Source organism: Hypomesus transpacificus, chromosome 6 (genome assembly GCF_021917145.1).
Source record: "Hypomesus transpacificus isolate Combined female chromosome 6, fHypTra1, whole genome shotgun sequence".
Lineage (NCBI taxonomy): Eukaryota > Metazoa > Chordata > Actinopteri > Osmeriformes > Osmeridae > Hypomesus > Hypomesus transpacificus.
This window is the reverse complement of record NC_061065.1, coordinates 3,543,008-3,594,444: the sequence shown is the minus strand read 5'-3', so window position 1 is coordinate 3,594,444 and position 51,437 is coordinate 3,543,008. Positions and strand designations below refer to the sequence as shown.

The window sequence follows — 51,437 nt, the reverse complement described above, 5'->3', positions numbered from 1 at the left end:
CAGGAAAATACAACTCCTCCTGGGCCACAATACTGAACAAGACAGCCTCCTTCCGGCTTGCATGGGTCTCTGCACAACACCACATATTAAAGTTACAACATTAAGGTTGAAACGGGCCCGTCTCAAGTTACACTGAAGAACGTCTAGGTCTTTTTATGTTTGCAATTTTCACTTTTGTGAAATGAGGATGTCTTGAGACAAGTGTGGAATAAGGACACTTCCAAGTGAGACACACAATGAATGCAACATATTTTATATTCTTCATCGTAACTGTCACAACATGTTCATAGAGCACTTTAGTAGAGATAAAAGGACAGGTGATCGTGCTGCTCGAGCGATGTGAGGCAAGTGGTTTCCCCTTTGACGGCCGACGCCGTCCTCAGTCCCAGCAGGGCACCATGTGGTATCGTTTCAAAGCTTCAATAAACTTAAAAAAAAACAACAACAAAAAACACAAATAAATACTGTACAAGATCATATGTAATACTAGTTTTCAGAAATCACAAAAGATAATGACAGACCATTTACGTACAAGTTAATAGAGCATTTCTGGCGAGTTTTCCCTTCACAAAAACACTCATATAAACAAATGACTTAACATGGGTACATTTTATATTCATACATACGGTATATCATTCGTATGCATTTATATATAGTGTATATTAAATAAAGTGCCTTCTTTTGAAAACTTACATTTCATAATGTAAAGCATGCTTGCAGTACATTTCAAAATAGAATTCCTGAAAGAGGTTTTGAGCATAAACATGAAGCCAACAGTTTCAAAAGCTGTGAACAGAATATTCAACCGTGATTACCGGTACATTTAATATCAACGTTTACATTTCTTGCAAAAACCACAAACAAAAGAGCATTGTTTCATTATCCTAACACGGCTAACGTTCTTCATCCTCTCATCTCTCTGTGACCTCTGTGTTCCGTTGATGAGAACGTACAAGCTGGTTGCTCTAACAGTGGTCCACAGGTAAAGCATAAGGACTAATCTTCATCACTGTCAGTGCCCCTGAGAAAACTGTAGAAACGCCCAAAATGGCTCCACGCGTTCAGAACACTCAGTACCAACAGTCTTTTCTTCTCAGATGTTGGTTTATCTTGACTGAAATGGTACTCGCCTTGGACTGGTTGGTTGGTTCAATCCTAACCGGCCCCTTCAGGTTTTCTCAATCCCCCTTCCTCTTAGCAGCATAGTAAATCGTTATAGTTAGAATTGTACATTTTCCCCTCAACTTCCTACATTTACATCACGTCACATCACATCATGCTTTAGTTCCACATAGTAAAATCATATCGGCCAGCCACAAAGAAATACCAAAACACTGACAGAAAGCTAGCAATGGAGGGCCATGCTTACATGCACACAGAATCACGGTATCAGACAGCAACACTCAGAAGGCGATCATGATGAGGCGTGACAGGTCGGCGAGTGTTATGACACGGCTTCTTCTGGTTGGTTCTCTTTCCGTTCCATGAAGGCTCTGGGAGAGAGACGCTGCACCAAATCCTAACTTGAGGGGAAACCCCTCCTCCACTCTCGTCTCACACAGGGATGAAACCGCACACGTCTGCACGCCGACATCTCCCGTCTCAAGATAGGATTGGGCCCAGGCCCCCTGGCGCCGCCCTGCTGGGTGCTGGTGGTATGTGTTGGCACCTCAGTACTCCCTGGCCTCCTCCAGCTCGTTCATAAACACGTCCTCGTGCGGGTTCTCCGGGCAGCCAGGGCCTTTGTTGGGGGGTCTCACGGCGTGGAACCGGCTCCAGTCCCCTTTGCACAGGATCCACGGGAGAACGTCCACCTTGAAGTGCAGATCGGGGGAGAACTCGGTGCTGATGAGGTTGGGCGTCCCCGCACCCTTCCCCCTTGTGATCAGGCGCCCGCGGTCGTCGTAGCAGCAGTGCTGTGCGGCGAGGGTCGTCACGTCGCCGGAGAGGGCCGAGCGGATGCAGCTCCTCGCCGACGGTTTGTAGACGTCCATGCGCTCCTTGGGGCCGCTGGCGTCGCGCCAACGGAAGGTGCGGTCTTGCTGCTCGTCGTAGATACTGACCACGGTGTAGGCGGAGGCGGAGGGGTAAAAGCAGGGGCAGGCCGGCAGCTCGGACAGCACCTGGCGCAGGTACCTCTGCAGGAAGTCGCTCTTGCAGTTGAGCCACTTCTCACAGCTGTCCACATCTGGGGGGGGGGGGAGGACACAGGAGGCAAAGCGTCACACATGTCAGGGTTCGAAGGTCATTTGGGATTGTTGTTGTTGTTGTTTGTAATGTGCTTGGCTGTGGTTACCTGTGCCGAAGGGTTCCGTTCCGTTCTCCATCTCGAAGGGGAAGGGTTCCACCACTGTGTTCACAGCATCTGTCAGGAGAACACCAGATATACAGTACTGTTAATGCACGGTGCCACGTAGCTGAGATGTGGTCCCATCACAGTGTAAATACAGAATGCCTGCTAAATACAGACTATTCCTTGACTCTGATCACCGAACTACTGTTAGAACTAGGCGCTTTGAATCTGTGATTTTCTGCTGTACTTTGTGTATGCACTCTTTGTATGTCGCTTGGATAAAAGTATTTGCTGAATGACGACCGGGTTCATGGAGCAGTCTCCTGGTCAGGAGCTCACCTGGACAGGGCTCCACATCACACCTGGACGCCTCAGTCAGCGTGCAGGAGAACCCACAGGGCCTCGTTCTCTTCCTCTCTCCGTGCCCACAGGTGGCCGAGCAAGGAGTCCAGCTGGTCCACTCCTCCATCTCCTCCTTCTCTGCAGGGTCAGCAAGCAACACGTCATCTTCACTTCCATGAATGGATTTCTTCTGTTGTTACATTAACGTAACCAGATTTCGTTTTTTACCCATCTGTCCTGTTGTCCTGTCACTATGTGTTTATGGTTCTGAAAGCCTGGATCTGACTGACTGCTTTATGACGGATCATTGTGCCACTTAAGATTTGAGATTCATGGATGGGGGAATGTGCTGCTGTGTTCTCTCTCGTCCTCCTCCCCCTTCTCCCTCCCTTCCCCCGCTGCTATCTTCACCCTCCCCTTCTTCCCTTTATTGTGCCGCTCTCTCCCCCCTCCCTCTCTTTTCTCCTCTCGTCTGTCGTACTCTCTTCTCCTCGCCCCTCCTCTCCCTTCCCCTTCTCTCCTTTTGTGCCTCTCCTCTCCCCTCATCCCCCTGTCCTCTCTTCTCCTCTCCCCTCACCCCTCCTCTCCGCTTCTCATCCCCCTCGCAGTGGATCTGGGCAGTCAGAAATGAAGGCACGCTGCTCTTTTTCCCACCAGAGTGAACGAGAATTAAGAAAAAACAACAATAGAGGCGCAATGTTGTGCGCGGCCCTGAAAGCCCTCCGAATTCTTGAACCAGCTCAAAAGGGCCGGCCGTGGAGGGCTGGCGGGGTCTGGGGCCCGGAGGATGAAAGGCAAAGCCCGAAAGGCCCCTGTCATTCCCTGTTCCCAATCTGCCCTCTAATTGTCCGCAAGCAGTGGGCTGTTTAGTCCTGGGGAACAGCCTCTGGCTCCGGCTTCCATTAGCGAGTTTGTCGGGCCCATCTTCAAAAGGCCGGCCTCTGCAGCAAGCAGGACCAGTGTCGACTTCAAAGGCCCCCCGATCCAACAATACCCTGACGGTCGAGCGCTGACACTCTTTCCCTGCTCACCCTCTAAGTCAATCTCTCTCTCTCTTTCTCCCTCTCTCTCTTTGTCTCTCTCTCTGTCTCTCTCTCACACCATCAGTCTCTTTTCTTCCTCCCTCCTCTCTCTCTCTCTCTCTCTTTCTTTCTTTCTTTCTACTTCTTCCTTTCTTTCTCCTCAAACTCGTTCTCTCTTAATGCACCTCAGACATTCTCAAACACTTAAACTTCTAAATGTCCAAGACTGTTGATTTAGAAGTGCCCCTGACCTCAATGAGTGTGTAGGTCATCATCGGTAAGCTCCGTCAGCGATCCCTACCGTAGTAGCTGTGCGGAGCGTCCCAGCCCTCATTCCAGTCACTGTCCCAGTCCTCCACCCCCTGGCTGGGAAGGGGCTCCTCGCTGCCGTACTCCAGGGGGTAATCCTCCTCCTGCTCCTCCTCAGTCACGTCCTCCAGACCTGAGCGACCCGTGCCGTCTTCGTTGGAGTCGGCGTCCGTGTAGCCCCAGAACAGAGGCCAAAACAATTTCTTCCCCCCCAGAAGCTCCACCATGGAGGAGGAGGAGGAGGAGGAGGAGGAGAGCCAGTCTTTATCCTTGGCTAGATCCATCTCCGCCTCCATTTGAGGGTTGTCCACCACTTCAATGGTCACCTGAGAGGAGACAGGAGAGCAAGAAGGGAGATGAGATGTTTGCATTTGTTCTCCAGTCATACACTCTAACCACTGAGCTATAGCGTACCTATCTGTCTCACCTTCTCGCTCTCTCTTCCTCTCAGAGAGGAAATTTAAAAACATATATAATAGTGCTGTCAGTTTAACGCGTTATTAACGGCGTTAACGCAAACCCAAATTAACGGCGTCAATTTTTTTATCGCGCGATTAACGCTCTTTTTGGCCTAGCAAACTTTGTAGTTTTTTTTCACATGCTGTTGCAACAACTACCGAAGTTAGAAAAACTACAACACCACACCGGATCTAGCTAGACCGGAAACAAAACAACAGGCACGCCACACTTTGTTTGGCTTGCGATCCGGCTAAAGCGTAGTAGCAGAGCCCGTTTACGGATATGAGACATTCTCTGGTAGTAGGTTAACGTTACGTTTTGAGTGGATCGCGAGCGCGAGACGCCGAAATGGATGCCAATAAGATTCTGAATGGAAAGTTTACTTTTAAAAAGTTGCCAAATGGTTCCATTGACAAGACCAAAGTGATCTGTGTGTTTTGTCGTTGTAAACTGAGCTATCATCGCAGCACGTCCAGTCTGAAATACCACTTGATGGCCAGACACACAGATGATGCGAATTCTCCGCCCCCTCGTCAAAGCCAGGCGATTGCAATGTTGTTTTCAATAACAAAAAATATTTGCACGAAGCAATCCGAACCACTTTTCCATGTTGATAAGAGCATTACAATTTGAAAAAAGAATGGGACAAAAAGAAATCAAGGGACATTTAGAATAGATAAAAATCTGCAATTAATTGTGATTAATCGCGAGTTAACTATGACATTAATGCGATTAATCGCGATTAAACATTTTAATCGTTTGACAGCACTAATATATAATATTAAAGTTGTCATTAAGTACGTGAATTTGCAAAAGCAGTACATTTCCAATTGAGTAGAAAAAGATAAACATGATTCAAATGGATTAAGCACGCAGTAATTTAATACATTTGAATTTGATTTCAGTATGCTCTTTTTCCACTTGGGTCACCTGTATGTTGGGGTTCTGGGAGTTGATGTCAGCGTTGGCCAGGTCTGGAAAGTTCTTGAGGTCCAGGATGAAGGGTTTGTTCTCCTCGGGGGGAGGTAGGACTCCCAGGAGGTGGGGAGGGGGCAGGACCTCCAATGGGTGGGAGGGGGGCTGGGGCTGGGCCCCCAGGGGGTGGTGCTGGGAGGGGGGCGGAGGCAGAGCCCCCAGGGGGTGGTGCTGGGAGGGGGGCGGAGGCTGGGCCCCCAGGGGGTGGTGCTGGGGTGGGGACCAGCGCCTCTGCGGCCCGTGGCCCTCTGGGAGCAGAGTCTGCACCTGGTTTTGTTGCTCCAACACCTGATTCTGCTGCTCCACCTGGTTCTGCTGCTCCAACACTTGGGAGTTGTGAAGGACCCTGTTGTGGTGGAGCTGATGTGCCTGCCGCAAAAATGAAAAATGAACCCATTTGATTCCCTGGAACAGATGCTTTTATCCAAAGCAACGCACAGATAGGGCATGTAGACAGTACAGCAGGAGATCACGGATCAGAAGTAGACAGTTCTACGATATTTTGGCGGTCAGAGAGGAGGAACGGTTTGTATTATGATGAAGATCAAAGGGAGTCTAGAGGCTGTGTAATCTGCTGAGACATGTGCAAGGCAGATCGTTATGTCATGTGTGAGCAGTAATGACAGCCCAGTGATGACTCAGGGGAAAATAACTACTGGTATGTAGCTGGGTGGACCAACACACCCTAGCAACCTGTTTGATGGTCAGTGTAATGACTGGCTTAATGAATCCAGAAATAGATATGATACTTGTGCCAGTTAACGCAGGAGTTTTTTTTCAAACTGGGGCTCTTAAAAACATTGAGGATAGTGACCAACTGACCAACCCCCGGATATGTCTCTGTTTTCCCACAGCAACTGTGGCACCCAGGCCTTTGACAAAGACAAGTCTGTGCCAGGATGTCCCATTCTAATGAGAGGGGCTGGGGGGGTGACTGGCGGAGGCTGGAGGAGGGTGAGGGAGCCTAGGGGAGTCTGGGTTAGACTGGGGGAGGCTGAGGGAGGCTGGAGGAGATCGGACGGCTGCTTGGGACCCTTGGGTAGATTGTCCTGACTACCAGAACCTGCTCTGTGACCTTTCGTCCTCTGCCACGTCCTTCTCACAGTCAGGCAGAGGTCAAAGGTCAAGGTTCATACCTCCTGACTGACGGAATAGTTGGGGCTAGAGGCTTGGAAGAGTGTAGGGTGATGACATCATATCCTTGGAGTTATGAGTGAACGCTATCCAGAGATCTGTAAGCCTCTAATTCAGACCGGGGGGGGGGGGGGGGGCAGTCTAGCTCAGTGGTAGAAGATTTCGCTGCAGATCTAGAAGTCAGAAGTTCAAACTGCCCTCTGTATGTCGCTTTGGATAAGAGTGTCTGCCAAACAAATACAATTCAGTCATTTATTCAAACCAGCCCTCTCCTTCCTGTAATGTCTCTCCAGCTCAACAAAACAGCCCAACAACATGGCAGGAGCTAAGACCTGGGGCTGCATCATCATCAGGTCTGCAGTACGGTGGCATTTAACACAATGAAGCTGAGAGACAAAACCCTTTACGTATGACAAAACGGCAAACAGTTTGCGATGTTCGAGAACCTGGAACAAAGCGTTCCGGCTTGCTGTCATGCCAGAACCATGAGAACAAATGATGGCAGATGGTTGGACGAGAGGTCTGTCAAACTTCATTAGGGAAGGTGATTGGCTGAAAGAATTTGGGAGGCTTCCTTCCAGTCTGATTCATTAGCGTTTCCAGGAGCATTGCTATGGACACCAACGTTAGGAACACCAGACTTTCCTCATCCCTTCTTCTGGACACTACATTCAGTGAACTCTGGATCCATTTAGGGCTGACAGTGACAGTCAGCTGAGAGAGGAGGTTGATGTAGTCACAACGGCCACAGCGCAGTTCAGGAGTCGGGGGGGTGGTGGGGGGGTAAAGATGGTGGTGGAGGGATTGGGGATGGTGGTAAAAGGGGGGTCAGGTCATGGTGGGGGTGGTTGGGGGGTTGGTGAAGGGGTCGGGCAGGGGAGTCGGGTCACATGGGGGGGCTAAGTGGCGTAGCAGCCCTGATTTATGTGGCCACAGATATATCAAAGGGGCTCTACACTTGGCTGTTTCCAAACCATTACAGAAGAACAATAAACCATGAGGCCTCTTTGATCGCCTCCGCCCTCCCTCCCAAACGTGGAAAAAAAGTAAAAACAAAGAGCAAACTTGTAGGACGGATAGAGAGCGGGTGAAGGGGGGGGGCACGCACACTCCAACCTCCCCTCACTCCGAGATGAAGGAAACCAACAACAGGAAATTCCACATTAACACAGAAAAGCTCCAACGTAAACAATGGGAGAAACGACCTCTGACCTCGTTCCAGTGTGAGAGCTGCTGAGGGGTTGTCCTGGTTATGTAAGGCCCTCGCTGTTGTGCTGCTGTACTGTACTGTACTAAGGACTTATCACACCCTCCCCCCTCTCCCCCTCCTCCCACCCATTCCCCCTCTCCAACCTCCCCTTCTTCCCAACCCTCCCCTCTCTCACCCTCCTCTCACCCCTCCCTCCTCTCTAACCTCCCCACTCTAACATTATGCTCCTATCACACCCTCTGACCTCCCCCTCCTTTGCCCCCTCCCTACTCCCTCGTACCACATCCACCTGGTCAGTGAGAGAGTTGTACAGTCACCATGGGTCCAATCTTAGCCCAGAAAGCACAATCCTTTACCCCAGTATGTTATCTTCTCTATCTCTCTCTAACCCTTCTCTCTCTTTCTCTGTCTCTCTATCTCCTCTCTCTCTGTTTCTTGTTCTCTTTCTTTGTTGCTCTCTCTCCCTCTCTCTCTCTCTCTCTCTGACATACATCAGTCAAGCCTAAATAGATCAACTTAAACAAGCATCCAGTACAACATGACACAGGAAATTGAGGTTTAAAGTTAGAGTGTAAGAGCATATCTCTCCCTGGCTTGTCTTCTTTCTCTTATTCTGATTTGGACCATAAAAATGCACATGTCACTGTGTGTGTGTGTGTGTTTGTTGGCCTGTGAATCATGATAGGTGTTCCATAAAAACAGAGATGTATGTTTGTAACAGAAGTACAACATGTTTTAACATGAAAACTAACGTAAAAACTAGTGTGAATTATACGAATATTCACACCTGCAAAATGTTAAACAATAACTAGCATATTCTATGATAGATGGAATCTAGATGCATGTTATATATTATACTATAGCGTAATGTATAGTAAATGTTCTTACCTGTAACGACACTCCGTTGTTCAGCTTACTTGCAACATTATTGTGCTTCGTGGGAAACCCACAAACGGAATTAAGTAAAAGTATTGGAAAGATGAGGAAAAGCATCAAGATCTTCCCGCCGAGATTACACATTCTCCACAGACGGGACCACTCAGGGCTAACCGGTAAAATCTGCGAGTCCTCAGAACTAGCCAACGATATCTTTAGTTCTCGATTTTTTGGTGGTAGAAAAGTTGTTCTCTAGCTCTCATCTCTTCTCAAGTGGTTAGTTGTTTCTGGATGAGTGAAATATTGACCTCGGGCAGACCTGAAGTCTCAAATTTAAATTGATGCGCTCTTATGTCCTAGGGTGCCCGACGCACTACCGCACCAACTCTCGCCACAAATCTCAAGGTAGTTTCTCGGATCTGCCAGTGCCGCGCGCTTAGCTCGCTGTCTGTCGCTCTTCAAGTTTCCCCAAACAAGCTAATGAGAGCTTTAAGTACCAAATCCTTCAAAGTGCCCACACAGTTCTCCCGTCTGCACCGCTGCACGTTTATTCAACTACTTAAGGATGCGCCGACTCATTTCACCATGGGTGGGTGGTTTCTTCCAATACATCAACATCTGGAGTAGACGCCGTACGCGTTTCAACTCTGACGCTATAATACACGACTTGAAGCGCGTTATCCATGCAGGTTACGCATCTCAGAGACAGTCGCTTCTGGTGGCGCCCCGCTCACTCAAGAAACTGAGAGCGAGAGGTCACTGCAGATAGCTGCAAATCCACACATTTTCACTCATTCGGGAATATTGTCAACACTGTCTCTGTGTGTATAAAAGACACTTTAAAGAGCCCGATACAAAGAAATACCGATTTTATTCTTTGTTTGAACTGCATGGACAGCAAATTTGCAACAACATGGCTTAATGTGTGTTATTTTCAACCCAAAGAAATTAAACTTGCCAAGAGAAGAAACTGATAACACGTGTCAAGAATTACATAGAGTAGCCAATTGTATATCACTTTGGAAAAGACGGAACAGTAGCCTGCCATGTAACTTTTTTACGCACTTTTGTTTTAGAATAGCCTAATTAATTAGCCAAAAACCTTACTCATAAGCGAATGGTCATTTTGCTAACTGCAATCACATAGTTCTGAGTTGGATTTAAGGATGATACTGAAAGACCACTTTGGAATGAGTGTCTTTGGCGACGGTTGATGACAAGGCTATTTCATTTCAGGTGATTCTGAGAAAATGTCACTGCTGCAATGGTAAAACCATTAGGCCTACCTATCAACAATTAATAACGTTAATATGCAGTTTGAATTATTTGAAAGGAGTGATCACATCTGGAACTTAACCCAAGCTTTAAGTCTGAGAAGCACAACCAACGTATTTTTTCCTATTTCCATTGCAAAAGTCAAAGCAAAAAGCACATAATCAACCGTTGACAATGACATGTTCTCAAATTTGAAATGAACTTGGATGTGTTAACATTTAAAATCAAACAGTTACCACAAAACAATACGAAGCAGAAACAGACTAACACAAACTGGAATGCCATTCAATAAGATCATAGTTAATCAAACAGTTGCAAAAAAATTTAAAGACTGTTCATCAGCACGGACTTCTGATTGGTCAACGAATACGTCATAACAGCATTAGTCTACTATGCTTGTCAGTATGCGCACTGCACATTCAGAGTTCCCCAACCACGTTGGTACACTAGATCAACATTTGGCAGCTGCTTTTGAAATAAGGAACTTTCATCAGGCAAGCTACTTATAATAACAAGGGCATAAACAATAACTAAAACTAACTGAACATCAGAGTGTTGTCACAATATGCAGCCTCTTCATGCGTTCAGCATGGACGCTGGGTATTAGCTTGTCATTTTGTTAGCTTGGTACTGTAACATCGACGCTGGTTACCGTTAAGCGCTCGAGAAAGGAACATAGATGCTGCAGTTAAACTTTAAAGAAATTATAAGGACGCTGGGCTCATGTTTTTCGAGTGCAGTCATGAACACTTAAGGCTAGAAAGTCACATTCGTAGATAAAAAAACATAAAAATATATTCTGAGCGCGTTCGCTTTCTGCTGCTCTTATCTTTCTGGATGTCTCTAATCTCGATTCTCCCAAATATCACAGAATATATATACATACTTTGGTAAGAGACGGAACACACGGACATAGTAGTATTCAAGTAACATATTGATTAGAATATAACCTTTTAAAGCCAATTCAAAACCGTATCTGGATGAAGCTTATCTGAATTCCACGTTTAGTAGTTTTGGGAGTTCAACCAACCTAAAGGTTTTTCGCGTATATCTTCGCGTCTAGTTTACTCGAATTGGTTGAACCAATAAATGTAATAATACATATTTATACTATAGTACAACAAGGTCCATGTACAGTGTATTTAACCCAGTAACTACTTAGTTACTATAGTGCAGTAAGACACAGGGTGCACACAGTTATTACTTAACATTGGGACCAAAACAAACAGTATAAGTTAAGATAGAAACAGACTTTACACACACCAACACACACACACACACACACACACTTTAAAACAACAGAAATTAAGACATGGGTGACCTTTAACTTGGGCGAGGTACGAGGCCGGGTGGTGGTGTGAGTGGTAAGGCTGGGCATGGAGGTAGTAGGGGGCATCAGGGTGCGAGCCTAGGTGGTGCTTAGTGTGTGTGTGTAGGGGGGGGGGGGGGTGGTGTCAGGGTTAAGGCTGGGAGAGAGGGTAGTACAGGTGGTTAGAGTGGCGAGGTGGTTCATTTGAAGTACAGGCTCTGGGAAGAGGAGCAGCTCTGAGAGGCTGGAGGTCGCTCCTCTCTGGAGTACTTCAGCTGCAGCAGGTCCCCCACCTCCGAGATGGCCGCCAGAGCCTGGTGGAGACAGGCAACACTGGTTAATCATAGCGATCACAATAATGTGCTCTCATCCAAAGTCACAGCACACGGGATTTGAACCTGTGATAAAAAAAGAAAAAAGTATCCCTATCGTCTGTTATTCTACATGAAGCACAGTCCGCAAAACAAGATGAAAACAGACTGCTGAATGATTGTTGACTGCTGAACATGATTATTTACATTGTGTTCACTTAGCAGACGCTTGTATCTCAAGCGACACACAAACAGTGCATGTAGAGAGTTTGAATATCATCATCTATCATCAGTGACGTGAGTTAGAAGCAAGGTTGAGATTCATCCTGATTGTTCTGTGTGTCTCTAAACCACCAGGATATATTTTCAGACTAAAGGTGTACAAGAAAATCACATCAAAACCACACAACTCCTTTTCTTACCATAGGAGACCTTATCTATGCTGCATGACACATGGAAACTATTCCCTCCCTCCCTCCCTCCCTCCCTCCCTCCCTCCCTCCCTCCCTCCCTCCCTCCTCCTCCTCCTCCTCCTCCTCCTGATTCCAAAACTGGAACAAGAGAGAACGGTTTTCCAGATAAGGAAAAAGAGGCTTCTTGCGTTCAACAAAGTCGAAGACGATGTGCTTTAAATGACCTATTAAAACATGGTGCTGACAGGCTCTTCAGAGAGATGAATGAAGTGTTGCTGGGGAGAGGCAGCACATCCCAAATCCAAATCAAGACCCATTTGAATCTGGCCAGAGATCCAGCGCTGCTCTTTCAAGTCTCAACTCGGCCCCTGCTGAACCTGACATTGAGAAGCCATTCTGACGACACACACCTGCTACATATCAACAGTCTGAAGCCAGGCCTCACTGGCTGCTGGGAAACTTTTCTGAAGAGAAGTGATTAGCTGTCAGTAAATGCCTTTAGTTTTTTTTGTATTTAATGCCTTTCACAATGCAATCGTGCTTTAAGGCAGGATGGTTATTATTAACGGCTAACACAGGTTTGAAACTTTGGGTATATGAATCGGGACTAAAATAGATTGGGTTGATAGTTAAGTGATGGATGGTGGAGATGCTGTTGGTAGCAGGGATGAAGTCAGTGTGCCATGTTCTGACTGTTCAGTCAGACAGGCAGATCTCACCGTGTCCAGCATCTCTCTGGTGTGTGCGGCCGACACGCAGAAGCGCGCCCTCGACTCGATGATTGGCGTCGCCGGGAATCCCACCACCACGGTTCCAATGTTCCTCTTCACCATCTCCCTGCCAAACGCCCTGCAACACACACAAACCCTACTGTCACACGCACACAATGGCTTGTGTGTAGGTGTGTGTGGATAGCTTGTGCGTGTGTGTGCCAGCAATGTGTGTGTGGTGAGCTCCCCACCCTATCTTGGCAGGCATGTACAGCATCAGGGGGACCACGGGGGAGTCGTCGTTGCCGTAGATGATGAAGCCGTCTTCGCGCAGCTTCCTGCGGAAGTAATTGGTGTTCTCCGACAGCTGCTTCAGCCGCTCCGCGCCTGGCAACGACAAGAGGACGTTCGTTACACCTCTGACCATGCCCCTGGACCCGCCTGGCATGCTCGTCACATGCACACACTCTGGGCAGTTACACTGTAGACAGTAGGGAGTTGGGCGATACAAGTTCCTTTTCCTATCCACAATCATCACTGCTTAAATCGGTGATTGCCAATATAGGCCATTTGGCAATTTACAGGTAGCTGTGTGACGGACCTTAGTTGATCAACACAGTAGTTTAGCAGCGACAGCAGCAGCCACCTCAACTGCAAGAGGCCAAGTCACCCTGCCATCAATCTTAAATGATTTTGTAAAACAACTAGTGCTGTCAGTTTAACGCGTTATTAACGGCGTTAACGCAAACCCAAATTAACGGCGTCAATTTTTTTATCGCGCGATTAACGCTCTTTTTGGCCTAGCAAACTTTGTAGTTTTTTTTCACATGCTGTTGCAACAACTACCGAAGTTAGAAAAACTACAACACCACACCGGATCTAGCTAGACCGGAAACAAAACAACAGGCACGCCACACACTTGTTTGGCTTGCGATCCGGCTAAAGCGTAGTAGCAGAGCCCGTTTACGGATATGAGACATTCTCTGGTAGTAGGTTAACTCTAGTTGAGTGGATGGCGAGCGCGAGACGCCGAAATGGATGCCAATAAGATTCTGAATGGAAAGTTTACTTTTAAAAAGTTGCCAAATGGTTCCATTGACAAGACCAAAGTGATCTGTGTGTTTTGTCGTTGTAAAATTAGCTATCATTGCAGCACGTCCAGTCTGAAATACCACTTGATGGCCAAGCACACAGATGATGCAAGTTCTCCGCCCCCTCGTCAAAGCCAGGCGATTGCAATGTTGTTTTCAATAACAAAAAATATTTGCACGAAGCAATCCGAACCACTTTTCCATGTTGATAAGAGCATTACAATTTGAAAAAAGAATGGGACAAAAAGAAATCAAGGGACATTTAGAATAGATAGAAATAGAAATGTGCGATTAATTGTGATTAATCGCGAGTTAACTATGACATTAATGCGATTAATCGCGATTAAATATTTTAATCGTTTGACAGCACTAAAAACAACACATGCACATAATATATATTTACATGAAATAACCCAAACAGGCGATGGATTCAGTCCACTGGATGTGCACTGTGGATAGGTCCACTGTGGGGAAGCTTTGCACTGCGCTGCATTGCCCCGCTCTGACTCAACGTGCAGGTCGCCAATGCCAACAACCAGCGGTCCTGCGGTGTTAAAAAACACCTCCGAAAAAAACGTCTACTTAAAGGGCCTTCAGCTGCACTGCAGACACAACAAGTCTGAAATAAAATTCACATAGCGGTCTTTTTCTGAGTGCAGGAATGAAAGGCCATTCTGAGCACTGCAGAGTGATAAGTTGGAAGGGGGGGGGGGGGGGGGGGGCGGGGAAAAAAGCGAGAAAAAGAGATTGAAGGAAATTTCTCTCCACTGGTTGGACATTCCTGTCATACTGAGATGTGCTGACAAGAAGCTCTCCTCCCAGCTCAGGTCAGATCCACGTGCTCGGTGCCAGCTTGTAACGAGCGCGGGACATTCTGAACGTTCTTTACGGGGGAGGTCATCCCAGCGACGTGACTGAGACGTGGCTTTATCGCAGGGCTGGAGGAAACGGAGCGCCACGGTAAACATTTCCTCAGTCTAAGTACAGGTAGAGCAAAGGTACCTCTACCTTTGTGTGTGTGATTGAGGGGAAGGGATAGCCTTCTCTAACTGAGTCAAACCCAGGCCTGACTAGCCTAGAACAGCAGTACAGATCCATGCTGCCATCTAGTGGATGAAGGTAGCATGACAGTGCAACACACAGACATGCCGTGCCCTGTTGGAGACAGACTGCGTCCTGAATCACATACTTTTACATTTATCTTTTAGGACGTACAGCAGCTGCCCTTACAAAGTATGTACTATTGCGTGCAGTCTGTAAACAATCCGCACATACTTGTCCCATGACCGTGCAATGACCTATAGTGGTTCCTATCAGTCCTATTGTTGTCTCCGTGGCTGAGGTGGTTAGGGTTAGGGTTAGCTGCTGCTGCTGATGGATTGTGCTTCAGAAGAACTCACCCAGCGACGTGCCGTCCTCCCCCATGATGATCCTCATGGAGGTGATGATCTGCTGGGCCACAGGGGGCGACGTGGAGCTGGCGTACACCGCACTGTGGGAGTGACTACGCAGGAAGCTGATCAGCTCCTGACGGGAGGGAGGGAGGGAGGCGTCATCAGTTAACATGCTAGTTTATCTTTACAACCTGATAATCCACCTGTAATAAAATACATTCATGACGGAATCACATCCTGGATAATGACTCATGATGACCTTGATAATCCTGTCCTTCTCTGGGTGTGTGTGTGTGTGTGTGGGGGGGGGGGGGGGTGATTAGAGGAGGATAAGGTAAAGGCGTCTCACCCTTTTCCCTCCGATGTATCCCCCTGCCGCCCCGAAGCTCTTGGTGAAGGTTCCCATCATGACGTCCACGTCCCTGGGGTCCAGGCCAAAGTATTCGACCACGCCGCCCCCGCGGGGCCCCAGCGCCCCCACGCTGTGCGCCTCGTCCAGGTACAGGTAAGCCTTGTAGCGCTTTTTCAGGGCGATCACCTCAGGTAGACGCACAATGGAGCCCTCCATGCTGGGACACAGAGAGGAGGGTGAGGGGGGTTGAACACACACACACACGCCCTCCATGCTGGGACAGATGGAAGGATACACACACACAAACACAGAGAGAGGATCCACTCACACACATCAATATAAAGTGCCTTCCTTGCACAAATCCTGTAATAATGCACTTAACATGATGTGGTTGAGACACACGGCTCATAAACTCAAACCTGAACATGATATCTGGAAGCGTGTTCTCTAGCAGGAAGTGTTTCCTTCCCAAATCCCTAAGGATGCTTTCATCCATAACAACACATTATTGATCTATACTGAGTAGCAGGTAGCAGCCAGGGGTATTGAACACTTCGAATTGACACAGAAAGTACATTAGTAGGATCCCACGCAAAACATGAAAGGACACCTTGTATGTGTATGCATGCGTATGTATGTGAACGGTAAGTATGTACATGAATGTGTGTGTGTGTCTACCTGTAGATGCCCTCCACCAGGATGAGGATCTTCTTCCAGGGTCGGTGGGTTCTGGGCTGTCCGTGAACGATGGCATCTCTCAGCATCTTCTCCAGACTCTGCATGTCTGGTCGCAGAGAAAGGGATGAGAATAAGAGGGGGAGGACAGGGAGAGAGGGATGGAGAGGAGAGAGATGGCGTGTCGTGTGTACTGAACAGTGTGTGCCATCTAACCCCCCACATCCTGTATTGTGCACTCCCGTCCCATGACAAGTGTGTGACTGGGCTTGGTGGGGAAAAGTAAGTGTGTGTTTTGATAACTCTGTCGAGAGTGTGTGTGCTGTTGTGTGCGTGCGTGTTGTTAAGTGTGTGTAGAGAACGAGCGTGTACTCACTGTTGTGTGTCTGTGTGTGCGCGTGCGTGTGTGTATATGGAGTAGAGATGGTGTACTTACTGTTGTGCTTGAAGACACGGATGGTGGACCCTGACAGTCTGGCTCCCAGAACCAGGGAAGCATGGTTCAGCTCATCACTCAGGATCAGACAGCCCTACAGACACGGCATGTGGCCATGGACATGTCAGACATCTCACCGTTTATCTTCCACGTACCTCCTGCATATCTAGCTCTACATCTCCATTTCATACTGCATATCTAGCTCTACATCTCCATTTCGTACTGCATATCTAACTCTACATCTCCATTTCATACTGGATATCTAGCTCTACATCTAAGGCATCTCACTGCTCCTGACACATGACCAGCATGCCCTCTCGTCTGATGAATGAATGATTAATCCTGTTACGTAATCCTTGTGACGAGAAGGCATGAGAATGTCTAAAGAATTCATGACCTCCAGTATGTGACGTGACTATCCTCTTTCCCCCCGCTCTGTCTGTCAGTGATTTGCTGGAAGGTACGGTGGAATTTCACTTCCTGTCAAAACAGAACCTAAGACCTAAGAACAGGAAGTGAAGTAGAGAGCTTGGTGTGACTCAGCGATCCGGGCCCTTGCATACAGAATGTTCTAAAAGATATCCCGAAGTTGTGGAACAGGATGAACTTATAAATCCAAAACAACTGAAAACCTGTTTCCTCGGACAGGATGTAGGCCCACAGCTAATATGTTGAACCATGTCTGGAAAGAGAGAAAGAGAGAGACAGAAGGAGGAAACAAGGGATGTTTTACCTTTCCAGTAAGAGCAGGAATGTTCATGGAATTGGTGGCGAAACCCATGCCAAACACCATAGACGACTCCACACCCAGAAACCTGGCAACCAACTGCTCCAACTCCTCATGAAGATCCAGGTTACCTGAACAAACAACAGCATGATGTCAGTATAGTAAAACCTTGACGTATTTGGAAACACTTCACATAAACAAACTTGAATTACTGTGACTATGTTGCAACACCTATACTATTTACATTGTAATTACATATTAACTTCTATGTAGCTATGCTTCATTATGGTTTAGCGCTACATGTTATTGCAAAAGTGAACCTGGGTATGAGGAAGGTTGGGCTTTCCAGGGGTAAGTGGATGTCTACATTCATCTTGTTTAAATAACCTGCTAAATACCATGTCAGAATCTGCTGTACGTGTACAAATACAAGGAATTTGTCTCCCCTTAGGGTTAGGCTAACTTACCCATCTCGTGGCGCGTGCTGGCCACGCCTACCCCGTACTTGAGCGTGGCGTTGGTGGCGGCGTCAGCGCAGGGGCCGGTGTTTTCGGCAAAGCCCAGGTAGTTATAAGAGCCCATGTTGATGACCTCCTTCACCACCTTGCCCGTGTGCCTGGAGAAGCAGAGACGAGTCAGAAACACACAGAGCAATAAGCTCCACAGGGTGTGTTTAGCTTGCAGGTTCAAATCCCCCCTGCTTGTATGTCGATTGGGACAAAGGCATATGATAAATGAATATTACATAGACTAGCTCCAGGAACATTCCTATATTTCTTAATAAGACATTGAATCACCAACTGTGATTCAAAGAAAATGTCAAAACATGCCAGAAATGTCTCTTCAGTAGACCTGATGTTTCACCAGGACACTGGGCACAAATTGCTGTGTTGTTTGTTGCGTTCTTCAAACACATTCACAGTCTTGGGGTTGTTGGCATGTGGACAAGACTGAACTATCAGCCTCATTAACAGTTGGGTGTGAGAGGTGACTGGTTGCTGTGCTTTAGGGACGTTTCCACACAGCAGCATGTGACAGAGTCTGGTGGTGTGTTCTCGTTGTGGCTGGTCTGATCATTACAGGGAGGGACAATGACCTCGGGAGCAAGGGAGACATGCAGGCTGACATTTGGTCATGACTCATTCAGACCTCAGGCAAAGTCTCATGAAAATATACCCACACACACAGGCTAAGACAAACACCGAGACAGACAGACAGACAAACAGAGACGGACGGATGGTTAGACTCACTCAAAGGTCCAGTTGTAGTCATGAGACACCCTCTCCATCAGGTCCATCTTGGCCCCAGGAACGCTGCATATGGGCCTGTTCCAGTTGTCCCTGATGCGCATGTACAGGTTCCTTGTGTAGAAGTTCTCAAAGTCCTGGTACAGAGGAACAAAGTCCTGGAGAGAGAAGACACATCATGGAGGGGTCAGATCACACAACCACTAGTGGATCTCAGCTTCCAGTAGCCTTTGTTTCTTGGATCTGCCAAACAACCAAAGATGTGACCCGTAGTCTAATGGTAGAGGATATTTGACTCAGTTGGTTAAATTGGAGCAATAATCGTCACAGTAAAGTTAAATTAAGATATTTAATAACAATGCAAATTGTTGTAAATTGTGTGGGTGTGCGAGAGAGATTGTGAGTGAATAAGTGAGCGAGTGAAAGATAGAAATCAGCAGGTGGAGGTGAGGAGGGGTGTACCTTCTGCTCCTCCCTCTCCTGGGCCACGTGGTGGCTCTCGATCCTCCAGCCGCGCAGGAAGTCCCTCAGGTAGCCGAACACGGTGAGGATGCCGTAGCCCACGTAGGTGAGGACCGCCACCAGCAGCGGAGTCTCCTCAAACGACTCCACAAAGGGCTTGTTGTACAGGCTGGCGTTACGCACTGCATGGTTGTTCTGTAATGTTTTGAAAACCAAACTGTTGTATTCAATTTCTGGATGTAATTTGTATTATTTTGAAACGGTTCCTCACAGAATAATATTGTACGAGATACAGATTCAAATCAAAGGTCTGGACAAATGACAAATTCCACAGGACACAGAAGGGTTGTTTCAGAAGATATGGTACGCCTTAACTAAACAAAGTTCTGACATGGGAGTCTGAGTCATATACAGGCTGAGCTCTGCTCTCTCTCTCGCCGTCCTGCTGCCTTCTAACTCTCTCACACTCTGCCCCTCAAGACGCCCAGTACTGTCGATGATTACCTCCCTTCAGAGGTCACATACCACACCTCCCAGATCACTGGTCAATGAGAGGGGGGGACCATAACCACCCAACCCTGGGTTAGGTCTGAAGGTTAATCTGCAGGCAGAGCTCTCTCTCTCTCCCTCTCTCTCTCTTTGTGTCCTGACATTCACATTCCTGTCCAATAGCAACTCAAGTTTATGTTTGCATTTGTAACCGATTAAGAAAAGTTCCGTCCATCTCTTCAGGAACAGTTTCATTCAGGTTTTTTAAGTATAAAGCAATCTGCAGATCGGAGAATCTAAACACTCTATACATGAATAATTACCATGTAAATCACACAGTGTTGTTAACAAAATCTCTGAGGCATGAATGTCAGAATTTAGAGTAGAAAAGGAAAAACAAAGGATAGCAGGTGCTCGCAATTCAGTCAGACCCTACATCAAAAGACCCGTGACTGTCATCAGTACATAACATAAGCATATCCCATGTCGGCCATATACGCATATGATTGAATAATAACACAGAATACATGAAAATATAGTACATTTACTGATTATGATTAAAATAAGCATGCAAAAAAATAGATTTCTTCCACAGTAACAAGTACTGGTTGAGTTTCATAGGATTTAACTGGTCTCGCACCTCTTCACAAGAACTAAACTTATAATAAATCATCTGAAGCTGCTTTTCAACTTCTCTATGGCCTGATTGTCCTCCGACAAAATGAGCCCAAGTCAGTCAGCCAAGTCACTCATTAAGGCCCTGGCTGCCTAGCAACCACATGTGACCGAGTCATGCCCCATGAAATACCGCAGTAGAGTAGAGAGACAGAGAAGAGTGTTTGATGTGTGTATGTGTGTGTGTGCGTGCAGGTGCCTGTGTGTGTTTGACGAAAGTCTGAGTGTGTAGCTGCATGTGGCGCAACCAATTTCAAGCCAGTTAGACAGGTTTCCAGCTCTCTAGAGATTGTGTGGGAAAACGCTACTCTTACCAACAGGCCTTGCAGTCTGGGCACACAACAACTTATTTGATGTTGAAACACCCCCAGATCATTACAGGTCCACCACAAGCTAAAACCGTCAGCTCCTATTTGAACAGGACTTGTTTACATCTTCAGAAAAGCAGACACACACCTTGTAGGCAATGAATAACCATAGCTTCTCCCAGAAAAGGTATTTTCTTTATGAAGTCAATCAATGAGCTCCACCTGTGTTCGTTTATGAGCCAATAGCTGCAGTATCACTGGCTCCAGTTATTAGTCACACCTGGGAGTGGTGAAGGACTGTATTGATTCACTTTGTTTACCTCTGGGCTCTTCCCACAAACGCACAGGCACGCCTCTGACCCTCGTACACACACACACACACACACGTCCAAAAAACGCACACTCCCATCCTCTGGTTGCTTCTGCAGATCTATAAGGAGGAGACAAGCATGACATGATCTCCATCCCCTCCCTCGCCTGGACAGTCTGTCCAAGATCCTGCTACCTACTGGATCTGATGTTACCTGTCCACTCCTAACAAGTAAAAAATAAACACCACCACATACACACATTTCCTCCCCTTTGAGGGCCATTGAATCCCAACCGGCCACTCCTCCAGTCAACAGACATTTCTCCCATGAAGGACTGCTGGAGAGGGGGTGTGTCCAGAGGGAGGAGAGGCCAGGAGGCAGAAGATGAGGCTGTAAAGGAGAGGCTGGAAGGAGAAGCTGGAGGTTAAGAGAGGCTGGGAGTGGCAGGTTGGAGGATAAGAGATGCCAGAGGTGGTAGCTGGAGGGTTTGGATAGGCTGGGAAGGGTAGGTTTGAGGGAGACTATCCTACCAGAAGCCTGACTGTGGGACAAAGTGCTCCTCTCCAGTTACCTTGCACAACAGCGCTGGTATTCTCCATAGTAATGGAGTGGTAGTGTAAACAGAGACCAGCCCACCTACACCACACCCCAACAACAGGCCGTGTTGGGTTACGGCTACCTAACTACATCTTTCAGATCGGTTATCTTTCACCTGGTTGGGAGTCGCTGTAGAATAAGGAGTCAGAATGCTTCGAAAGTTATGCTGGGTTATTAAAGTTGACAACCCTATCAGAATCCGGTTCCTCCAGGATTTCCTCGGAGCTCAGTACTCAAAAAGCAGCAGACGATAATTTGGTAGACAACTTTCATCGACTAGTTGTACTCGGTAGCTTCAAGTACCGGTAGTTTAATTTCTGTTCAATATTAGCTACAGTAGCTAACAAGACCCACTTAGGGTGTAGCTAATAATAAGGAAGTCAACATTCCCTGTAAAACAAATGTATTTCCCGTAGAATGTTCTGTAACAAAAATAACATAACGTAAGAATGTTAGAAAAAACTGTCTACAGGAATTCCATGTAGCCTAGCTAGCTAAGTAGATGCATTATTGCTCTACCCAGTCTCATCGTTTACAACGGGGCCTCACCTTATCTCTGGGTGGACGATACTTTTGCTGTTGAAAGACACCCCGGTTCTTCACGAAGACCTTCCCCGATTTTTTCCCGTTTGTGGTCCGATGGCAAGCATCTCCATTTAACAGTTTATATGCCGAGCTTTCCGTCATATTTGTCCGATAAATGCGCCCGGATATTCAGATTTGTAGTCGCCTACCTTGTGTAATAGTGAAATCATGTATGGTCTTTCAAAGAGGCTGGGACTAACGGGACGCCCACTGCTACATGATATTGCAGGAAATTCACGCCCCCGTTAACTTTTTACGACCAATGGGACATTTTGACGTCAACTGAGGCTGAATATATTAATTTGGGGCGGCGACGTGTCCCTATGCTTTACCAGAGCTGTACCATGGAAATAACCCATAAAAACCTTTGCATATGGGAGTTGGTTTACCACTTATGCGTTTATTGAAAACTGTGAGAACCTTTTTTTTTCCGTGACAAAAGCACTCACCTGTTTATGACTCAATGCTGAACAAATGTCAAGGATTTCTTCAAGGATAATCATAGCCTATATTTTTTTATTTGTGTCACGCCACAATTTCAAATCTATTAAATTGATATTTGCACAGGTAAATAAATGATTAGGCCTACGGTGTTACTTATCAAACGTGTTCTCAAATCCCCTTAGTGGAAATAGACTAATAACAATAGGCCATATGTCGAAGTATTCTTGAGCAGACACTGAATAATATGTTCTTATTTGTCCTTCGAACATTTTAGAATCTTAATTAAGCGGACGCTTTTACCCAAAGTGTCCTAAGGAAGAAAGAAAAAAGAAAGAAAGAAAGAAAGAAAGAAAGAAAGAAAGAAAAAAAAAGGAAAGAGAAAGAAAGAAAGACAGAAAGAAAGAAAGAAACGTTATGTAAAAAAAGTTTTTTGTCGAACGTTGTTGATCAAGCGAGATTCTGTTAAATGTGATCATCTGTTCTATTCTAGTCTTCTAGAGGGCGCTATTGGACCACATTTGGCCAATCTGATCTCATAACGGTTTATTACTGTAAAAGCCATTTGTCTATCAATGGAATTGGTCAACAAAGTGAAATCTGCGATGAAGACATCTAATCCAACAGTATGGATTTCACATAGGTCAATAACCTGAATTTTTGGCTTTGAGGTTGCGTCTTTGCAGTGTTACAATGGACTGCTAGGCCGAAATCAATGCTAACCAGATAAAGCAGATACGCTTTCCATCAAGAACTAGGGTAAACTCTAAGTGATTGTAAATAATGTTGTCTTAGCTTGAGCACTGATTGGAATTGACTGAACTTGATGTTCTAGCCTCTAATGAATAATACATTTCTAACCTATGTTAACGTTTATTAGCATTGATCTACATGTTATAGAGGATTGTTTATAAACTTCCATGACAGAGGGAGGGAGGCAGGTAATAGGTTTGGCATTATGTTGATTAGGGAGGCCAGTTTAACTCATCATCACGTTTAGGCTACATATATAATTGTAATAATAATTCGGACTGTCCTTACACAAACACATGAAACGCTTACACATTCACATACTATTGAAAACTCTCATAACTCACATAAGGGGTCCCTGGCCCCAAAAGGTTTGAGAACCCCTGATCTAATGGAATCATCATCTGTATCAGTCCTTTTCTCATATCCCTAGAAAGCCTATTAAGACCTTGTTTCTGCAGAAGGAGGCTTTAGATGTAAAGCCATTTGTCATACATGGTGGTGACATTTAATATAGATAACACTGTAATTAAATAGGAATTGGATATCCAAATGTGTACCTGTGAACGAGTGTTTGTTAGTTTTTAGTTAAATTCAGTTTCAAATGATGGATCCAACTTTTAAAATATATAAAACAGTTGATTTCCTTTAGGATGTTCATTAATTTCAGGGGCAGATCAAACACAAAATCTTGCACTATTAGGCTATAAAATCTAAATATAATCCTCGTCATCATCATCGTCCTCATGAATATGGCTAAGTGGTAGAGCATTTTTACGGCAGATCAATAGGGTGCAAGTTCAATTGTTAAAGCTTTTGTTCTTTGGATAACAACTCTGGTAATCTGGTAAATTAGTACATTATTATGGTGATTATTATATTATCATCATCATCCAAAGGTACAGCAGACAAAGTCAGAACTCCAGAATCCATACAACCCCAGGATTCCATCAGATCTTTCATTTGATTAAGACTCATTGGCCAAAATGTCAATTAATCACACATCCCTGACAGTCCCGGAGCTGTCAGCATGTAAACATCCAGCAGTCCAGTGGTGGGGGCGGGGGTGGGGGTGCTTGAGTCTGGGTCCACTCTCTGACTGGCACAACCATTAGAGGTTTTTACGCCTGTCTAAACCCAGCCCTGATAATGGATTATGCAGCCGGATTGCTGTTGCAGAAAAGACTGCACTCCTCAGGATTCATCCTTCAGACAGCCTACACCATCCAGCCCTCCACAACCCAAACCTCCACTGACCAGGCCTCCACATCCAAGTTCAGTCCTCTCCTATCCAGCTCTTTACAACCAAGACCTCCAGCTCACAATTCACACCCAAGTGTAGCTAACTTTGTGTGAATGATTATTGAACACACCAGCACTAAATAATTTCACGCCAACAAAGTGAGTTGTATTCAGTATTTAAATGTGCAATAATTGTATGAGAAACATGACATATCTGGGAAAATACTGATATTGTTGTAAATACATGGTAAATGTGGTTGGGCCTCAGAGCCATGCAAGTCTTACATTACAATACTGAAGGGGATTTTTCACTGTCATCATGTCCAGAGTTGGGCCTTCATATTAGTAAGCAGTTTGGAACGTGAATGATATTTCTTTGCCACACCTTTAGACAGGTGAAAGGAGCATAGAGAACATTCATCACCAATCACACTTTACAAACCCCTGTAACTGCCCATGAAATGTACCATGAAGGATTGGCTGAACAACTCAATATTGTTTATGTCTGCTAGCTTTTTCTGGGAGAAAAACAAGAACCCATCCATCAAAGTCTCAGCTGAAAAGGTGAAGATTCCATTATGTCCCAACAATGTATTTATTGTTTGTGTTCAGCAGCACACAAAAGCAGACGAAGAACCAATTTCCTTTTTTACCTTCATGAATAAGAATCTCATTCATCTTCCACTGCACACATTCACAAGCCAGACAACAGCATGGTGGAGCCATTATCAACTTGTCTGTGTAAATTAAATACACCTCAAGTAACAACAATGGCAGGCGCTTGAATGCGTCCTTCACAACAAGGCCTGCAGCCTTCCTTCAAGAAGCCATATTGAATACACTAGTAGACTAGGATATAATCACACTAGCAATTTTTTGATGTAGGAGACTGGCCATTAAGAACCCCAGAAACTATGTGTCTACAAACAAATCACTTGTCATTTATTACATGTAGCAACATTGATGATTGTCCCCCAGTTTCCAAGGAACTGAATGCCTTTATCAAATCAAGCCATTTTTACAAACACATACACCCACAGAACCACACCTAAACTAACCCAATATCCCCAAGCAAGACGAGGAGAAACACTAAGGCAAACTCTAAATGGACCAGTTTAACAGATTTAGCAGGCTGTGGTTTGATAAGTCAAACTCCCCCCCTTCACTACACTCAGCTGGTGTGGGACTGATAGCTTTAGCAAGATTATCTTAAATTAATCACCACATAAACTCCTTTCCACACAATACAGGTCAATGCAGAACAGACTTCCCTACCGAAGAGTCACTAATGAATGTTTCCCTGTGCCCGGGGGTGGAGGGGACAAGCTGACACTGCATTTTACTAGAGACCGTAAAGAAACAAGTTTGTTGTTTCAGTCAGACCTCTCACTGTGGAAGTAAATTAATTTCATTGGAGAGCGAAGAAAGATGAGAGAGGGAAAAAACTTTTTTTTTAAACAGTTGGCCTGCAAAAAATTGCAGTGTGTGTTGTGGAAGAAGCAGAATGGACAATAAACTTAATTTGGCATCAGTCAAGGATATTCTCGTGGTAACAGCCGCCTGTCTAAGGCTCTTAATTTCCTTCTAGATCAATAAAAAGTTAATTGAAGGATGGTCACTGACACACAGGATATGCATGTAAGGATGTAGTTATACAGTAGAACGAAACAGCTGGTAATGGTAATCGATCAATAATGACAGATGTTGTCATTGGAGTCGTGGAACATTTATAATGCAGACTTTAAGAAAATCCATCGGTTAAATAGTCTGTGACAGAGCTCTTTAGGAAAAACCTTCTACAACCTCTCCAGTCTGTCTGGGTGTGTAATGTTGTCCTGATTGGTTCTGTTCAGTCCAGGAAGTTGCCTGGAATAAATCTGTCAAGACTGCATAAATCACTTATGAATTGTAATTAATGGAACCAGTTTTGTTCTAATCAAAGCATAAATCTCGAGAGTATTCCTCAGCTAGTGTCGATGGTTCTGCTTCCTGCCTGGTAATTGATGGGCTCCCAGAATCTACCATGGGTGTTTAATCATCTGTTTATTAGGCACATTATTCAGAATGTGATTGAGAAGTGGGGAAAGTGTGGAGCACACAATGAGACAATTACGACCGACTGCCACAGAGAGGAGCGTCTTGGAGGTCCTGAATGCACCTGATGATTGCATTGAGGAAGTGTGTTGACGAGATACCACACAACAATAACTCTAGACTAAGACACTTTATCCGAAAACAGCAAAGAAAGAGGGAGGGAAAGAAAGGATTTTCTCCATAAAACGAAATTTATTCCATGGTAGCAGTACTGTACAAGAGATATAGAGCTGGTTCATCATGTATCCCAGTAGAAACAGAGCCTGTGTCTCAGATGAGATCCTGACAAGACACCATATAAATCACACCTGGGAAATTCACCTCACTTACAGGAATGCCTTATGTAATACCCAGTGGGCCCAAATATTGCTTAGCCACACATATACAAGGGGACTTATTTAAAACAATGGAAAGGCAGGATAGTTACCTATTACCTGTGTGACTAGAGGGCGGATACAAAGTAAGCTAATGAAGCTAGAGGTGAAGAATACAGCCTGTCTGAGGTCTTGGGAGGGGGTAGAATGCAGTGCAGCATTCCCCAAGAACCTGGATCACATCCACACTCACCTAAAGCCTGGAACTACACTCCACTGACAAAAATAAAACAAATTGTTTTTTTTGCTTTTTTTAAATAACAAAAAAATACAAGCTGTGAAACAGACCGCAAAAAGATCAATATTTCTATTGGACACATTTTGGTGGTGGCTCAAACTCCCAGGTTTAAAATCATCCCCCTGCTGCCCTTCCCTGCGAGGGAGGGCTGGAGGCCCCTCTCCAGTCCTCACTCCTTCCTGCGCTTCTTGTCGTGGTCGTAGTCCTTGGAGCGGCTGCTGGTGGAGGGCCTCTTGGAGCCGCCATGCTGCTTGGCCTCCTCCAAGAACTTGTCCAGACCGAACGGGTCCTCCTCAAACTGCACCGGGCCGTCACGGCGCGGCCCGTGGTCGGCACCGGAGAACTCACGGTCTGGAACAAACCTGGAGGAAGGAGTGAAGTGAGGAGAGATGGATGGAGAGAGACAGGTAAGTTATTGGGGTTAGGTTTGTCATTCTAATGATGTGTTCATTCAGAACAAAGTTCTCTCATCCAAAGTGACATCTAGCGGAATTTGAGTCTGTGACATCTTGTTGTTCTGCATGAGAGGGACGTGAGGGGGAGGCTAGGAACCAGTCCTGTACCTGCTGTTCTGCATGAGGCAGGGAACAGTCCCATACCTGCTGTTCTGCATGAGGCAGGGAACAGTCCCATACCTGCTGTTCTGCATGAGGCAGGGAACAGTCCCATACCTGCTGTTCTGCATGCGGCAGGGAACAGTCCCATACCTGCTGTTCTGCATGCGGCAGGGAACAGTCCCATACCTACTGTTCTGCATGAGGCAGGGAACAGTCCCATACCTGCTGTTCTGCATGAGGCAGGCAGGGAGGGAACAGTCCCATACCTGCTGTTCTGCATGAGGCAGGCAGGGAGGGAACAGTCCCATACCTGCTGTTCTGCATGAGGCAGGGAACAGTCCCATACCTGCTGTTCTGCATGAGGCAGGGAGGGAGGGAACAGTCCCATACCTGCTGTTCTGCATGAGGCAGGGAGGGAGGGAACAGTCCCATACCTGCTGTTCTGCATGAGGCAGGGAGGGAGGGAACAGTCCCATTCCTGCTGTTCTGCATGAGGCAGGGAACAGTCCCATACCTGCTGTTCTGCATGAGGCAGGGAACAGTCCCATACCTGCTGTTCTGCATGAGGCAGGGAACAGTCCCATACCTGCTGTTCTGCATGAGGCAGGCAGGGAGGGAACAGTCCCATACCTGCTGTTCTGCATGAGGCAGGGAGGGAGGGAACAGTCCCATACCTGCTGTTCTGCATGAGGCAGGGAACAGTCCCATACCTGCTGTTCTGCATGAGGCAGGGAACAGTCCCATACCTGCTGTTCTGCATGAGGCAGGGAACAGTCCCATACCTGCTGTTCTGCATGAGGCAGGGAACAGTCCCATACCTGCTGTTCTGCATGAGGCAGGGAACAGTCCCATACCTGCTGTTCTGCATGAGGCAGGCAGGGAGGGAACAGTCCATTTCCTGCTGTTCTGCATGAGGCAGGAAGGGAGGGAACAGTCCATTTCCTGCTGTTCTGCATGAGGCAGGCAGGGAGGGAACAGTCCCATACCTGCTGTTCTGCATGAGGCAGGCAGGGAGGGAACAGTTCCATACCTGCTGTTCTGCATGAGGCAGGCAGGGAGGGAACAGTCCCATACCTGCTGTTCTGCATGAGGCAGGCAGGCAGGGAACAGTCCCATACCTGCTGTTCTGCATGAGGCAGGCAGGGAGGGAACAGTCCCATACCTGCTGTTCTGCATGAGGCAGGCAGGGAGGGAACAGTCCCATACCTGCTGTTCTGCATGAGGCAGGCAGGGAGGGAACAGTCCCATACCTGCTGATCTGCATGAGGCAGGGAACAGTCCCATACCTGCTGTTCTGCATGAGGCAGGGAACAGTCCCATACCTGCTGTTCTGCATGAGGCAGGGAACAGTCCCATACCTGCTGTTCTGCATGCGGCAGGGAGGGAGGGAACAGCCCCATACCTGCTGTTCTGCATGAGGCAGGGAACAGTCCCATACCTGCTGTTCTGCATGAGGCAGGGATGGAGGGAACAGTCCTGTACCTGCTGTTCTGCATGAGGCAGGGAACAGTCCCATACCTGCTGTTCTGCATGAGGCAGGGAGGGAGGGAACAGTCCTGTACCTGCTGTTCTGCATGAGGGTGTCCAGGTCGTCTCCGTACACGTCCTTGTCTGAACTCTTGCCAGGCCGGTAGATGTTCTGAGCCATGTCCCGGCCGCTTCTGAACGGCTGGTCGTACACATTGTACATCTCATCCTCCCCACCTGCAAAACCACTGTCCATGCCCTGGCGGAAGAAGGGAGATTACAGAACGAAATATATATAAACAATGATGGTTTTTCAGTGTATGATATCACTCTGCTACTATAATTTCTATGTTTATATAAAATAAAACAAAACTGCATGCTTTGTGTTGTCATGTGATTTGTAAATGTGTATTAACAATGAGAGGTGTACTAAATAAAAGTGAAATGACTCGCGTGACCAGGACATGGCAAAAGGGCCCTTCCTGGTTAAATAAAGGTCAAATGGATGATGTGGTTCACCTTGCTCTGGTTGAAGAGCCTCTGGTCGTACTGGGCATCGCTGGACGTCCTGGGGTTGGGCTGTCCCAGAGCGATCAGCTCGCTGACGTCTCTGTCCTGGTCTCTCTGCAGCTTGGACCTGCACGAGCAAACACACCGCGTGGGAGAGGGTCATCCTATTGGTCTGAGAGACACCAGCCAACCACAGATCAACTGCGAGATGCCAGCCAGTCACAGATCAGCTCTGCAATCCCACAAATGAAGCACTCTGAAGTTAGGAGAGACCTACAGCATGGTGGTGAAACAGCCTGGGACACAAGCATCGTTTAGAGGGTAAGGCATATGCGTGTCATGAAGATCTGTGGGATGTAAGCCTTGCAGGCTGGGGCCATGCTGAGGGCCAGCCTAGTATGGTAATGAGAACAGTTTAATCATACAGACATCTGAGTAATGAGGCCAGTTGAATGAGATAGACTTCAGAAGTAATGAGTCTGCCCCTGCAGACATCTTACATCTTCCCCTGCTGACCACTTCACTAGACCAGACAGATGCCTTCAGTTACTGTCCAGCCCACCAACTGAATGATTCAGCAAGGGGTGTGTGTTTGAGTGAGTACATGTGTGTCTTAGAGACTGTGTCAGAGAGAGTCAGTCTGTGGACCTGTGTGTGTGTGTCTGTGTGTGGTAAGGAGTGTGTGCGTAAGCTCGTGTAGTTAGAGCGTACCTCTTATCGGGGGCGGCTCTGGAGATGTTCCTGTCGTGCTGTCTCTCCTTCCTCCTGTCATGGCGGATCTCATCGCGCTCTCGGGCCTCCCCATCCTCCCCTCCTGCACACACCCGCCAAGGAGAAGGGAGAACCAGGGGAGGGGAGGAGGGAGAGCCAGGCAGGGGAGGGGAGGAGGGAGAGCCAGACAGGGGAGGGGAGGAGGGAGAGCCAGACAGGGGAGGGGAGGAGGGAGAGCCAGGCAGGGGACGGGAGGAGGGAGAGCCAGGCAGGGGAGGGGAGGAGGGAGAGCCAGGCAGGGGAGGGGAGGAGGGAGAGCCAGGCAGGGGAGGGGAGGAGGGAGAGCCAGGCAGGGGAGGGGAGGAGGGAGAGCCAGACAGGGGAGGGGAGGAGGGAGAGCCAGGCAGGGGACGGGAGGAGGGAGAGCCAGGCAGGGGAGGGGAGGAGGGAGAGCCAGGCAGGGGAGGGGAGGAGGGAGAGCCAGGCAGGGGAGGGGAGGAGGGAGAGCCAGGCAGGGGAGGGGAGGGGAGGAGGGAGAGCCAGGCAGGGGAGGGGAGGGGAGGAGGGAGAGCCAGGCAGGGGAGGGGGGGAGGGAGAGCCAGGCAGGGGAGGGGAGGAGGGAGAGCCAGGCAGGGGAGGGGAGGAGGGAGGGAGAGCCAGGCAGGGGAGGGGAGGAGGGAGGGAGAGCCAGGCAGGGGAGGGGAGGAGGGAGGGAGAGCCAGGCAGGGGAGGGGAGGAGGGAGGGAGAGCCAGGCAGGGGAGGGGAGGAGGGAGGGAGAGCCAGGCAGGGGAGGGGAGGAGGGAGGGAGAGCCAGGCAGGGGAGGGGAGGAGGGAGGGAGAGCCAGGCAGGGGAGGGGAGGAGGGAGGGAGAGCCAGGCAGGGGAGGGGAGGAGGGAGAGCCAGGCAGGGGAGGGGAGGAGGGAGAGCCAGGCAGGGGAGGGGAGGAGGGAGAGCCAGGCAGGGGAGGGGAGGAGGGAGAGCCAGGCAGGGGAGGGGAGGAGGGAGAGCCAGGCAGGGGAGGGGAGGAGGGAGAGCCAGGGGACGGGAGGAGGGAGAGCCAGGGGACGGGAGGAGGGAGAGCCAGGGGAGGGAAGGAGATATGAGGGATGGATTAGTGTTGTGAAAGCGTGACATAGGCTGACATGCTGTTTCGCAGCCATCTGAAATTAAGAGCTACACCCAAGACTGCCATCTAGGCGAAGTGTATGCAAATTAACCTATATTAGGCCCGCTATTTGTAACGGTCGAAAACCTTCTTGCTGGTAGATGTTGACACATCAAGATGATACATTTTGAAGAAGACTGAGGTGTTGTATGCATTTGCACTTGTGACATTTAAGAAAAATGCAAATTCCAATCAATGATGGTTTGGTGTGTGAAAGGACCATACAAATCAAGTTTGGCCAGAGAGACTGACCTTTGTCCCCGTGCCCTTTGATCCCTGCCCTGCGGTCTCGGGCCATCTGAGCCAGCTCCCTCAGCTTCTCCTCCTTCTTCTCCTTCTCTTTCTGGGCCATCTTCTTCTCCACCTGCGCCCTCATCTCCACAGCCTCTCTGGCCTGCACAACACACACACAGTTCACAACACACACACACAGTTCATGAGTACAATCACAATTATCATGCGTTTATTTAGGCAATTATCCACATTTGCAACTTGGATATCAATTTTGCGATGTAGAAGGGGGGTATTAGCACCTGTGACTTCCAGGTCCGCAGTCAAGCGCTATACCACTGGGCTAAATCTATTCCCTTGTGAAAAACTACAGAATGATATATCCTAAAATGTATATATAGTCTTGGGGTTCTTATTTTCCCATGCTATACAGTGACATGGTGGTTGATGTAACCTTCATGTAAAGTGTTGCCATGTAGTTACATGGTAAAGTCAGGTCGTACCTTTCTGTCAGCGATGTACAGCGCCTCGGCCAGTTTAGCAAAGTTCTCGTTGATGTGAACCGTCTGCAGGCCTCTGCCGTCTGCAGCCAGGCGCTTGTCCAGTGGGATGGTGTAACCCTGAGAGAACACGCAAGCCATCAGGACAGGAAGTGTGCCTTTGCATGCCTGCCCGTGTGTTTACATGTCTGTGCACACGTGCGGGTGTGTCAATGTGTGCATGTTTTCGTGTGTGTTCATATGTGAGTGTGTGTGCGTGTTGGGTACAATATGTTGCCTAGCTCAGCCTGCACAGTGAGCCGGGTCAGACAGATCCTCGGTACCTTGGCGTTCTTCCAGTTGGAGATGCAAGGAGGAATCTTCCACTCCTGCTGCTCCTTCACAGTCATCTGAAAGCACAGAAGGTCCAACACCGGTCACATCCAACACCGGTCACATCCAACACCGGTCACATCCAACACCGGTCACATCCAACACCGGTCACATCCAACACCGGTCACATCCAAAACCCAAAATTGTTGCAGGTGCTGGTCTGTGGCCATCTGTGAAGCCCTTAGTGACTTGACTTGAGTGGTGGACCAGGGTCCCGCTCGTACCTTTCTGCTGGGGGAGTGCATGACGGGGGCAGGCGGCGAGGGAGGCCCACGAGGGATCTTCTTGTTGATCCTGGAACAGACATCCACACAAAGCAAATTAGAGAACTCATTCGTTTTTTTTTTTTTTTTTAAGTGAATTTTTTTTACTGTTTTCGAGATTTCATTTAACCAGGATTGGCTCACTGAGATTTATTTATATCTCCACATTTTCCATAGTAATGAACATGGTGTTTCCTTACTTGAAGCGTGGGGGCTCCATGGGGTCTTTCTGCATCTCCACCATGCGGATGACCCTCTGCTTCGCCCCCGAGTTGAAGGCCACGCCCTGCTGGGACGGGGTGTACCTGCAGGAGACAGAAAGTGGGTCACCATGGGGGGTATAGACAGACAGGAAGTAAGTCTCCATGGGGGGACAGACAGGGAGAGGGTCAACCATGTGGAGAACCGAGACAGCAAGTGGGTTGACATAGTGGTGCCAGAAAGGAAGGGGTCAACGTTTCGTGATGGTATAGCATTTAACTGAGGAGCACAAGGTCCCTGGGCGTTTGTGTCTTTCAATATGGACATGCATGTGGGTTTGGATGAAAGAGTCTGCTAAATCAACCAAATGTAGTGTAAATGGGTGGTGTAAGTCCCCTGGCAGTCCTACCTGATGTACTGAGCAGGCGCCTGCTTGTCTGCTGCTCTCACAGGCATGGCTGCTGCAATCTTCTGAGACACCTGCTTATCCAGCGCTGAGCGGGTCTTCTCTGTTAGCTGCACACATGAGGAAATACACTCCACGGGTCAACAGGAGCAACATGGTGTGACATATAAACATTTACATACTTCTGAAACAACAAATTCAGCTAATTCATATCAAATGTATTTGTATAGCCCTTTTAACAAGCAATGTCACAAAGTCTTAATGACTTAAACAACAATGTTTGATGTGCTTGTCAACACTAGCTGGGTGGATGGGGCTGCTGGATGAGGGGGGCGTGCTGGATGAGGGGGGCGTGCTAGGTGGATGGGGCTGCTTGGTGAGCGGGGCGTGCTGGATGAGGGGGGCGTGCTGGATGAGGGGGGCGTGCTGGATGAGGGGGGCGTGCTGGGCTCGTGGTCTCACCTCCTTCACGGCCTCCTCGTCGGGCCTCTGCAGCTCTGGGGCGTCGTCATTCAGCACCTCCTTAGGAAGCAGGTCTGTGTACTTGCTGAAGATCACCTACACAGGGAACAGTATAGGGCTCAGAGGTGCCCCCATCCTACACAGACAGGGAGGGCTGGAGCCCAGTGGCACAGCATTTGGCCGCAGATGTTGCATTGAACATTGAAAAAGTTAACCCCCCCCTACCCCACACCGTTTAATTGCTCTGGATTAAAGTGTCTTGTGAATTAATACAGTTTCATTATTATTATTACGTTATCTAACGTTGTCTAGGACCACCAGCCTTACCTTGTCCTTGCCCTGGCCCTGCCTGGCTATGGCATCGTATTTGATCTTGCCCTCTGCGTCCACCTGGACGGCCAGGGCGTTGGATGTCTTCTTCTTCCTGGCCATCTCCTGGGGGAACTGGGCCACATGGATCTCTGGGAAGGCTCCCCCATCGCCGAAGTCCTGCATACACAAACCACCAGTCAGCCACACTTGAGAATTCAAAGCAGTGACAATCAGCTGAAACAGACTGGCTGAGAGGTTATGGGCCACAATGAGCTGTTCTGATTAACTAGTCAGTAAAATGTTTATATACAAAAGCATTTCCTCTTCATTAGGTTCCATCTTTACGTACCTCCAGAGAGCGGGGCACCCATCCCTTCCTGTGTTCATATGGAGGGGGTTCTCGGCGGGATGATACCAGTGCAGTGGACTGAGACCTCTGCGCCCTCGCCTTTTCCTCGGCCTCAAGCTGGTCCTGAGATAGCTGGGTCGGCGCCGGTAGAAAGCTACAAGCAGAAGTACCGGTGAGCGTCAACTAACTTACTATCGTTTGAACATGAAACTTTGATGTAACCGCGAGTTACCAAGTAGGTTAAAAAATTAAGAACAAATATGTTTTAGTAAATAGTTGGTTAGCAAAATTCATCTTTCTCGCGACTGTAAATAACACATGATAGCTAGGCTAGCAAGCTAAAGCGCAATGCGAAATCAATTAAAGATATGGTTGGTTTAACATGTCAATGATATATTGCTAAAATAATCCACGACAGAGCAGCTAAAACAAGAGCCGTGCACTAGATTTTCGCAAAATAGCCAGCTAGTAGGCCGCCAACGTTTGCTGTGTGTTGCTGTTGCTAGCACATGCCAGCTAGCTAGCTAGCTAGCTTGCTGGTTAACAAAAAGGCGAATCCCGATACAAGTTCATGTAAACTCTGTTGTCTTGGCAAAACGAACTCCAAGAAACCAATAACACGTCCATGTCAGAGGAATAGTAGCCAATAATTGCGGTTATTAAGTAAATAGATATTAAGTCTTTGCCACAGAACTCACCTCGTAAGCGACATTTTCCTTTCTTCTACGCTTGAATCTGACGTGGTACGCCGGTACGTTTTCGTGTTCTCGCGATGATTACTTAACCCTGCTTTGGGTCGCAGGTCTTTTTCTTTGCAAACAATGAGTTTTACAAAAATAAAATAATTGGTAACAAGACGGACTTTAATTTGGACAGCAAATTTGTTATTACATTTCTCATTTTTCAGAAAATGTCTAAATGTAAATCTTGTATTGACCTATTTATGAAAATGTATTGATTACTTTTATCAGTTTTTAAATAGCCTACGTTCCATTCTCTCAACAAAACACCAGAAAATAGGGTGCAAGCATGGGGTTAAAGCCACATTACACTACAAAAGGTCCTATCAACTTTAAGTGGATAAATATTAATCATGAACGTTCTAATGATGAAAACAAGTAGGCTGCCAGTGGAGTAAGAGCATTTCACTAACATTTCTTAAAATAATGTGCTGTTTAAAGAAATGAAGTGACAACATAAGCCATTTACACTAGAAACAATTAGATTTAAAATATAAAAAAGATGATCCCACTGTAGAAAATAAACAGTGGTTAGTGCAATACAGTCTGCATTTGAATCAGACACAGTGGAACAATAACATGATTTATGGAAGAAATTAGCGATATAACATGATTCTGAGAAGAGTCCACAGTAACAACAAAATCATATGTTAAGTGCAACATATTTAAGATATTTATTAATTTAAGAAAACAATGTGTTCCAGGTCTACAACTCCCTTGACAGTTTGGTGTGAATCACAAATCCTTCCTTTAGCCCTGAGCGATGACAGGATCAACAATTTTATTTATTTATTTTCTGAGCTATCCTGAGGGTGTTAAAACATGTTTGTCATCTCTGCTCAGAGCTCAGAAGAGATGTGGATCCAGGTCCCTGGGTGGTTGTTCTGACTGAGTGTGGATTTACTGGCACTCCACACTCCTAAAGCCATATAAACTGATATATTTCTGTATTTTCTCAAGTAGTGACTGAGGAACAATTAGGCAGTTTTATAATGACACAACAGAGACACTAAATTATTCTGACAGTCTGCATTGGTAAACTGACAGTCTGTTGCGTAAGATGTTCAGACTATTGTCTTGGATGTAATTTCAGTATTGAACATGATGTAATTCGTTGGGCACTTGTCATCCTGTTGTACTGACAGCCTTGAGCCCGCCGCAGGCAATGTACCAGGGAAGACCAGAGGCAACCTTTCTCACTGGCACTCTGGTATGTTAGGAGTGTAAGCAAATTATCTTAATGGGTTTTAAAGAGTAAGGAAGATTTCACCTTGAGCATCCAATCTTCCTTACTCTCCCTGTCTCTCTTTTTCTCTCACCTTCTCTCTCCTTATTTTCTCTCTTCCTCACTCTTCCTCACTCTTCCTCTCTCTTCCTCTCTCTTCTTCTCTATTCCTCTCTCTTCCTCTCTCTTCCTCTCTGTCTTCCTCTCTCTCCCATCTCTTTCCTTCAGGCCACGGCAGTCTGTCACTCTCTCAGGAGAGACGCAGTTATTAATGTGACAGAGGGTAAAAGGACGCGTCAGATGAGATCAATCACCACGCCCAGGCAAGGGACGGGAACGCTTTTAATAGACCCAATCATCTGGGTGCTTCTCTGCTGGGGCACACGTACGTGTGGCATTTGGCATTGAGGGGCCTTCTCCCTGTCGATCTCCATCTCTCGCTCTCTCTGTCTCTTTCTCTGTCTCTCGCTATGTCTCTCGCTCACTCTCTCTATTCCTCTTTCTCTCTCCATCTCTCTCTCTAGGTCTTTCTTTCTTGCCATCCATCTCTTGCTGTGTCTCCGTTGTTCTCACTTTCCATCTCTGTCCATCTCCCTCTCTCCATCTCTCTGTCTCTCTATCTATCTCTTGCTCCATCTCTATGTGTCCTTTTCTCTCCGTATCATCTTTCCATCTCTCTCTCTTCTTCCCTTGCCTCTGTTTCTCACAAGGTCAGGTTTGCAAGCAGTGTCTGGCTGGCCCAGATTCCAGACTAAGGATGCTTGGTGGTGGAGGATTCATCAAGTTAGTCTGCTCTTAACAAACAGACATGCAGGTAACCTTGAATATTTCTCAACACTGACGCTAATTCTCTGATACAAACCCATGCAAATCAAAACTATTGTTACAAAGTGATACTTTAAATTTCAGATTTTGCTGAAAATATCATACATTTTTCATTGCGTTCTCTCCCTATTGTGTAAGATCAAGGTTGTTGTTTTGTTTATCAGTGAAGTCCATCTGTGACCCTGTTGTTCCCGGGGTGGGGTCAGAGGTCAGGGAGGGCCCCTGTCACCAAGGGTCCTGACAGGAGCCGACACAGAGGTGGCAGAGTAGCGGCCATGTCAAACCTCCTGAAGAAAAGCATAAAGAGCAGAGGAAAACAACAGTTTAAGAAAACAGTCGAGACGCTACAGACAGAAATCTCTCTCTTATGAGAAGAGAGCCTCTCTCTTTCTCTCTCTCTCTTTCCCTCTCTCTCTTTCTCTGTCTTTTCTCCCCCTCTCTTTCTCACTAAGATGTTTATTACTGTAATTACTTAATTTAATGTACGTTAATGAGTGATAAGCATAAACAACTAAGGGAAGGAGAGATGTGTGCGTGTGAGAGTTAACTGGGATGAGGAAAGGGGAGGAATTACGTCATTACCCGATCATGAGGGCGCGTGTTCATAACGTGTGAAAATATGCAATTTTTATACCACTTACACTGTCTTTCACCCGAAGGGTGTTAGTGATGTGTTTGCTTCTTCTGTTGGTGGCATGCCCCGCAAAACACCCTCCTGCCCCCAACATACCCCACCCTCCTGCCCCCAACATACCCCACCCTCCTGCCCCCAACATACCCCACCCTCCAGTCCACTACATACCCCACCCTCCTGCCCACTACATACCCCACCCTCCTGCCCCCAACATACCCCACCCTCCTGCCCCCAACATACCCCACCCTCCAGTCCACTACATACCCCACCCTCCAGTCCACTACATACCCCACCCTCCTGCCCCCAACATACCCCACCCTCCTGCCAGGACTGCATGAGTAGTGGAGGAGTGAATGAAGGAAGGAAAAACAACAAAAACTGGGTCAGCAGCCTAGGATGGACACACGCACACGTAGGCACACACACACACACGTGCGCGTGAGCACACGCGAGCACACATGCACATGGACACAAACACACTCACAACACTTGTGTGAAGGCACCCACAGTCAGCGGGGTCTTCCAGGTGGACACAGCACTCAGCTCTAAACTGAACCAATAAAAGGCAGACAGCAGATAAGACAAGCCCCCATGGTGAAGTGAGTCCTGTCAGAGTCATCAGTGTTCCTGAACTGGCCCCCGGATTTACCAGCCTGGCGTCACCTGCATTATTCAACAGGGTTGCCGGCGTTTTTCTCACATCGTTTTGTCTCTGGTCTGAAGCAGTTTGAAAACACAGCAGGAAAGCTGCCCAGGGAGCCCCCCCCCTCCCACCCCACACACACACACACAGCACTCCCGCCCTCCTCCTCAATCTAGAGGACAAGACAGGTACACGCTGCTCTGCTCCACTTGCCCCTCTTCACTATTCCTCTGGGTTCTCTCTCCTGACTTGCTAGAGAGCCAGGGAGCAAGGGAGAGGCGAGGGAGGGAGAGAGACAGAGAGATAGACAGAGAAAGGAGACAGGTAGAGAGAGGGAGAAAGAGGGCTAGAGACAGAAAGGGAGGAGAGAGGGACAGAAAGGGTTAGGGAGAGATGAGTTTGTGGTTTTAACGGCTGCCAAGCTCTCAGTGGGGACGTCAGCCTGGTCAGTGTATGTTAGGGCTGAGGGCCATGTTGTTTGGCCTCTGCTGAGTGGGTTTAGGCCTGGTCAATGCTCCACTCACACCATCTGTATTGTGTGTGAGTGTGTGTGCATGTGTGTGTTTCTTTCCGGGAGTTTGTGTGAGTGTGTCTATGAGTGTGTGTGTCTGTGAACGTGTGTGTCAGTGTTTCTATGTGTGAGTGAGTGTGTGTGTGTGCATATCTGTATGTTTTTGTGTCTGGGAGCATGCATGTCTGGGAGTGTGTGTTTCTATCTGTCAGTGAGTGTGTGTATGTGTGTGTGGTTCTGTCAGGGGGTGTGTGTTTCTGTCAGGGTGTGTGTGAGAGTGTGTGTTTACAGGGAGAGGAACACAAAGCCAGCAGAGGTCAATGGAAGGCTTTAAAAGCTTATGAGAGTAAATAACCCATCACACAGAGCCAGCACGGACTGCTGGAGCTCACCAGGACACTGGGAGGAGAGAGGAGCCAGCAGACAGCAGATTCTCTGTGTGTGTACACCTGTGTGTGTGTGTATGAGTGCATGCATGTGAATGTGTGCATGTGTGTGTGTGTATTAATTGGGATGAAGGGGCCACATGTTGAAATGATCTATTACAACATTTACAACACACACGATTGATTAGAATACAAAATAGAGATGAAAGATGCAAATATTGTAACAGTTCAGATTCTGCTGGTCTGCCGTGCTGTAGGCTGTGATGTCTGCACCTGCCAGTAGATGGCAGCACTATCTTGAAAAGGCTTTGTGCCAGTGAGAATAAACTACATAAATTAACACAACGCAACAAACTGAATCACGACCCCACACACCATTTCACAAAGACACATGCACTCACACACACACAGTCACACAGTCACAGACAGCGTCCGTGCCAGAAGCAGCATGAGGGCGTGCTCGTCTGAGAGGCAGGGCTAGAAAGATGTAACCTCTATCTAGGTTGAGGAGATATTTTTTCTTGGTCGGACCCTCTACACACCCATAGCGGTCATGATGCACATCCTGGCCCAGGCGGCTGCAGCCAGGCCGAGCAATTCCACGGACAGCTCTTCTCCCCGGTTGAGAAAAAACTCTAATTTCCTAATCTACTCGAAATTGCTTCGTCACTCCGTAGGTACTCGTTCAGAGAGCTGTGAGAGAAGGCTGATTAAAATACTCTCAGCAAACATACACTGCGTTTCGACAATTACTCTGCTGACTGCTGATCGCATTCAAATAAATAAGCCAAGCGTTTTTTATTCCCTGATATCTCCCGTGACATGCTGCGTCATCCCCCCAGGCCCGTAGAGTCGGTGCTCGCTCTAGCTCTGACCTTGAGAAGACCAATGGCACGATCGAGGCTAATCTAGAGCATGTCGCTCGATCGCAAGAGCTGATAGCGAGCTGCTTTCCCACCACTGGCGATATGGATCGCTACACTCTCTCTACAACCCCGAAAGTGAAGCAGAGGTGTTAAAACAAAATGTACACCTACTCAGAATCCAACTGCTTTTGTTCAGCTCTGTTTTAAACTAGTCATTGTGGATGTTAGCGCAGTGAAAATACAACGCGAGGAGAGGGGAGGAGTTGGTGGTCTATATAGGTTGCAGCGATCGTAAACCGGTTTGGTATTGGTTATTAACTTTTCAAGTAGGTTGTAAATGCAGGCAGGTTTGGTATCTGGATATACACTGGTGGACTGTGTGTCCCTAGGCTCTCCTCCCCCCCTCCCTCCCTCCCTCCCCCCCTCCCTCCCTCCCTCCTCCTCTCCTCCACTCTCATGTCTTCTGCTCTCCTCTCCCTATGGCACCCGCAGGATGATCTGATGCCTGAAGAAACTTGCTCCATGAGGAATTTGCTCGACAAGACAAACACTCATACTACACCCATACTCTGCATGCTTCTACCCTACTCAACACAGAAACACACTTATCTTCTTGTCACCATTCCTCAGGGTGTTCACATATTCCCAGCAGATGACTCACAGTGAAACAAAAACCTACCAGTGAATGACACGGCAGTGCATTATACATTCAGTGTGTATCTACTGGCATCACTCTCTGTTGATTAACAGTCTGAGATGTGTTACGTAACATTCATTACAAATCACAAAACAACATGAGCATTATTGTAAGAAAAGTGGTAAGGGTTGGAGGAATTAAACCCAGTCGCACAGTCAGTCAGTCAATTACTCATTATTTTACAAATGTTTACCTCTCTCTCTCTCTCTCTCTCTCTCTCTCTCTCTCTCTCTCTCTCTCTCTCTCTCTCTCTCTCTCTCTCTCTCTCTCTCTGTTTCTCTCTCTCAAACACACACACACACACACGCACAGGTCCACAGTAAGGCCATAAGGCCCCTCTGAACACTGTCTGATTGATTTGTCAGAGGAACACAGTTAGAGGAACACAGAGGAACATAGCCGTACTGCTTCATCTTTATGCATGGAGGTGCCTTCCGGAGCCATCCACCCATCACACACACACACACACACACACACACACACACACACACACACACACACACACACACACACACACACACACACACACACACACACACACAGACAACCACACACAAAGCACATGCACACACTAACAGACACACACACACACTCACACACACATCCTCGCCCCAAGGGCACCCAGTGTTCTGAGAGGGAGCTCATTTTCATAACGAGTGGCGCCATGGTTCACCTGGGGACACTGCCAGCCTCTGTGGCAACCGGGGGGGGGGGGGGCTGTCGGGCGCCCGGTGGGGGTGAGGTGGGGAAAGGCGTCCACCCTAACCGCTCCTGACAGTTGGTGGTGTGTGTATGTGTGTGTGTGTGGGGGGGGGGGGGGCACACCTGGGCCACACTAGAGCATCAGCTGTGCTCTCAGGTAGGAGACACACGCGCACAGCTGCAGAGCCTGCAGTGACTTCATGACATCTTGACAATCTCAATGACATGTCATTTATAGAGCCCCTTCCTTCCTTCATTGTTGTGGTCTCAAGGTGCCGCAAGGTTTTAAAAGGAGAGAAAGCAATCGAGCAATGAATAGATCAATACAAAACGTGTAGGAGTGCAGAATAGAATTGTAGAATTCCTTATTGATTATTGACACAATTTACAAGTATAGATTTGGCTTCTCACCCTAATTTCTTAGGGTGTTTGCAAACACTCACCCAGAGACACAGAAAGTCAGAAACAAGAGAGAGACAGAAAGAGAGACAGAGAATGAGAGACACAGACAGAGAGCGACAGAAAGACAGAGGGAGATTGAGAGAAAGACCTGACTGTGGTGGGGGGGGCAGAGATCACACATTTTAACATACCGCCTCGACGGCAAAGTAGTGATGCATGACAAGGAAATACAGCGCGTGAAATGAGCTCCGGCTCCCCTCACTCTGCTCTGATCCGCTCCGACTGACGTCAGCTGGTCCCGCGTGTGTCGACGCTGTCGTTTTCCTCATAAAGGAACGAGCTGACGGGAGGAAGCACGTGAGGGAAGCAGACGCAGAGTCAAGGTCTTCTAGATGTTTCTGTGGTGGTTGTGGAATGTGTTGCCTTGAATCTTCTCATTGTTGGACCTACTAAGGTGTGCATGTGACTTCACCATGTGACCGTGATGTATTTGAACCCCACAACATAAAAAACAAAACACATTTCAGCAGAGAAACCACAGAGCAGTTCCCCAGATGTCTGTAAATGTCTCCAAACAAGGTCGACAGTAATTAACTAACGTCTGGCACCTTCAGGAGGGTGCACTCCCCAGCGTGTCTTCGAGGATGGCTGGCTGTCAGCGATCCAGGTAACTGCAACCTCGTCCTTCACCCTCCTTGTAATGTCATGAGCTCGGTTGGTCGACCCCTGAGAGGACAAAGACCACCAGCCTCACTTGACCTCCTGGCTCCCCGCTGGGAAGGAGGACAGAGTCTTCTCCGGCCGACAGTGCAATAATTCAAGGTTGGCAGTCTCACGCAGTCAGACGTAATGCCTGCCCGACAGGATAGCTCTCCTGAGGGACAAACGGGGACTTGGTGGATGACAGACCATTGGAGGAACAGAGACGGAATTTCCCTGTGGCTGTTACACTGACAAGTACATGCTCACCTCAGCTTCTCTCCTCTCCTCGTCCCTAACCCTAACCCTCTCCTGTCCTCGTCCCTAACCCTAACCCTAACCCTAACCCTAACCCTAACCCTAACCCTAACCCTAACCCTAACCCTAACCCTATCCTGTTTCTTATCTCCTCTCTTCTCCGATCATCTCTGATCCTCTTCTCTTCTCCTCTCTCCTTTTCTCTCCTCTCATCCTTTCCTCTCCTTTTGTTTGACCATGTTTTTTTCTCCGTGTGAACGTAGAGTAGGCTCGTTGTCATTTCCCCTTAGGACAGACATGAAGGTTGAGACTCACATTGACAAGTTGGTTCCTGCAGGGCTTCACATGCAGGCTGTGGAAAGCTTCTAACAACTTGCAACTAACAGCATGCACAATGCACACACACATACACACCCACACAACAGAAACCTTCACCCATTACTTATAATGTAACTAAGCACCAAAATATCATTAGTACAATGAACTTCTGATCCTTGACTTTCTGTTGTACTTTTTCTAGGTGGACTATTTGTAGGTAGCTTAGAATAATAGCACAGACAAACAATGAGCTTTATGTGAGCTCACATTAACTCCAATGGTGTTATGAATGGCATTATTAATCACACTATTATGTGTGGATTCAGGAGTCTTCGTGTCACTCTTAAAAGATATATTGACATGATCCTCAGATTCCCCTTTCTTACAGAAGCATCCGTTCTCGTGTGATCATGTGATGTCTCTCAACGTTCTCCGCGCCTCCAGAAGAGACGCACAGCTCGCTTCCTGTGTGCGGCAGAACGCAGCGGATGTCGTCAACGCCACCGGAGTTGTCGGTTTGAGCCGCTTTGCAGGAAGAAGTGATTAATCACAGCGCAGCGTGATGCAGGCAACACATCCATCCCTGTCTGTGATGAATGTGCTGCGGTAATGCAGAGGCAACGAGCACTCTCACGCTGCTGCTAACGAACGCAGAGGCTGAGGAGAGAGAGAAACACCTCTCTCATACGCTGACGTCCACAGACGGATCAGACCAATCAAATCCAATTGTATTTGCAGGGCCTCTTTTTTATATGCAATGTCACAGAGGGTGTCACATGGCCACAGATCAGCATCCATGAGTTCTTCTAGGCTATAACAGATGTCAACCCTCAAACAAGACAAGGAAAAACTCCCAGGGATAAAAAAGGTAGACGCGGAGTAAACAATGTGGTTAGGGATGTGGTGTCTCCTGCGGAGAAAACACACCCGGACCCTGTTTGAGCTCTAGTCTTCTACTGTAACGACAAATCGAAACACAAGAAGATATCCTGACACAGACACCTTTATCCAAAGCATCAGAGGGTCAAGGTAGGGAGGACGGGTCAAGGAAGGGAGGAAGGAATGAAGGGTGTTTGGAATTGGGACAGGGCCCTAATTAGGCTGACAGAGCATGAGGAAAAAGAACCGCCCCGTGCAGAGATCTAATCACAGAGTCTGTGTTCTCCTGATAGCATCTTATCTAACCAGCGCATTCTTAAACTGGAACATGTCTTTGTCAAACTGACGGAGAATTCTCGCCATCTCCCGCTGATCATTAGGCGAGGCTGTGTTCAGCTAGAACTCTGCATGTGTGCGGATCAATAGTATACACTGCGCTGGAACATGAGTCAAATCCAAATGACTCACATGAATATGTCAGTGGTGAAAGGTCTTAAAAAAAATGCACACATGAATGTTGTACTCAGACAGCCAGTGCTTTATTGAGTTTGCTAAACTCAGAGGCACTTAAAAAACGAACGTCAATCTGAGACATCATGTTTATTCTTGTCCTAGCCTGTGACCACTGTGTTTATTCAACACACCTGTGACACCCGCTGGGGATTGGTTTCAGTACCACTGAGGACCACCAATCACTGAGGAGAAGGACCATGACCCAGTCTGCTGGGCGTTGATAAAGCTTCTGGTCCACATCTCACAGCCGTACTGTAGTACCAGACCTCTGATCAATACTGCGTTAATTTGGGAGCATGGATTTTAATAGAGGCATTAGGGCTGTATTGATTAGCACTCAGAAAGCTGCTTGGTGTATGAATAGACAGTCAATAGCAGCTTCCCTCACAGCTAGAGGGACAGGAACACAGACCCCCGCCTGAACACACACACACACTCTGCCTACACACACACACTCTACCTAAACACACACACTCTGCCCACACACATGCACGCCCCCCTCACCCACACTCCCAAACACAACACACACTCTGCACACACATGCACCCCCCCCCCCTCATCCACACATCCAAACACACATACTCTGCACACACACATGCACGCCCCCCTCATTCAGACACCCAAACACAACACACACACACACCCCTGCCCCCCTGCCCCCGGCCACACACACCCTGCCCCAAGACACTGCCCCAAACTGAAGAATGACACTGCAGAGCAGATGTGGGCGGGAATAGCTCAGGGGCAGAGCTGGGATCTGATCATTGGGATGAAGATAAGCTAATGAAGTTGAGAATATTACATGGTGGTTAATGTCATTTCAATGTAAAGTGTTGCTATGTAGTTACATGGTAGTTCATGTCACCATGTGAAGTGATGCTCGGCAGTTACATGGTAGTTCATGTCACCATGTGAAGTGATCCTCTGCAGTTACATGGTAGTTCATGTAACCATGAGAAGTGATGCTCGGCAGTTACATGGTTGTTCATGTCTCCATGTGAAGTGATGCTCTGCAGTTACATGGTAGTTCATGTCACCCCGTGCAGTAGCCCTGGTGTCTCAGAGTTGTACAGACATCTATCTAGATGTGTTATCTCTGCTGCCTGAAGCAGACACCACGCACCTTGCTGTGTAAGGTCAATCTGAACAGAGATAACACACACTCCTATTGGGACAAGACTGTTTAGTCAGTAATTGGATTAATGAAACAATCAACCAATCACTGACCATTGACTGGTAGAGAAAGAGAGCTGTCCAATAGGCTAAGAAAACAACAACAAATAGAGCCAATTGTCTTTATCGGAGAAAAGCACATTGCTTCCTCTCCCCTTTGCAGTCAATGAGCTTGACTGTAATTAACTCTGGAATTGGATGTTTTTTGGCCACAAACTACACCCCCCCCCCCCCCCCCCCCTTATTCACAAGGCCAGAGATTATCTTTATCTTTTCTGGCAACGATGATCCTATTCTGCCACAAGCATAATACAAGTCTGGCCTGCAGTGTATTACCAATCAGAGTCTTCCCTCCTATCGACTGTCTGGGTCTGTCAAGGCCCCTGTGTCTGGTGAACATCGAACTGTGGCAGACTGCAAAGCCGCAAGTTATGGCAGACTTCTGGTCTCTGAGTTCTCTACTTAGGTTATTGTGTTCCCATCAGCAACGTGCTGAGGAGAGCATGCGTCAAGACCTCCATGTCTCCTGTCTTCTGAGGAGAAGGGAGGAGAGGAGCGGAGAAGATCAGAAGGGATGGGAGAAGAGGAGGGAAGGATGAGAGGGGAGGAGAGGAGAGGAGGGGAGAAGAGGAGGAGAGTGTGTCTTATGTGTATTTTTTCACTTTTTTGTGACCCCCCACCCCCAGAGGTGAGTGCCCATTATTGGTGTTGAGCTGCAGAGGTGATGGCGTTTCAACTCCTCTGAAAACAGACACACACAAAGACACACATTCACACACACACGTACCCACACACACACACTCACATACACACACACACACACACACACATTATGACTTCTCACTCCCAGGACTCCCTCATTCTCCCACGTTTATTTCCCATAATCCTCTGGGTGATCGGTGAATGCTATCGCCCCCTGCAGCTGCCATGACGACAGAAACAGAGTTTTTCGCCGGTTCAGGATGACATAATACACCTGATGACCGAGGCAGGAACAGTTGAATGTGCAGACTCAACCTATTCCTCTTCCTGTCTGCGCTGAGTCAGTGTGTCGTGTCGAGTGGTGGTCGGACGACAGTGATTCTGCACTGCGTGTGTGAAGTGTACTAGGTTACACACAGCACAACAGGAGAACACAGGAGCCTTCGTTCTCTAATGAACATCTTGCAGCTGAATGATTGTAGTTGCAGTCTCTTATGTTCTCTCTCTGTCATCTGTCATCTCTCATTTTTTCTGCTCTCATTCTCTCTCCCCTCTCTCTCTCCCTCTGTCTCTCTTGCTCTCCTCTCGTTCTCCCTCCCTCTGTCTCTCCCTCTGTCCCTGTCTCTCAGACTGTCTATGGTGATGTTTTGGTTGTAACAGATGGTTTACAGGATTAGAAAGATGTTTGTAGGCGATAAAGACAAGCACTGTCCTTTAACAGGAAATTCGATCACTTAAGGTCTCCTGTCCCCGTGCAGCAGCATACCCATTGTTCACTGTGACTCCTTCAGTCTCAGTGTTGCTAGAATAACATCCAGCTACCTGCTCTGTGGGATGTAGGCCACGATCTGGGTTGTGTGTATGGTGTGGTTTCAGGTGGTGTCAGAATCTGGTGATGGGTTGTTGCTTCTCCTGCTAAACATGGATCCACTTCCTCTCATCCCTCCCTCCCTCCCTCCCTCCCTCCCTCCCTCCCTCCCTCCCTCCCTCCCTCCCTCCCTCCCTCCCTCCCTCCCTCCCTCCCTCCAACTCCAATCTTCTTCTGTGTTCTCTCTTATCCTGGACCCCTCCCAATCTAGAGACTCTCACTCTCTCAGTCCCATATCTCTCTCTCCTCTGTCTGTCTGTTTCTCTCTCCGTCTCTACATTCCTCTCTTTCTCTCTCTCTCCCTCTTCTCCAGGGCCGGCGGCAGAGGGGGAGCAGATTAACAAAGCTGTGTTACATAACTCATTATCCCTCCCAGTCAGGGAGGTTCAGATGGAAAGGAGCTGTTTCTGGAGGGCCAGAGTGGGGGCCTCAGCTAGACCGCAGCCCCAGACGGAGGATGGAAGGTGGGGGCTGGGTGGAGAAGTGGTGGGTGGTGGGGACTTTGGGGTGGAGGGTAGTGGGGTAGGGGTGGTGGGGTTGGGGGACGGTGTGAGGGGGGGTTCTGGGGTATAGAGGTGGCATGCTCTGCCACGCGTCATCGATTTTTCTGAAGAAGGAGAAAATCTATCCAACTGTGCCCCAGCTTCTTCCATCTTCCTCTCTTTGTCCCTCATGCGTATCCCCCATCCTTTCTCTACTCCCTCTCTTTCTCTCTCATGCTTATCTTTCTTTCCTTCCTCTGTCTCCGTGCTCAGCGTATCCAAAACACAGCATTCCCTGTGGACCACAGAGCTCTGTGTGGCCTTCCTCTACAGCCTGGTTCTCTTCCCTGTCCTCACACACACACACACGCACACACACACGCACACACACATTAGAGATCCGTGTTTGCTAGATACTGTCAGGTGCATGTACATGCTCTCAGCCCAGTTCCAGTAATAGATGAGGAGGTGTGTCAGGAGAACGGTGAGCCAGGAGAACGTTGACCAGGCAGGGCTTGTGACTACTAATGAACAGTGTTCAAGTTATTTTGCCTTCGTGGGTGCGCAGGAAAGAAAAGTGTGGTAATTACAAAATGTAGTGGAATTACATAATCATGTTCATTTACATGTAGTCATTTAGCTCTTATCCAGAACGACAGAGTACAGTAAGTACAGGGACATTCCCCTGAGGCAAGTAGGGTGAAGTGCCTTGCCCAAGGACACAACTTCATTTCGCACTCCTGGGAATCAAACCAGCAACTTTCTGATTAATAGCTCGATTCCATAACCGCTCAGCCATCTAACCCCCTGTCGGGAAGGGGGTCTTTCAAAGGTTTTACAGTAGATATTTTCAGTACAACTAATAAGAAATAACGAGGTATTGAATTCTCTCCTCTTTGATCTGTTGGAGGTGATGAGAGCGCATGAACCCTGGAGCTCGGGGCCAGGTGATCCAGGGGAGGGATTATAGGTTCCCGCTCCCCGGCCGGCTAACGAGGACCACAGCTGTACCTCGTCAGCCAATCAGGGTGAGCGGCTGTATAAAAGCTGGCCAGTACAAGGGAGCAAGTGGGAGAGCAACCATGGGGGAGAGCTGCGGTGGATGCCTAACGTGCCTTGTTGTCTCCTGTCATCATCCCCAGAGAGCCACCAGCAAGACAGACCTGGCTGTGGAGCTCTCACTACACCGCGGAAGTATTTCGTTATTTTTTGCTACATGAATGCCCTCTTACATTACATATACATTACATTTATGCATTTAGCGGACGCTTTTATCCAAAGCAACTTCCAAAAGAGAGCTTTACAAAAGTGCATAGGTCATGTTGTCACCACAACATGCATACACACCCCAACACACACATAAGCACACACCCAGCACATACAAACACAAACGCACACACCTGCACACACACATTGTAACTCGGAGCTTTGGTTCTCATGAGTTACAAGCACACCGAAAAGGTCACTTTAGAAGTTTGTTAGAAGTGAACTGTGTAAACTTGGGAGTGTTAGGCGTACTGTGTATGTGTATGTGAGAGCGTGTATCTGTACAGACTATTGGACATCCCAGAACATGTTCACTTCACAAGATCTGAAGACTGATCACACCTGCTCAAACAACTCATCCTGTCAGTCTCCTCCCGCCTGCTTGGGTCTCAGTCTCTACACCTGCCAGAACAGCCACCCCCCTCCACCCCTGCACTCACCACCCTACCGTGTCCAGGCACCCCATCCGAGAGCTCACCTCACGTCCTGGCCAGGGACAGTCTTGGCAGAGTGTGATTGAGAAATCAATGTTTTTATGAAACTTCGTACGCCAGAAAGACGTTTGAGAAAGAAATAAAGAAGAATATTTAAATATGCTTGTAAGTGGTTGCTGTCACTGCGTCTTTCCTAGTTGTTTGTTTTCTAATTAATGGCTCGTGGAGCTGTATTAATCTCCTCTTAATATCCTCTTGTCGGCAGCATTTGTCAGTGATATCTGTGGCCAAATAAACACACACTCACACACTCTCACACACACATACACCCCCCCCACACACACACAGTAAAATCCCTTTAGTTGGAAGAGCATGCCATCTTAGCTGCTCAGGCCTTAACCACACACTGCACCGTCTAAATATAGAAGTCATCATATTCGGCTTTCAGGCCCCTCATCTTTTTTTCCGTTCGTCTTCTTTTCTGTATTAACCGCACCACCGGTTTTCTTTTCCTAAAGTGCTTTCCAGCGGGCCGGTCTGTCCGTCCTCCCTGTCGCCCTTGAAAAGGTTACGTGTGTTTCATTCTTCACCATTTGTCCCCCCAGACAGAGAGAGGGAGGGAAGGAGAGAGAGGAAGAAAGAGGGAGAGAGAGGGAGGGAGGGATGGATGGAGAGAGGGAGGGGGGGGGGACAGAGGGATGGAGGGAAAGAGGGAGGGATGAAAAGAGGGACAGAGGGACGAATGGAGAGAGGCAGGGTCAAGCCAGCCGTGGTCGTCTCTGATTGAGAATGATTAATCCCGCTGGGTTGTCATAGCCCACCGGTAGTGATGACACAACAAAATTGCAACGCGTGAAAGACAGGCGGAGGAGATGAGGAAAGGGGGGGAGTAAAAAAGCACAATCAAAAATGAGTTTCCACAAAACGACGCTGAGGAGAGTGTGGATCCCTTGAGCTCACCTGGCCCCATCAGTAGCTTCATTATACAGCAGACAACCTCATTATTTCATGGTGAAACAGGCATTTCCCTGGACGACCCCCGGGCAGTGATGTGGTCCCCTGCAGGACCCCATTATAGAGATGGCTTGTTTGAGGACCAGGGTGGCGCTACAGGGGCGGGATGATAAACAGGAGAGCTGGTGGAGGAGATCTGGTAATGCTAACACTAAGTTATGATGGTCAGAGAGGCCATCTGGAATCACCGAAAGAGTGGGGGAGGGAGGATGGAGAGAAGAGGGAGGTGGTGGAGAGAGAGAAGGAGGGTGGATGAGGGAGAGGGAGAGAGAGAGGGTCATTACTAGTGTCCTTATGTGGCGCCTCCACAGAAGCCTGACTGTTTTTATTTCACGTTGTTTCTCTGTAACACCGGTGGTAAGTCTCTCCAGGAATGTTCTCCACCTCCAGACAGAGGTGTTGATTTCACTCCTTTTTAAACATCAGGAGATAGGATGGGTATTTATGGTACTGCAAGTTGCACTGAATAATCACCAGTAAGACACACATGACGCCTGAAAAGATCAAACTGAAAAAAAGATAACACAACTTGTTGAACACTCTGGAAGCAGCCAAGTCTTCATGGAG

General features: G+C 47.7%; 3 protein-coding genes across 3 annotated transcripts; all 3 read right to left on the bottom strand.

Moving 5' to 3' along the window:
* Positions 1–236: 236 nt before the first annotated feature.
* ism2b (isthmin 2b) lies at positions 237–9,391 on the bottom strand. Its single transcript, XM_047021174.1, has 7 exons — positions 8,633–9,391; positions 5,596–5,769; positions 5,356–5,484; positions 3,959–4,292; positions 2,633–2,773; positions 2,297–2,365; positions 237–2,188 (listed from the first exon to the last, which is right to left on the bottom strand). The coding sequence occupies exons 1-7, from the start codon at positions 8,762–8,764 to the stop codon at positions 1,671–1,673; spliced, it is 1,497 nt and encodes a 498-aa protein (XP_046877130.1). The 5' UTR covers positions 8,765–9,391; the 3' UTR covers positions 237–1,670.
* An 81-nt stretch (positions 9,392–9,472) lies between these two features.
* Positions 9,473–22,181, bottom strand: sptlc2b (serine palmitoyltransferase, long chain base subunit 2b). Its single transcript, XM_047021173.1, has 12 exons — positions 21,952–22,181; positions 19,023–19,217; positions 18,564–18,718; positions 17,781–17,929; positions 17,320–17,444; positions 16,587–16,680; positions 16,154–16,259; positions 15,473–15,692; positions 15,130–15,256; positions 12,890–13,025; positions 12,648–12,777; positions 9,473–11,518 (listed from the first exon to the last, which is right to left on the bottom strand). Exons 1-12 carry the CDS (start codon positions 22,087–22,089, stop codon positions 11,405–11,407), a joined length of 1,689 nt encoding a protein of 562 aa, XP_046877129.1. The 5' UTR covers positions 22,090–22,181; the 3' UTR covers positions 9,473–11,404.
* A 4,505-nt stretch (positions 22,182–26,686) lies between these two features.
* snw1 (SNW domain containing 1) lies at positions 26,687–35,389 on the bottom strand. The gene is made up of 14 exons (XM_047022123.1): positions 35,332–35,389; positions 34,634–34,787; positions 34,300–34,461; positions 33,973–34,068; positions 33,514–33,620; positions 33,104–33,208; positions 32,865–32,934; positions 32,592–32,657; positions 32,272–32,388; positions 31,790–31,931; positions 30,372–30,474; positions 29,670–29,787; positions 29,246–29,409; positions 26,687–27,488 (listed from the first exon to the last, which is right to left on the bottom strand). The coding sequence occupies exons 1-14, from the start codon at positions 35,343–35,345 to the stop codon at positions 27,296–27,298; spliced, it is 1,611 nt and encodes a 536-aa protein (XP_046878079.1). The 5' UTR covers positions 35,346–35,389; the 3' UTR covers positions 26,687–27,295.
* Positions 35,390–51,437: the final 16,048 nt, after the last annotated feature.

Excerpts from the sequence above, each read along its gene's own strand:
- ism2b (XM_047021174.1), bottom strand. The coding sequence starts at position 8,764 with ATGTGTAATCTCGGCGGGAAGATCTTGATGCTTTTCCTCATCTTTCCA. Across the intron at positions 5,770-8,632 it reads ACAACGGAGTGTCGTTACAG|GCACATCAGCTCCACCACAA; the intron begins GTAAGAACATTT and ends TTTTTGCGGCAG. Across the intron at positions 5,485-5,595 it reads CCCAGCACCACCCCCTGGGG|GTCCTGCCCCCTCCCCACCT; the intron begins GCCCAGCCTCCG and ends CACCCATTGGAG.
- snw1 (XM_047022123.1), bottom strand. Across the intron at positions 32,658-32,864 it reads TGCACTCCCCCAGCAGAAAG|ATGACTGTGAAGGAGCAGCA; the intron begins GTACGAGCGGGA and ends CTGTGCTTTCAG. Across the intron at positions 27,489-29,245 it reads ACCCTCATGCAGAACAGCAG|GTTTGTTCCAGACCGTGAGT; the intron begins GTACAGGACTGT and ends TCCTTCCTCCAG.
- sptlc2b (XM_047021173.1), bottom strand. The coding sequence starts at position 22,089 with ATGACGGAAAGCTCGGCATATAAACTGTTAAATGGAGATGCTTGCCAT. Across the intron at positions 17,930-18,563 it reads GACTACAACTGGACCTTTGA|GCACACGGGCAAGGTGGTGA; the intron begins GTGAGTCTAACC and ends CTGCTTCTCCAG. Across the intron at positions 11,519-12,647 it reads CCAGAGAGATGCTGGACACG|GCTCTGGCGGCCATCTCGGA; the intron begins GTGAGATCTGCC and ends TGTCTCCACCAG.